The following is a 72,089-nucleotide window of genomic DNA, read 5'->3' on the forward strand; positions in this document are numbered from 1 at the left end:
GTTTTTGTGATACATATACAATCATTCAAAGTGATGGTTGCAATTAAAAAATAGTCACATGTTATATAGGTGTAATCTCAACAAATGATGGATTGTAAGTGCCTACCATTCTTTATTAATGCTCTAAATATTATTCCTAAATGATCCAATGTTACTAGCAATAATGCAAAATGGTTTATATAATAGGAATGTTCACTTATGATATTGTTATCAGGATTCAACTATGTAGTTTTTGAGTCAAACTCATTGATCCATGTTTCAACTATGTAGTTTTCAAGTCAAACTCATTGATCCATGTTTCAACTATGTAGTTTTCAAGTCAAACTCATTGATCCATGTTTCAACTATGTAGTTTTCAAGTCAAACTCATTTGACTTGCTATGGAAAATATCTTTATTAAGGAATGTTCACTCCAACTTAAAGCATTCAAAATCATCAAGTATGCACAAGCCAAAATAAATGGAGAGAAAGATATAAAAGTTGTTGCACAGAAAGACGCGATAGAAAGGATGCCATATGTAAGGGACCGTAATGAAAAATTTACAAGCATGCACTAAGACCTACGAAAAGACAAGAAAGGGCTAGTATTATAATAATAAATGTGATTACAAGTAATCTGCAACAAGATTCAAACGATCCTCTTGATAGGATGAAAGGATCTCGAGGAGACCCTTCACACACACCAATTATTAGCAACAAGTACCACATGACAGTAAGTTGCCAAATTTATTTATAATAAAACTATCATCTTGATCAAATTAAGTAATCATGCAAGTGGGTGGTATCGGCCTATTGCCAAGTCAACCACAACCAAGATCCATGATGCACAAGAAGATACCTCAATCCCAGCCCTACCAAGTATGAAGAACAACCCAAGACCAAAATATAAACACCAAGCTTTCTAATTCTTTGTTATAGAGATCATTGTTACTTCTAAGATAGAATTATCAATCCTCTCTAGAACAACTAAATAGGAGAGGCTTGCTTTCTAGATATCATTTTAATTATTTTCTAACCATATATTACATAATAAAACGAAAGGTCTATGTTCCCATATGATTGTGAAAGTGGAGATCCTATAAAGAAAAGATTAGCTTTGAAATTGTCCCAATAGAGTGTAGTGAGAGGGGGACTTCCAGTCAAGTCTAGATTAAAGTCAAGACCAACAATGTCAAGCAAAATTACAAAGTGGGAACAGGTAATCCAATATTTCATAGAAATGTCCACAAAGAACACAAAGAAAAAGAGGAGTGATTTAAGGCCTATCCAGCCTCATACCAAATAAAATCCTATCTTGAATGGAAAGCCTTGCAAAAGCACCCACTTTTGGGAGGCAAGAAGAAACCCATCAAAGCCTAGAAGGCCAAGTATTTGCTTGTTCCCTTTCAACAAGGGAATTATAACCATCCTTGACATTATAGAAACTCGAAGAAGACTTGTTCCACACAATTGCATCAGCCTTGGCTAAAAAGAGAATGATCCTACTAGCTAAATCTTGCTTCAAATAGTTTTTCAAATGAGTTGAAACAAGAAGAAAATCAAAATATCTCCATCTAACCTGAAAAGAACTTGACAAAGTGTCCATTGAAATTTAATCATTCACCTTGTGTCCTAATAATTGTTTCAAAATCAAATCAATAATAATCCAAACCCCCGAAGAGCTTAAAGGTTAGTAGTCAATTCATACATCATCCCCAAAAAGGCCTTTTTACTATTATGTACAACCTAAGAAATGTATGGAAGGAAAACATCCCTACAAGAGGGTATAAAGTCCCACATTTTAGAACCACGACACAAGGAAGATTCTTCATTCTACAAATTATTTCCTTATCCAAATTGTCTAAGTATTTGTGTCCAATGAGCTTACACTATCTAGCATTAGGATTAGTGTATATTCTCCACAATATTTTAGCACCTAATGCTTTGTTTTGAAGTGCTAGATTTCTAATCCTGGTGCCACCATGAGTTTGAGGGGTGCAAACCTTGTCCCAAGCAACAAGGGGTAGTTTATCTTTACTCTGAATATTACATGTCCTTAAAAAGGATCTCAACACCTTTTGAATATTACCTGTACTGACATGGGATATATGGGCATTGCACTCAAGGCTTATTTGATCATAGTTAAGTTACCAACAAATTAAGTCATTTGAGTTTCTAAGTAAGAATTGTGCTAGAGACGGTAGAAATCACCTTTTCCCAAAATGAGTGCTTCTCTTTACCAAAAAAAAGAAAGGGATTCCAAGGTATTTGAAAGGAAGAAACTCGATAGTAAATCCCCAAAATTTAGTAAGATATTGCATCAATTAGAGAGTATGCATGAAGCATATTTTAGGCTTTTCACTATTAATATATTGACCTAAAGCAATTGAGTAATCTGCAATTACCTTTTTAATAATCAATTACTCTTCCATAGTAACTTGACCAAATAAAAGGGTGACATCTACAAAGAGGGAGTGGGTAAATGCATCCAAAAAAGAAGAGAGCTTTACTCTTTTCCAGAGAGAAGAAGAGTGAACAACCTTAATAGTTATACTCGAGCATTTTAGTCATTAAGATGAAGAGAAAAGAAGATAAGGGGTCTCCTTGTCTAATTCCTTGAGGTGAATAGAACAATCCACATGGAGCACCATTCACAAGAATTAGAAAATGAGCTCTAGAAATACAAGATTTAATCCATTTGTACCATTTCTCACAAAAACCAAAACTTCGAAGAACCTCCAACAAAAAAGACAAATTATACTTGTCGTGTGCCTTCATCATGTCAAGTTTTAGAAGCATAGAAGGGAGTTTTTAAATCAAAATAGTGTATAAACTTTGATTGTTCTTAGTGTTAGAAAATAGGGGATATAAATAGTGTCCATGAATTGATTTAAATGGTTAATGAGATTCCATATTTTATATTATGATGTTGTTGATTTATATGAGATAATTATCAATATGAAATATGCATGTTTATATAGATGATTGGAATAACTACCTTGATGTTGCAATGAGGTAAACATAGGATTATAGTTCCCCTCTTGATTGAGAAGGGAGAGCATCATCAAGGATAGTATAATTGATCGAGCAAGGTTAGTGTACTATACTATGCCCCGAGAACTTGTGATAAAAATACCACTGGCCTAAATTTTATGTTACTTTCTAGTTATTCATGTATAATTTTTTCTTTAAAATTCACACTTGTCATGTTTCCTTCGATAGGTGTTTGGGTCTAGAGTTGCATAAATTGAAAGGTTTTCATTATTGTCACTTCATTGCATAAATTATTTTTGTTATTAAAATTGAATTTGAATTGGTGTTGAATTGCAATGCTAGATCTAGGACAAACAATGAGAAATTGACATGAAATAATAGTAATAGAATGTTCCATATATCATGTAGAGCTATAAACTTAGTTATAAGGATGAAAAATGGATTAGACATGTGACAGAAAGCTCGAGTGGAATTGTTGGGTCCAGGGGGCGGATTAGTCCTTCAAATGTTGAGGGCAAACAAACTTGATGTTTTTAGGATCACAATGACACATAGAATCTATTGTTAGAAGGTTGTCAAAAAATCCTAGGGCTGAGGGGAGGTGACCATCTTGCTCCTCCACTGTTTGCGCCTTCAAAATTTGAGTCTGATTGTCGTCATCTACTATACAAAGTCCTTGCTTGCAACTCCTAAGACAATTTCCTGCACATAGAAAGAAGCAAATAGGGTTGTTGATGGGGGTTTTCCTTAGGTAATACCCAAAAATAGGAATAACCTCGAATTCAATTGAAGTAGGAAATGTAAATTATGAAGTAAATGTTGAATGATAAACCTCATATCTGCAATGGTTGATGTAGGTTGATGATGCAATTCTCTTTAGATTTGATCACAAGTATTGATGCAATAACATGACAACATAGAAAACTCAAACACAAGCATATGCTTGCACGAGGATTGATGTCACTTGCTCAAAGATGCTCGAAGAATCAAGTGGTATGAATTGTTGCCTTGAATGCTTAAGAATGATTAATGACGAATACTTAATGAATGCATGAATGTGGATGAACACCTCTAGGTGAAAATGAATTGAGAGGATGCCTTTATATAGAGTTCCCTAGGTAATTTACCAATTAGGCGAACCTCCAACGATCACATTGACCCACAGGTACCAAAACTTGTTAGCGAGGGAAAGTATTATGACCTATTTGAAATAGGTCATGTTTAAGGGGGAACAAGGTGCTCAGGGTGTCCTAGTCCAAGAAGGGGCACCCCGAGCGCCCTAGTCTAGGCAGGGGCATCCCAAGCATCCTTGTCCTCCCAAAACAAGCCAAACAAGTAGGCAAATAGGAGGGCATAGTCCCAGAATGGGGTCTGCTCAGCCATACAATCAAGTGACATTAAATTTAGAGTAAAATGGGATCAAAATGGACCTGGGGAGAGATAGGATGGCACTCACTATAGTGGGAGCAAAAAAGGTGGTGTAAATTGTACAAGGTTGTAGCATCATAAATTGTGCACCTTTAATTAGGGTGTCCAATTCCATGCTTAGTTAGCAGTCATTTTAGTATGTCTTATCATATTATGCATTATAGGACTTTCATATGCATTTTAATAAATTAATTAAAATTGTGTCAATGAAAGAATAATGAAATAATTTCATGTCTACATTTAAACTTGAAAAACTCATGATTTGTTGGGTGCTTGCTTTAAATGACCTCTTAAATTTATGTCCTATTATTGTCCTCAAATTGTAATGTTCATTCAATTTGAAAGGTTGATTTGTTCTTGCTATTAATTTATGAGTTGATTAGTTTGGTGGATGCTTTCCTTTCATTTCAATTATTTCTAAAGGAGAAATGTGTTAGTGTAGGTTTTTTTATTTTCCTTATGTTAGGGGATATTTATTTTTCCTATACATATTTTATTAATCTTTCTTAGGTTATTGGGAGTGGTTAATATGAGGACATGTGGTGAAATACTATAGCTACATGTGTAACTCTCCATCTCACATAGGTAATTGAGTTACACACCCTCTTTTGGCTTGTTGTGCCACCTCTCATAACCACAGTTTTGTCATTTTCTAAGTGGGTTATGGGGTTGTTGGGTTTCTCACCCTCTTTTGGCCTTATGTGCCAACTTTCTCAACTCATTTTTTGTCTTCATGTAAGGAGGTTATGCCACATATTTTGGCATTTACCAAGAAGATAAAACCTCCCACTTTTTATGGGGAATAGAGTTAATGCACCTCTCGAATGTATATGCTATTATTTTCCTATATAATAAGAAATATACTCTCACCTTCACTAGTTCAGTGATAGCTCGGTGAGAGTCTTCTCCAAATTCTCTTATGTCTCTATTTTTCTTTCATATCAAATTTATCTTCACTCGGCTATTTTGATCTTCAATCATTTGTTGCTTGGAGTTGCATGTGATCTACGAGCGACATCAAATCCTGGCTTAGTTTGTGCTTCTCACAGAATCTAACATGGTATCAAAGTCATGTTGTCTGGTATAGCTCATTGTTTTTCTGATTTATTTAAGAGATTTGAGACTCCTAGATAGCTAATATTTTCCTTGAAAACCAGGTATGCTCTTCTTTCGCATTCTCATGTGACCTAGAGAATCGTGGTTTTATATGTATGTGTTCTTGTGAGATCTGGGTGATTACAGCTTTTTGGTAATATTGGAAGCTTATTCGGCATTTTCAAAGTGTCCAGAAGGCTTGAGAAAGTCAAAAGTGACTTTTATTTCACCAAAATTAGAGTTTGGAGGTCATGGTAAAAAAACTAGAGTGAATTATTTTACTGGAGTTGTTTTTATTTTGGCTTCAGAATTCCAGCTTCCTCTTATTTGCTGAAAAAAAGATTTATGGGTTTTCTTCCCAACGTCGAAAAAATTTGGGGTTTTTGATGTTGTTCCTAGAAAATTAATTCTTGCAAAAATCAAGTTTGAACAAGGCATGAGTCATTTTTCTAACAAACAAATTTTTATATTGTTTTTAAAAGTTGCATAACTTTTGCCTCAGGTGTCGGATTTTGCAAACGAGTACTTGATGAAAAGATGGAAACGAACACTTTCCACTCGTGAGGGTTTCATTAAAAAATTATACTTTCCATCAGATATTGCAGATTGAATCAGTTGCATTTGTTTTCCTTCCACGGGTCATATCTTTCACCTCACAACTCTGCTCTTTCAAAAACGAATAGTTGTTGGAAAGGTATTGAGATGCATTGAGCAGCTATAAGGCCAATTTTTTTCAAATCTTGTATCAAATTTATTTTTCTTAAAACTTTCTATTTTTGGCCATCGAAGCCTTGGAAAGCATTGCAATCTGATAAAAAACCTTGTAAACGCACTAATTATAAAGTGTCAACCTTATAATATTTTTTTTTGGGGGGGGGCGGTGATTTCCGAGACTAGTGGAAAGGGGGGTGTCTCGTGTGTCTTTTTTTCTTGTACTTATTCATTGTAATCTTCTTTTCTATTATCATGGATGCATCTACAACTCCTCTTTAACACCATATAATTATTTTGAATGGAAACCTATGATGATAATATATCTGAAAAGACATGGATATCATAGTGTTACTATGAGACTTGAAACTGACCCTCAGGATACTGCAGAAAAGATTAAATGGTTTAATAAGTGTGATGAAGCTTTTGATACTTTGTGTATGTTAGTCTCTCCTGACCTTCTTTTTCACATTGAATCTGCCACTACACCAAATGCAGTGTGGACCACTTTGGAAACATCTTTGGTAAGTAGGATGAGCTAAGAGGTTATCAATTTAATAATGAACTCATAGGGTTAAATCCAACCAATTTTGACACTATACAAGACTTCTTCACAAAAATCAAGTCTATAAGATTGCAATTGGAACAGTGTGGAACTAAGAAAGATGATAAGCAATTGATCTTGAGTATTCTTTCTAAGCTTGGTCCTAACTTTTTTGTGTTTGTTTCTACATTCTATGCTACAAAATGTGTCTTAGGTAACACATTCAAAATGCCTTCTCTAGATGAATTTGCTGCAAAACTCACTAGGGAGCAAAAAAAATTTGGTTCAAATGGGTAACAATAAAACCCTTTAAGTCACATGCCCTAGTTGTAAATCAAGGCACAAAAGAACAGAAGGGTCTAGTAAGCAAGATAAGAAACAAAAGAACCAAGGAGAGAAGAAGAAAGATCAGAAATATGCTACTTCAAAAGCAGATAATCAGACCTCTTCATCAAAAGACGAAGAACCTAAGAAGGAGAAGGTCAAGTGTTCTTATTGTAAGAGACCTGGTCATGATGAACATGTGTGTTTAAAGAAACGAATTGATCAGCTTTCACATCTTATTGAAAAGAATAATATCAAGGTGCCTAATTCAGTCAAACAAAGTTCATCAGAAGGATCTTCAAAGGACAAAAATAAGAGTAAGGGGAAAGGAAAGGGTAAAGCCCTAGTTGCTATTGCTTCATAACCCAATTCTTGGATAATTGACTCGGGTGCTTCGCACCACATGGCTTCTTCAAAAAACAATTTCACCTCTTTAGATTTCTATGCCTACTATACTGATGGGCGATGACACTCTTGTTGAAGTGCATGGGAGAGGGTTTGTTGATGTGGGTGAAGGAACATTTGAGGATGTTCTTTGTGTTCCATATTTATCAACTAATCTCCTATTTGTTTATCATATCACTCACACTGGTTCTGGCAAGCGAGTTGAGCTCACACCAAATATAGTAGTAATCAATGAAATGTGCAATGGGTCTATTGTTGTTATGGGAAAAGCAAATCATCATTCCACGTTATATCAATTTTCTCACTTTGTTCCTGACTCTCCTTCGATCGTTTTACTCACTCATGCAAATGAGGTGAGTTGTTTGTGGCATCAACGATTTGGCCACTTGAAATATCGTTACTTGCAACAACTCAGTCAATAGGACATGGTTTCAGGGTTGCCTTCTATTTGATTTTCTAATGGAGTTTGCTAGGGATGTATTCTTGGTAAGCATCTTGAGGAGAAGTGTGATAAAGGCAAAGCATGGAGAGCTACACAACTATTGGATTTGGTACACAGTGACTTGGCAGGACCATTTTCACAACCATCTTTCAATAGGGCTAGATATGTCTTGACATTTATTGATGACTTTTCTAGATATACATGGGTTTACTTTCTCAAACAAAAGTCTGAGGTATTTTAGAATTTTTTATATTTCAAAGCTTTTGCAAAGAAACAATCTGGGAAGTTCATCAAGATTCTGTGTACAGATAATGGGGGTGAGTATGTTAATAATTAATTTGAACAATTTTGTGCTTCAAAAGGTATCAACATGCAACACATAGTTCCATATAGTCCTCAACAAAATGGTGTCGCAAAATGCAAGAATGGGTCCTTGAAGGACATGGCCAATTGTATGATTCACTCCAAGTCTTTGGCACCTCAATATTGGGCAAAGGCCATCAACTGTGCGTGTTACATCCAGAATCGAGTTCCTTACAAAGTTGTGAAGGGGGTAACTCCTTTTCAAGCTTGGACTGGTTGTAAACCCACAGTTAAACACTTTAGAGTGTTTGGTTCTTTTTCATAGGCCCACATTCCAGTAGAAAAACGCAAGACTATGGATCCACAGAGAAAGCTTTGTATATTTGTTGGATATCCAAATGATACCGAAAGGTATATACTTATCCACCCCTCTACTCATGAGTTATTCATTGAGAGGAGTGTTCGTTTTGATGAGAGTTCTATTTCTTCTCATACCACTTCTCCATCCACTATCACATTGGAGACATTGCATTAGGATGATAGTTCGTCAGAGGATATTGATCCTCCTAATCTTGATGAGGAGTCTTCTTCTTCTACTTCAGATGGCGGCAGTAATGATGAGGATTCACATTCCTCTCATAGTCATCATTCAGAGGTTGATGACTCTCCCCCAGACTCTCCAGCCTTAGTGCCTCTTTGGGATCTACAAACATTTGAGTCAACATGAGATTGGCTTGGTGATCCATCAGATACTAGAAGAATAAGGTCACAATTTCAACAAGATCCACATCTCTTCATTGCTTCAACTTCTAATCCACAGTTTTTTCAAGAAGCTTCAAGTGTTCTGAGTGGGATGCTGCAATGCAAGAAGAGTTCAATTCCTTGGAAAGGAATCACACCTGGGTTTTAGTTCATCTTCCTAAGGAAAGGAAACTTGTTCGATGTAAGTGGATCTATCGAACAAAATTTGTAGCAGATGGGTCAGTTGATAAGTATAAGGCTTGCTTGGTAGAAAAAGGATTTTCCCAAGTTCCAGGGGTTGATTACTCTGAGACTTTTGCTCCAATTGTTAAGATGAATTCCATCTGACTTGTCCTTGCTATAACTGCACCCCATAGTTGGGAAGTTCATCAAATAGATGTGAAGAGTGTATTTCTTCATGGTGACCTTTAGGAGAAAATCTACATGGAGCAGCCATAGGGGTTTGTTCGAGATCCCTCAATTGTGTGTCAACTTTGAAATTCTCTCTATGGCCTTAAACAGGCTCCTCGATCTTGGTATGCCAAGATGGATTCATTCCTTCTGACAGTTGGTCTCATTCAATGTCATTCTAATCCAAATGTATACATACTGCAACAAGATAATACTCTCACATTTCTAGTTCTCTATGTTGATGACTTGTTGATCACAAGGAGTCACTCATCCACCATCAAGGCAGTGAAAACTTCTCTACATGATAGATTTCTGATGTCAGACTTGGGTCTTCTACATTACTTCTTGGGGATTGATATCACTCAGTCTTCTTCAGGTATCTTTCTTGGACAACCCAAGTATGCACTTGATATGCTCTCTAGATTTCGCATCATTGATTGTAAGCCTGCACCTACTCCATTTTTGTTAGGAGTCAAACTTGAGGCTAAGTGCTCTTCACCCTTGGTTGATGGCACTTTATATCGACAGCTTGTTAGGAGCCTCATCTACTTGACTCATATGAGACCTGACATTTCATATGTTGTGGGCATGGTCTCTATATTCATGCAGGAGCCACATGAATTGCATTGGAAAGCAACTAAGTGGATCCTCCACTACATTCAAGGTACTCACAATTATGGAATTTAGTATACATTAGGTGTGGGTATTGAATTAGTGGGATATATAGATTCAGATTGGGCTGGTGATTCTTAAGATCACAAGTCTACTTCAGGGTGTTTATTTTCACTTGGTTCTGATCCAATTTGTTGGTCAAGCAAGAAGCAGTCTGCAATTGCTCTTTCATCAACAAAAGTTGAGTATCGAGCAGAAATCAATGCCACCACTGAGGCTATTTGGCTTCAAAATATTCTCAATGAGTTTGGTATTCCAATTAGAAAGCCTACCATCATCTTTTGTGGTAATTAGAGTGATATACATATCTCAATAAATCCAGTTCATCACCAAAGGATGAAACACATTGAGATACATATACACTACATACGGGAGCTGATTCAAGAAGGCATCATTGATCTTAAGTACTGTTCTACATCGGAGCAGACTGCCAACATCTTCACCAAACCCTTCACCGAAAGCAAGTTCCTTCATTTGTGATCTTTGCTTGCGATGCAACTGGTGTCTATTTCATGAGGGGCTTCTTAGTCCTTCATTCTCTCTCTCTATTGAGGGGGGGGCTATTCCTCTTATGGAGGGCTTCTTATTTTGGGGGAGCATGGATACCTAACATGGCCTCATTTGCCCAGACACATCTTTTCACCCACTTAAGCTACGCTTAAGGGGGGTGTTAGTGTAGGTTTTTCTATTTTCCTTATGTTAGGGGGTATTTATTTTTCCTACACATATTTTATTAAGCTTGCTTAGGTTATTAGGAGTGGTTAATATGAGGACACGTGATGAAATACTTCAACTATATGTGTAACTCCCCACCTCACATGGGTAGTTGAGTTACACACCCTATTTTGGCTTGTTGTGCCACCTCTCATAACTACTATTTTGTCATTTCCTAAATGGGTTATGGGGTTGTTGGGTTTCTCACCCTCTTTTGGCCTTCATGTACGAAGGTTATGCCACATGTTTTGGAATTTACCAAGAAGGTAAAAACTCCCACTTTTTTATGGGGAATAGAGTTGATGCACTCCTTGGATGTATATGTTATTATTTTCCTATATAATAAGCAATATATTCTCACCTTCACTAGTTCAGTGATAGCTCGGTGAGAGTCTTCTCCAAATTCTCTTATGTCTCTATTTTTCTCTCATATCAAATTTATCTTCATTCAACTATTTTAATTTTCAATCATTTGTTGGTTGGAGTTGCATGTGATCTACGACTGACATCAGATCTTAGCTCAGTTCTCGCTTCTCGGAGAATCTAAAAAAATGGTGGCATTACAACATGTTTACAGTGGTTGCAGATGGACATGAAAGTTGTTTTAAGGGAGAATTAGTCATAAGTAAGCTAGATTTAACCAAGCTAACCACCAAAGCTGGAATCTAACTAACTAAATCCTTAAGCACAAGGAAAATTAATCAAATTAACAAAATAATGAAATGAAGCATCAAAACCCCCTTTTTTTTTGTCAATTCAATAGGCTTCCATTTCTCTTCTTCATCATCGTATAGGTGTGGCTCTTAGTATCTGTGCTAGAGTACCTGCATAAGTTAGACACGATAATTTTGAAGATAGTGGTTAAGGAAAATTGAGGAGAAATGGGCTGAATTTATAGATTTTGGAGGATGAGAATGGACAGTTGAGATTCATCCTAGGACAAAATTGATCAATGACTGAGATTGCTTTAGACAAAACTGATTGGGAGTTCAACTCATTTGATTAATGAGTCAATTGGATTGATTGATCAATGAACTAATTAGATTGATTAGTGAATTGAGTTGATTAGTCTGTTAGCTGAATTGATTGTTCTGTTCCAAAAAGGTGATTGAGAGTTGAAAAAGGTGATTGAGAAGATAACTGAGTTAATTGAGGAGATGACTGCATAGATTTCTCAGTTGATTGAAAGTGAGTGGGAGTTAGATTTTCAACCTGTGTTGTAGGATTTTGAGATGAAATTCACATTTTATTTTTATTTCATTTTGAATTTGGATTTTTGAAAAGTGAAATGCACATGGAATTAATTGAAATTTGGGGAAAATATGAAATTTTGAATTTGAATATTTGAAAAGAATTGGTTACTTAATTAAATAATTTAAAGAAATTATTTAATTATTTAGAAATTGAATTTAAATTATATAATAAATATTATTTAATTAGAAGTTTTAATCACAATTAATTAAATAATAAATATTTAATTAATTTAAAGAAGAGGTTGAATGATTAATTAATCAAGATGGAATAGCAATTAATTAGTGATGTGATGATTAAATTAATTTAGAAGAATAAGAATTAGATTAATTAAATAATTATTTAATTAATAAAATGAATAATTAGTGCAAGATTGATGAGACATTTTTAGGTGTCTACAAAAGTGATTTGACAAGAAGACATGCAGAGAAGTCGTGTGATTCGGTGAAACGGATGGGATAGAGGGTGCCAATATGTGTTAACTTAGTAATGTTTTAGTGGACACATGTAGTCTTAGGAGTTACATAGTAGTTCTCTTTGATGGAACAAAAGTGACTGAATGGACTTTCATGTGGCAATATCGCTTTGTCATGGTGGTTTATTAGTAGGGTGGCAAGCCTTATTTGACTATTATGTTTTGGTTTATTTTTGTTTACATAGGCGTATACTTAGATCATACAGTCCAGAATCGGGTACTATATTTTGTCAATGATCTAATAGGTATCGTACTTGTGTGATAGTTAACTTTTGTATACGCTTTGTTATATATATAGGGTGTTTAGGTGCACCAATATGGACCCCTAACCACCCTAGTACTATCGCACCTATTGGACCCCACACATGTATTGGCCCCTCTCCCATATATTTAATGAAAATTTTACCATCTGTAGTGTCATAAAATTGCGACCCTAGCAATTTTTTATTGCATTAGGGTCCTCACACACACGAGATAGAATCCTCTAACCTGATCGGAGACCGGAGACCACTCAACCCTCAGAATCTGCTTCTCCCTTGGCCTCCACACCACCCTATCTGCACTCTGCCCTGGAGAAAGGGGTAGGTCCCTGCCCTATTTTGGGGTAGGACCTTTTCTAGAGCATGCATTGTAGGTTGTGCAATGAGCAGGAAACTTCCCCGATGTCGTCTTGTGATGAAAATCAGTTTCATTAACCCTAATTGACATTTATTTAAGTTGCATTTGTCCTCTCATTTGCATAAGTGGGACAACTTGGATGAGTGGGAAGTTTACATGAGATCAAGCATTCAAGAGCATTCAAGCATTCAAACATTCTTTTCCGGCATTGAGCATTCTCATGTCTCCCTTTAAGGCTAGGTGTTGCATTCAAGTCAAGGATTCAACCATTGAAGAGGAGATTTATTCCAACATTCAATTCCATGCAAACATTTCTATCAACATTGCTACCATAACTTCCCTTGAGGTGATTTAAAATTCATTCTTTCATTTACATCTACTTGCAAGTAGTTTCTTTTGATTACTTGGTTAATTCCAAAACTGGGGTTTGACCTAAAGGCAAACCCCTAATCCCAACCCATTTTCCTCTATGTTCTATGTGTAGGTTGCAGGTGCGCAGTTGTACTTTCAAATTCAAACTCCATTTGCAAAGGCGGAAAAACCCTTCTCATCTCGCGGATTTTTCGGAGGACCGTGTACATTCTCGCCACGGTCCGGGCAACTTTTCCTTAAATTCGCAGGGCAACTTCATCTCGACATATTACTACCAGATCCAAGTGCACAGCTTCATCCCATATTCCAATCTTAAGTTATAATCAGTTCTTTGTCACTTTTGCACTACATGATTCAATCAATTCCTTTCCATTTCAAATAGGAAGAGGGGATTAGCTTATCATTCTCATTTCACTTAGAATTCTATCTTCTTCTTTGAAGGTTGAATCTAGTGAATTATTCTCTCCTCTTCCAATGTAATTAGGTGAAAAGTGTTTGAAGGGAAATCCATAGTGAAACTCTCATCTCTCCTTGGAGGGAAAGGGTAGTTTTCTTCTTGATCTCTCATTCACACATTTCACCACGTTACACCATCGATATTGTAAGTTTGACAACATCCAATGCTTCACTAGAAAATTCTCCAACGAAAGGTCCACTTCTTACTACATTGAGACTTCCTCTGTGCCATGAACTATTATAGTGGCTACTACTACAGATGTTTCCATGGACAATGCAATCTCACACAAAAAGGGGGGACTAAGGTATAGAAGAATTTATCCATGTTTTACCATTTATTTAATTCAACAACGTTTACACCTTCAATTGGCATTTGAAAAAAATTAGGAGTGATATTAGTGTCAAACAAGAGTGCAAAATGGCAAGAGTATTAATTTGGGAGAGTTTGTGATAAGGTTGCTTCTTTATATGGATGATATCATTTTGATTGCTAAATTTGACCTTGTTTTGCAAGAGCATTTATTTGTCGTTGAGCATTTTTACAACATGGTGGAGATACAAGTTAATACCAACAAGACAAAAGTCATGGTTTTCTCTAATAGAAGAAAACAAAATCAGCATAAGTTTTACTTTGAAGGCAGTATTCTTTAAGAAGTTATAGGCTACAAATATCTCGGAATTTAATTCACCAAAAATTTAAGTTGGAAAGGCTGCAAGAAGAAAAAAACTTTAGGAGGTTGGAAAGCATTTTATGCTCTTCAAAATAGATGTAGAGAGGCAAAGCTATGGGATTAGAAAACCATCCATACTCTTTTCAAGATTTTAGTGTTGTCGGTTGTTCTCTGTGGGTGTGAATTATGGGCCAACAATACCTCAGTCTCACAATGGAAGAAAATTTAGAGAATTCAAAAAATGTTAGACCACAAGCAAGTTCAAAATTAAAAGTACATGTCTCATAAGCTATCTAAAAAGAACCAAACAAATGGAAGAAGGTAGATGGCATAAGGTTATCTAGAATGACATAGTGTGCAAAAAAGAGAGACTTGATTGCAACAAAACATCAGATGGATGAGCAAATGGAACAATTATTTGTATATGTGCCCCACAAATAACAAAGAGATAAAGACTTTTGTTATTAATAAGTTCTACAAGAGAATTTGGAGTATCGGGCTATGAAGAAAAACCAAATATTATATCAACGAGTTCAATGCCATGTGTGATCAACTTTAGAAAGTTTACATAGGGGCCAATATCTCATGGAGAGATAAAATTTGTATTGCTTAGCTTAGAACCAACTCTCATCAACTCCATTATGAGACCAAGCATTGGAAAAGGCCAAAAGAGGCTTTGTAAGAAAGAGTATGTACTTTTTGCACATCCAAAAAAGTGAAAATCAAAAACATTTTATTTTAGAGTGTGATACCTTCAAGGACAACAGGGAAAAGTTTGTGACCCTATAGCATGTGATATAATTTATTCAGTGAGGATTATATTGAGAAGTTGGTATCACTCATCATCAACATACATAGAAAAAGAATTGATTTGCAAAAGTCGGTTTGATTGGGCAAGTTGTCCCATAGGCTATCCTTAGCCTAATGGACATTAAAATTGCCTTCTTCTTCTTCTACCTTTCTTAGAATAGAAAGTCCAGTATTATGCGTGCCACATACATGTTAAGGTAGACTAACCATGCATGCATATATGCATTGAGCATTTGCACACCTATGGTACACATCACATGATGCATTTAGGACCGCTCATGTAAGCAACCAAAGTGGAAGATGAGCTATATTTGTTTGCACAATAGAACAACATCATTGAGGATATCAGAGGTCAAGTATTTCAATTTTCTAAGAGGGACCAAACCCTTTTCTATAATATCATTTGCGGTTAAATTTTATGACCATTTTCTCATTAACACATTCTTAGATAAGCCTTTCCCCTCATCAAAGAACCATTTTGTGATATCCCCAATTAAACACAGTCCATGAACCTGCAGTGTGATGATACATTTTCCTATTGCTTTGGCTAACTACCATTAACATATTCCACAAGATGATGTTCAGTTCAATAATGAGATCACTATAAAAAAATGAACTAAAATATAAACTTCAATAAAAATTGACATGGTTTTATTAGAAGCTTTACACTCGTTATCATGGACCTAAAACCTACTACTCATTGTTAAAAATATATCTTCCAATAATGAGTGTCATGAAAGTAAACCCCCTACCATTTATATAAGAATAGAATTGTTTGACCACTGAAAGGTCTGTATAAATGCACTTCACGATGATATAAAGATAATTATTCAAAGGTTAACTGCAGCAACCGGATTATGTTGCAAGCTAACAATCTGAGTCACTTTTTTTTTGCTTTTCGACGAAGCATCTAGCACTATATGCATATCTACCATTAGCAATCTAGCAACTGATTTGCTTCTCTTCAAAAATATCTTGGTAACTTCACCATCTAACCATCTACTCCATCAGGTCTATTCATTCAGAATACATCGACCAAGACTTCCACCAATAATTCTTTAAAAAAATACTTTAAGAAAATATCTAAATAAAGTTTTGTTGTTAAAGATCCCTTGAAAAATAAAATATCTCAATAATGTTCCATCGTAAAAACTCTAATTACTTAAAACTTATGCATAATTTTCGAGATAAGAAGGTAACTATAACTTCCAGTCTTACCAAGCCCTATAGCAATGTTCAAATGTATCTTTCTCTTCTGAGAAACATGCCTCGATGAAGTGTGATATAAAATATTGTAGTTGTCGTTGGATAAGTAGAAAACAAACCTATTGAGAAAAGATTAGATGTTCTGACATAAATCAAATCAATCTGAAGTAGAATTCTACAACATTTATGTCAAAATCCTTGCATGAAATCTTTTGTGTCACTTCTATTTATGTGTGTCAAAAGATAATAAGCACACCTCGTTTGTTGGTGTAAGACAAGATTTTCCTACTAGTATGAAAGAGCTTTACAATGAAGATATGCAAATAAGGCTATTGTAGAAGAAGATTGTGCACCCTAATGTTCAAGGGCGCTAAGGATAGTTTTGTTTGCCTATTTCCTTTATAGAACAAGGTAAAGTCTCCCCTATTTTCAAGACCCCATTGCTTCCGGACTATGGTTATAAGCTCAAAATGAAAAAAAAAAAATAGACAAAAAGAAGTCGACTTTGCGATTATTACTCATTGGTTTTCAATTTCTATAAATATCTATAAAGTGTAATCACTGTGCTCTTTCCACTTTTTTTAAATAATATGCTTGTGAATTGAAGCAAGGTTCCTTGCTTAAAACAAATTTCTATGTAGGTAGCTTCTTGGTTGTTAGAATAATAGTGTTGGCTACCTCCTTGGTAAATAAAAAGTTGTCAATGGTTGCTTGGAAGACAACTATCCTTCAGAACTAAATATTAATACATAGAAATACTGTAGAATATAAACATAATCACCTCCACACAAAATGTGTGGTGGGAAAATGTGTGCTAATCTTTAATATACTCATAATAGAAATAAAAATACTCATATAGGTCTTGATGCTCTGCAAAAAGGATTAGAAAATCTGTTTGATGGCAACACACACAAGAGCACAAGAAACAAATGTTAGTGTTAGCAACAAAAGATTATCCTAAACAGGCATATCAAGAGAAATATTAAGCATGAAATAGAAAGCATATAAACATAGAATAAAATAGCTAATCAAGATGCTCATAGTTGCTTCTCCCTTGTTCCTCTCCTCTCCAAGTTCCACATGAGTGTAGCTCTCAGCTTTTAGCACTAGCCATGGATGCCATATGGAGATTCAAGATGGTTGAATATGATAAACAAATGCTATGCAAGTGTAGATAGTGATGCTATGAAAAAGCTCTATGCTAATGCCAGTATAACAACAATACTCTAATGCTTCCTTTTTTGCTTGAAGAGAAAGGTTCTATTTATAGAAGAAATGGGGAAATGAAGGGTTAAGATTGAGTAATCTTAACAAGGGTTAGGATTGAAAGATATTCAATCCATGTGAGACTTTCAACCCAATCCCATGTTGACAAGTGTCACCATGAGGAGGCTTGAGAGGAGTGATAAGGAGCATTAAATGCTTGAGGGGACATGATGGTTACCCTAGTCAAAGAAATAAATGCTTTGAAGAGACACATGGGTTACATGAGGGTTAAGTTAGGGGTCAAAGTCATTAACCATGGGTGCAAGTGGAATTAACCATTAATGGTCATGTAAGAGCCATAAGTGGTTTGAAAGACTTTAGAGGTTAATTTGTTGAACACACAAAGCATTAATTGCTTTTCAAAGACTTTGGAGTCTTTGAGAAGTGACTCCAATTTGCTTAGGAATGTGACAATATTTAGGGGATGGATTAGGTTAATTAGGAAGGGTTTAAAAGAATCTAGAAGGGGTTTAGGCATGCAAGTGGATTTTGTAGGAAAATGCAAGTGGGAGAAATTTTGGTATTTTCAATTAAAATAAAATCATTTATTTCAATTAAATGGTGTAATTTGCATTTGGATAAATATTCAAATAAATATTAATTTATTTAAATGAGAAAAAAGAAGATAAAGCATTAAAATGCTTGAAGACTTTGAGGGAAACCATTAAAGGCTTGAAGACTTTAAGGAAAACCATTAAAGTCTTAAGAAAACTTTAAGGGAAGCCATTAAATTTGAAGACTTTAAAGCCATCAAGTTTGAAGACTTTAAGGGAAACCATTAAAGGCTTAAGAAGACTATACAAGGAAGCCATCAAGTTTGAAGACTTTAAAGCCATCAAGTTTGAAGACTTTAAGGGAAACCATTAAAGGTTTCAAGTGGGTGAGGATAAATAGGATTTTAAATAAATAATTTATTTAAAATAGTTGTAAAGCTTGCTTTTGTAGGAAAATACAAGTGGGTGGAAGAGAAAGGTGATTTAAATAAATTATTTATTTAAAATAATTGTGCAACTTGCATTTGTAGGAAAATGCAAGTGGGTAGAGGATAAAGGTGAATTAAATAAATGTTAATTTATATAAATGTGAGAGATGGGATTTTGGGGGAATTTAAATAAATATTAATTTATTTAAATGTGAGAGAAGATTTAATTAAACAAATATGATTTATTTATTTAATTAATGGTCTGAATTTAGTTAAGTGAATTAAATCAAATAAATTGAATAATTTATTTAATTAATAGGAGAAGAGGGTTAAGATGAATTAATTAAATATATTAATTTAATTAATTATTGATTGATGGTTAAATAATCAAATAAATACTAAATATTCATTTTAATTAAGTGGACAGATTTATGTGACTACAGGTCTAGTGTTACAACATATACAACATTCCCTAAATAAGAAAGCTCCACCAAAGAGATTCAAAGATGCTACCTTTCATTACATTTACTAATTAAGTGTAATAATCATAATCCGTGATAATTTACAATGATAGATGCTTCCATATATACCCCTTTAAATTTTAAATACAATTATCCTCAAGTTAACCTCTTTTATAATAGCTTGGTCCTAGCCATATAGAATTCCACACCTGTCGTATCCTAACATCCAAAAAACCTTAACAATTTTCACCACTCAACCATGATAAGGTAACAAATTGACTTGTTACAGAAGCTACTCATTGAGCCCCTACCAACTAGACCTTAGTTCCATGCATCTCAAGTCAACTATTCAATAACCTCAAAAATCACAATATCATGGCCCTAGGCATAAAGCACTGGGAGCAAGTTGTATCCTAACATTCATCACCTTAACATTTGTTTTTTTTTATCTCCAAAGCATTAAAGGTTAACGGAAGTGTAGGAACACTTCAACAAATTTGTGTACACTTGATTACATACTTGGAAATTCACCCATCAATGTATGAATTTGACACACAAAATCTTTAATGATGGCATGCTTGCTATTCATCGAACTCCTAATTATTAATTTATAGATAAACAATGCATATCAAATATCAACCCAAAACAAGAAACTCGGTCCTAAAATAAATACCAAGTATTTACCAAAGTTAGTTACTAATGTAAGTGAAACAACAAAATGTAGTTGTTTAAAAGCACTTTTGGAATAAGTTACGTTTAAAAGTGCTCCTAAACATCTTCATGGACTCTGAAAAAATCATATTTATAAAATGTCCTACCAAGGTCTCAATATCGTTGGCCTAAAAATGATGAAAGCATTATAAATATAGTAGTTTATAGAACCATAAAGTAGCATTATATGTATATATAGAAATATTGGCTTGCATTATATGTGCCTCTCTATGTATATGTCTGACAAAGAAAGTGGTGAGTACAAAACTATAAAACTAAGTGATTTGATCATCAAGATCATCACCTAGAAAAAAATTGTACCCATAATGCCTAGATGATAACCTTTTACAAAACATGTGGCTTTAATTATAATGTTATGGAATTACATGCTTTCTATGCATTCACAAACACAAGAATTCAAACATCTAAGCCCTATATGGGTATTCCTATTTCCGCGTGGCTTTGCTTTTCTTTTTTTTAAATTGTTAGTTAAATAATTTGAAATTTGGCACTTGCACGACATAATTGATAACTAATAAGAGAAGAATAAGAGAGGAATGTGTAGAATTTGTTTGAATCATAGTATCAAAAACCGTTTGTTGGAAAAAAATCGACAAACCAAAAGAATAAGATTTTTTGAAAAAATGGAGAAAAAATCAGATTAAAAGAAAAACATAAAAATTTGTAGAAAGAGAAAAAAAATTATTTAAAAAAAAAAGGTCATTTCCATAGCACAGAGATATAGAGAGCAAATAAAATAGAGTTTAACCCATGAATTGTAGAAATAATTTTTTGTTGTTTATATTCATATTGCTAATTACACAGGCAAATATTAGCTAGGTCTATGAAGTAACCGAGATCAAAAGTTAACAAACAAATAGTAAAAGTGGAAGCCATTTTGAAGTGATCCAAGAATTTCACTGTGATTATTTTGAAGGGTTAATTCAATATTTTAGAGAGCTAATCATATTCCACAATTGCAATGCTTTCTATCGAAGCAACAAAAATCATTTGGAGAAAAAATCAGCAAACCAAAAGTATAAGATTTTTTTTTTTAATGGGTAAAAATTTGGATTTTAAAAGATAATAAAAAACTGTAGAAAGATAAACAAACTACTTTTTTTAAAAAACCTAGGGGCATTTCCATAGCATACAGATATAGAAAGTAAATAAAATAGAGTTTAACCCATGATCGTACAAAATATTTTTGTTGTTGTTTATATTGATATTGTTGTTTACATAGGCAAATATAACTTTTTAAAAGGGTAGTCACCAAATACACCAAACAGTTGTGTTTGTGTTTAGTCTGATATCAAAATTTATCAGTCAGAGATCCAGCTTTTGTTAGAAATTTAGTAAAAGTGGAAGCCATTTTGAAGTGATCCAAGACTTTCATTGTGATCGAGGCAAGGATTTTTCTAGGGGTATTTCAATATTTGAGAAAGCTTATCAAATCATATTCCACAATTGCAATGCTTTATATTCCCTACTGGCAATTGGTAAGTCTTTTATATGGGGTAGAATTCAACAAAAGGCATTTGTTTAGCTGGAGCAAAAGATTAGCAAGCCATTGGTTTTGGCAATACCTAGCTTGCAACTACTATTTTAGGTAGAGACAAATTTTAATGATTGTGCATTGGAGGTTGTTTTATTACAAGTATGTAAGCTTCTTGTCATTCACATTTATTTCGTGGAGCACTTTAGATATATTGCTCACATAATGAATTGTATGTCTTTGTTTGAGCAAAAATTAACTATATCGGTTATAAATTAAAAATCATATATCAATATGTATATATATTATGTATGCCTTCAGACGTTTAGTGTTGTGGTAGAAACACTCCATTAGTAAGGCAACCACCAAGGTTCAAACCCCTGTTGGGCCATTAATCTCGCAAGCTTTCTACTTTTGTTGGGTCGATGAGCTTGTGGATTTGAACAAGTTAAATGTGGGGAATGATGACCCCCGAAAATGGCCTCATGGGAAGAGATCTTCTGTAAGTGGTCCCTTTAAGATCAAACCAAGCTAAAACCTAAGATTCCTCCATAAAATTTAGCGGTTAAAACACTTGCTTGGTGAAACCCCCACCAAGGTTGAAATCCCCGTTGGGCCACTATACTCGCAAGCTTGGTACTTTCATTGGGCTAGTGTATTCGCATCAGAATCAATGGGCTGGGGTGTGCAAAGAGCTCGAGTCCTATCAAAGCCATGATTTAGAGAAGATTTTTCAGCTGCTTTGATTCTATCTCATATGCCCCCACAATTTGGAATGATTGAGGCTCTTTCAAATTCGGTTGATGATCGCCATTGCTCCTACCACTCCTTTATTTAGGGGTTTTCAAAGGTCAAAAAGAAAACTAAGGGACAAAATAACAAACTTTTTCAACATTGATTCCAAATTGGCTTTGATTCAGTCTCGGATCAACCCTATTTCTAGCAATTCAATAATTTCACGAGTTTTTCTATAGTTTTTACAATGATTTTTTTCAAGTATTTTACCATTTTGGGGGGTTTTTAACATGATTTAAATGTGATTTAAATGAAAAAAATCAATGAAAATTGGGTCAACAATTTTTGTCTCTGGATTTTTTCGAGGAATAAATCGGCTAGCTCCATTCAGGATTAATCCGGTATAATCGCAATTTTTTTGTAGACTATTGCTTCTATGATTTGAATAATGACAATATAATGACAAAGACCATAGCTTTGATATGAAGAATTTAAATTTTTTGATGGGAGAATAAAAGAAGTTGAAGAAATTGAATGGAGAAATATACCTAATTTGAATTTCAAAAGATTACAAAAAAAAATTGACTCCCAGATTAAAAGACTACGTTTGAAACAAAATAAATAAATAAAAATGAAATATTAAAATTATACAAAAGCAAGAAGAATTAACCTAACAGGCATTATTGGGTGTCCTCCAAAGCTTTCTTTAAAGCTACTTATAAATATCGTGCTTTAGATTTACCTGCAGCAATTGCGGAATTAATACACATGCCATGTTGCAAATGCAAAAATGAGAAAAATTTATGCCATGTGATACTTCATAATCTGCCAAGCTTTTTGAAATTTATTTTTATTACAAACCCATAAAGTTTATAAGACCATAACACCCATCCGGTTAACTTGAATGGCATATCAATCCATCTAATCCTCTGCTCAAGGGAAAAGAGAGTACACACATACACCAAACCGGTCATAGAGAACTTAAATCTAAAACGAAGTGACACAAATCAGGCCATGCACTTTGCTTTAAAGGTGTCGACATCAAAGTTCCAGAAAAGATGGAGAATGCAGCTGCAGACATCATGAAAAGCAGGGGCATTCGATCCAATGATCCAGAGTACACAAGCATACATACTCTATATTACAATAATTAATGTGACAAAAAACCAAGATGTATGCAATCCAATGCAACAGCTGACCAATTTTTCGAAAGATAATGGCAGTTAGGAAAATATTCTTCAGAAGGTAAAAGAAACCGTAAAATAAAACGGAGTAAGACTCAACCCAGAATGTAAGCAATTCATTCCATCAGCTAGACTGAGTTTCTTCATAAGGTAAATTGGTAAAGTAACCTGCAAAATATAATAAAGATGTTAGGCTCACTTTGACAGTGTCCAAACAAAAGCTTCCTTCCAGAAAAACCATTCAATGCAGAATTCAAATGAAGCAGTCACTTCTTGCTAAGAAACTAACTCATCAGAAGCAAAAGCACATAGAACAACAAACAGAAATGAGAATGTTTAACAATGATCCAAGAACATGAATCCCAATAGATCTCAGTAAGTGCCTAACTCATACCATGTAGCATGATACAGTACGAAACAAAAAGATACTTCTTATCTAATCCACACAATATCAGCTATAGAAAAAATTGATCACGTTTGAAAATCATTATAACACTTGGTGGAGACCATCATATTGTACAACAGATTTGTATAACACGTTGTACAACAGATTTGTACAAGTGCAGCATAACCTAAACTGCAAAACAACTCACTGATAGCCTGTGCACATGAAGTAATTGATACAGAGGATCTAAAATACAACGGCTACATGACATAAGTGGACATTTTATCTCCTTTTTAAACATGTACAAGTATGCATCACCTTAGACATTCAAATAGTAAATAACTACATCACAGCAAAGACATCCATATACGATTATCAATTATGTCATACAGGGCACAAGCTTGCGCTCTGTCAAAGCATGTTGCAATGGTGATTACTGGTGCACTGTGGGTCTCATTACTAATAGAAGGATATAGTTTTATTTAGTATCTCAGGAACTAATAAGATGATCAATATGAGTACACTCCATGATGTAATGTGGTTAAAAAGTTTGCTTCAGCTATTCAAATGCATGCCTTAGGTAATAAGAAAACTTAAAAATATATATATTCATGCATATGTTGTTAAAATTTGAAAAGATAAACATATAGACCTATATTCCACAGCGTTTCAGGGAGAGGGTGGCGGGCACGCAAGTGACACGTTTCAGGGATGGCAGTAGTAAATAAATCATGATAGCAGTAGTATAACAGCATAATAAACTTCAATAAAGTAGTATAACAGCAGTATAAAGTTATAAACTATATAACAACAATAAAATTAATTATGAGATCCATAACAGGGGCTGGTTTGGGAGTGGAGACCCTAATGGGTTTGAGGGGCAGCAATGATAATCTGCACAAGGTGTTAGATGTGAGAAAAATCCAACAATAGATGTCAATTTTTTTGTTGGATGATTAAAAAGATGAAGCAAAAATGAAAAAAAATACATTTATAGAACAAGTTTTTGCTGTTATACTACCTCTGGTGGATGCCTGGCTGTCCCCTCAGGCATCCCTGGCCGTCCCAGGGATGGCAGGGAGATGTCCCCTTGACATCCCATCATCCTCAAAATGGCAGGGGAACAGGGACGCCCAGTTCCAGGACCAGGGATGTATCCCTGTGTAACGCTTATGGTGCCTAAAATAATATTTGTGTGAAGGTTATGATGATCAGAAGTGCCAAATGACGGATGCTAGGTAGGAGTCGGTTCACACAGCAAATAGGTCAAATCAAGTGCTGCAACAATGCATTAAGAACACGTACACAGAGTGGCATAAAACAGAAATTTATTAATTATTATGACGATTTACAGGTATACACTTGATACCTTTCGTTATATATCCCTTAGTGACAATTATCCATTCAAAATTGCCTCTCAATTACATGAATACAATTCTGCGATACTCTATAATATTTTCATACTAAGGGGAACCCAAGAAAAGTTTAGTCAGCTTAAAGGTTCTAAGAAATTCATCTAAACAAGCCCTAAAAATCCACCGTTGTGAACAACAAATTCCTAGCTCATTTATTTAATAAATACTTCATTTATCGATAAGCAGAGATATTTATGTAACTGGTTTATTTTCCTTTACATATACACATAGATACAGGCAAACAAAAATTAAACTCGGTTCAAAACAGAGAGGCAACATTCAAGTTTGCAATGTCATCATTACAAATATATAAAATTCAACTTTTCCTCTCTGTTTTGAACACACATTATGTGTATATACATATGTAATTCAAGTTTGCAATGTCATCATTACAAATATATAAAATTCAACTTTTCCTCTGTGTTTTGAACACACATTATGCATATATACATACATACATATGTATATACACATACTGCGCGCACACACACATATATAAAAGCTAGCATTGGAACAATTAAGTACCAGAGATTAAATGTGGATATACATTCCATTAATTAATAAATACTTCATTTATCGATTAGCAGAGATATTTATGTAACTGGCTTATTTTCCTTTACATATACACATAGATACAGGCACACAAAAATTAAACTGGGTTCAAAACAGAGAGGCAACATTCAAGTTTGCAATGTTCATCATTACAAATATATAAAATTCAACTTTTCCTCTCTGTTTTGAACACACATTATGTATATATACATATCACAGACACACACACATATATAAAAGCTAGCACTCGAACAATTAAGTACCAGAGATTAAATGTGGATATACATTCCATTAATTTTACTATTTAATTTTTCAGGTCACAGCTCATATATCTAGATTAGTTGTTTATTAAATGCTTCGTTTATTTAACTACACTAAATATTTTTAATTTATGCAAGTGGTTTATTTTACCTTACAAATGGATGCACATATATATCCAAAATTCCAAATTCCTGTGTCTGTAATTCTAAAGGGCGAATATTAAATACTTTTTCATCAACATTTTGGACTCGATTTGATATGAGTGTGTACATGCGAGTGTGTGCCTCAAACAATTCACATGCCTTGTCTATGTTTCCACATTTTGCATTATTGTCTACCAGGCAGTTTCAACTACAACATCTCACAAAATTCCTCTATCCTTTGTAACTTTAAGGATGTCTATAACCTGTTCCAAAGCTCCCTTTTCAGCACAGGCAGACAAGATGCGGGCAAAGGTTGTATAATTTGCCTTTGAAAGTGCCTACAGCTTCTTTGTGCATATCATGCAATCATGGCATGTCATGGGGCCACATTTCTTTGAGGAATTCAGTCAAAAAGTTCACATGCCTTGTGGTATACTTCCACATTTTGCATGCATGTCTACCAGAACAATTGCAACTACAACATCTGACAAAATTCCTCTATTATTAATGCTTTGATGGATGTCCATACCCTGTTCCAAAGTTCCCATTTTGGCACAGGCAGGGAGGATGCTGGCAAGGTTGTGAAATAATTAGACCTGCTAACTACATTTGCTCAAATATAAATATACTCACGCATATGTGCATGCATGTGTATTTTCAACAAGTCCATTTGGTGCATATCCTGCAATTATGGCTTACCATGAGACCAAATATCTTTTAGGCATTCTGCAAAACAGTTCACATGCCTTGTCTGTGATTCCACGTTTTGCATACATACCAAGGCAATTGCAACTAAAACATATATATACCCTCAACAAATCTATTTTGTGCATATCCTGCAATCATGGCATACGATGACCACATTTGTTTCAAGCATTCTGTCAAACAATTCACATGACTTGTTTATGCTTCCATTTTGTATGCATGTCTACAAGGGCACTTGCAACTACAACATCTGACAAAATTCCTTTATGCTTTGATGGATGTCCATACCCTACTCCAAAGCTCCCATTTTGGCACAAGCAGGAAGGATGCTGGCAAAGGTTGTGGAATTTAGCTTTACACCTGCCAATTGAATTTGCTTGAATATAAACACACAAATGCTATATATGTGCATACATACACATATATGTTTATATCCATGTATGCATGCATGAATACACATATATATACATACATACAGCATGCATGCACGCACACATATATGTGCATATATGTACATTTTCAACAAATACATTTTGTGCATATCCTGAAATCATGGCATGCCATGAAACAACATTTCTTTGAGGCATTCTATTTAAAAGTTCAGAAGCCTCGTTGATGCCTCCACATTCTGGTTTTTAAAGTACAAAAACCAATATAATGGTACAAAAACGAATGAATGAATGAATGAATGAATGTATACATGTATGTCATACATGACATGTATGTATGTATGTATGTATGTATGTACATGTACATATATAGATATATATATTCAACACACGTGTATGTATGTATGTATACATGCATACACGTGTGTATTTTCAACAAATCCATTTTGTGCATATCCTGCAATTATGGCTTACCATGGGACCACATTTCTTTGAGGCATTCTGTAAAAAAGTTCACATGCCTTGTCTGTGATTCTACGTTTTATATACATGTCTACCAAGGCAATTGCAACTAAAACATATATATACCCTCACCAAATCTATTTTGTGCTTATCCTGAAATCATTGCATGCCATGAGACCACGTTTCTTTTAAGGCATTCCTCCAAAGAGTCAACATGTAATAACCTTTGCTGCAATTTTATATTAGATTTACAAGATTCTATTAACCCAACTCAGATTTGTTTTGTGCTTATCCTGAAATCATTGCATGCCATGAGACCACGTTTCTTTTAAGGCATTCTTCCAAAGAGTCAACATGTAATAACCTTTGCTGCAATTTTATATTAGATTTACAAGATTCTATTAACCCAACTCAGATTTGTTGTTGTGTAGCTAGGTCAGATCCCTTCTAGAGCCGACCTAGTGCACAAAATGCCAAGTGGCCTGACGGCCTTGGGATTTGGATATCTCAGTTGTATGAGTCTAATTTGGGGCAGGCCCTATTTGAGCGAACCACTTGTGTGTAACTTGTGATTAAGTTAAATGTAACTTGCAACTAAGGGAAACTCATATGTAACTTGTAATATATAGGTCTGACCCTATCCTTAGCGCCAAAAGTATATGGCCGACTTGAGGTCTATTAGGAGGTATTGACTCATATATATGCAAGGTCATGATTGCATCAATAGACATGAACTCAATAACATGATTGCATCAATAGACATGAACTCAATAACATGAAGGACATATAGTGTGCTCAGGGGTGACGATAAGAGCTTATCGTCTATGGTTGGTGTAGTGTCCCTACTTTGAAATATAATTTAATAATAAATAATTAAAAAATTAAAATACAAAAGAATAAATATAAAAATTAAAATTAAACTATAAAAGAATATAATTAAATATAATTAAAATTTGATTAAAGCTAATGAAAGGTCAAAAGGCATGAAATGATAAGATGTGACTCCCTCAAACGTGAGATTTAAAAGGGAGAAGAGAAACTCATTTGAGGGGGGAAGAATTTGGAAATAAGAAGTGCACATCTGATTTAAATAAGAAGTGCAGACCTGATTATGAAAGGTTATGTCCCTTTCAAAGGGCAGAAATAACGAAGAGTGCACTCTTTCAAAAGGTGCTAATGGTGAAAGGGTGTGTCTTTTTCCAAAGGGCATGCATGATGAAGAGGTGACCTCTCCCTCACATTGAGAGATATAAAGGAAAGGAATCAAAGCACCCAGCAACATCACCATGCATTGGATCGGATCAGAAATAGTATTAAGTTACAAGCAGTAGCATCTTTGTTCTTGGTGGTATGCATGGGGATGTGTTCAATATTTATGCTTAACATACAAAGCCTGATAATGTTGTTATGCAGAATTTAATAGTAATACTAATATAAACTGCAATATGTACGACAATCATACTTAATTTCATATATATTTATTATACATGAGAAGTTAGTATACTTATAGTTTCATTCAATAGGTTAAGTCCCAAGATAAGGTGGGGATCAGCGATCCATAAGCCTTGAGGGTATAGACCCAAGATAGGTAAGGGCTTGGATCTATAAACTTTGAGGGAACCTATTGTATTTGGTCTCTAAGTGCTTTGGTAACATACATAAACCCTTCTCCCTTAAAATTGAAGTAGTAGCAGGGTCCGATATCTATATTAAGAACCATGAAAAATGAAATTAATCATTTAATGAGGAAAATAAATAAGAACTTGCTAATAACTAATTGAAGAGAATCAATCAATTTTAGTATATTGAAATAGATCAAGTAGGGGACATTACAGTTGGGAAGGCAACAGATCTGATGTTTGCCTGTGGTTAATGAGCACTACCACAAAAACAACAGGATTTACATTTTTTTGCAACCAAACAGTGAAATCGGGTATGACGAAAATTGCACCAATGAACTTATAGACACTTCAAACCCTCATAAAAACATAAGATTCTGCAGAAATTTTGGCATTGTAACAGCATGCAAATATATGTTTATGACAGTCTACAAATCTGCCATGAAGCGTTACAAAATAGACTCCAGAAATGGAGCTCAAATCTTCACAAATCCACTATAAAATCCAAAATACCCTCCAAACACGTCACACTTTCCCACAATAGAAAGATACATGAAAATAAATGTCTAACAACAGCCAAGAACAGCAATATATGCTGTTATTACCAGCAATACAAATCTAAAAAATGAACTAAGAAACTCCAACACACTATCTATTACAACCCCTGTCAAAACAACACACATAAAGTCTCTTTGAAGCACAACTCCAACCCCTGAATGTGATTGCCACTGGAAACTTGTAAACACACTACCTACAAGCCTCTATCCCCCTAGTTTATCAGCCTGGAAGATCACTCCTTCCATGGTTTCTCAGCCTCTGAAGAAAAAGAACAAAACCCGGTTAAAAATGATAAGATAGGGGAAGAGCACTTGTAGTTGAGCATGTATGAATAGTTGTGAGGGTTGTTGATACTTTTTGTTCCAATAATAGTACAAATCAAAACTATTGTTTGAAACATAAAATATCAAATTTTGTGTGTTTATATCATAGAAACGGGACTCGGACTCGGACTCGGCAAGGGTGACTCGACTCGAGACTCGGATCGGCCAGGACTCGGCAAAGTGAAAAACCCAAGAAATTTAGCGATTTTTAAGGATTTAAAACTTGTTTCATGCACCCTTTATTAAACAAACCTTAAATACACAATAACATCATCAAATAGAAGTTAATTTGATCACATACATAAGTATACATCGATCACATTAGTATAAACGCAAATTGGAGCTGAAGGAAATAGCAACCAATAACCATAGATATATAAATAGTGTCAAATGTAAAAATATTACAAAACTCGTGGAATATGAAATCCATGACATCAAAATTCAAATGTTCCAGTTCCACACATATATCAAAAGTAAAACAACTACAAGTCTATGGCTCAGAGGAGCCTGGGTCCTTCTGACAAAGGCGTCTAATCCATGACTCGGCCATGACTTGCCAAAACTCGCCATGACTTGCCGAGTCCAGGTCTGAGCCACCCAGGACTCGCCGAGGGTCACTTGGCCCGTGACTCACCGAGTTTTGGCGAGTCATGGCGAGTCACAAAACTCTGGTTTATATATTAATAATTACAATACATTGTGCCAATAGTCTAAGTCACAGAATTCGCCGAATTTCAACCATGAAGTTCAAAATTCGGTGAACTTCAAAACATGACTTAAAATTCGTTAAAATTCGTCTCATATTCAAACAGGTATAGGACATAAAAAAAATTTCAATAAAATATATTCAAAAAACGTGGTTTTACCACTTCAATTCATTGTTTTCCCCATTTGGGCAGTTCCAGGCACGGACATTAGAGATCCTTCTAGCAGGGATGGTGGGTCAAGATTAACAAATTATTGCAAGCTCATACTCAGGCAACGCCCAGGTTTGTGCATAGGTGGAGCCGCGGAACATAAGCGAATGAAATTTTCGTGCGTCAAAGCGTATTTTGCAGGATTATGAATCGGCATCTCTAATATATCTTGAATGTTTGAGGTAAATTAAAACCGTATTAAGAGTTTTCCTAAGTTGCAAATTAAAATCGTATTAAGAGTTTTCCTATGTTGCCGAATTAGATGTCTTCTTGATATATTTGAATAAAATCATAAATTAAGATATGTCTTCCTACTAAAGATATGTAAAATCGTAAATTAGAGGTCAAGATTAAAATCGTATTAGAGGTCGTAAAAAAAGATGTCTTCCTACTACGCATATCTAATATAGTTATTCAAATATATATATCAAAGTTGCATATTTGATATATTTATGATTTATATAGTAATAATATTTAAACTTATTTATATTATAATATTTTAAAATTTATCATAATTTACAATATATTCAAATTTAAATTAATATTATTTTAAATATTTATTATTTATATTTTAAATATTACATTTTTATAAGGCGAATTTAGTTCGAATTTTTTTTCCATTTTTTTTTTCCTCATCAAATTTTATTGTTGCCGAATTCGAACCTTGTGACTTAGCCAATAGTTGTGACTTTAAAGTTGTTATTGCTATGAAATGTACCATTAGTTGTAAAAAGCAACCAATCATGTGATGTCACATCAGCTGCACAAGTATAGGGGCCTCTTTTGCATGACTATTGGTCTCACTTTTTGGGGGGCTGTTTTGGACACCTTTGCAAAAAGCATGCTGATGTGGCACCATACTTGATGATGTGGCCCTGAAACCTTAGTTATAAGTAGGGGACTTGCCAAGTAAGCTGCTGTAAAAAAATGGGAGTGATTTGAAATTTCCAGGTAGGATTTTGAGAAGCTCGAAGTTAGGTTTGAGAAGCACAAAGTTAGGTGCACAACTACTGGGTCCTCTCCCCTAGAATGAATCCCAAAAACAAGTAGAAATCACTATAAAAGGCATAATATTCAAAAAGCACTTTTGGGTGCCAAAATCCCCACGCCAAAGAGGAGGGAATCTTGCATTTCAAAATTTGTAACCGAAATGCATCTCCACTTCCACCACTTGAATAGAAATTGCCATTTTATCCAGCTTCTTCATTTAAACTCAAGAAGACTAATAGCTGCTAATTTTGAGATTCCCCAAAACCCCTTGCCATTTCTAGCTCCAATTAATTTAAAATGCCATTTAATAATTTGACATTAAAATCTGATTTGATTATTTCTCCATTTAGAACATTATTTCCCAAATTGTTTGCGAGACTTGACTTACTAATTTTGGACAAACTGACCTACTATTAATAGTAAGTTTTATTTTGAAAAGGGGACATGACACAACATGCCTCATTTATACCTCCACATCTTGGTCTTTAACAGTAAATAAGTGAAGAATGCAATAAGTTTACATATGAAAATAAGTTTACATATGAAGATGGTCTGACCTCTACCATTCACTATATGTGAAGATAACTCTGCCAGCCATTGCATTTACTGATTTACTGCATCAGCATTAGCTAATATCCATTCGATACTAAATAATTCTGTGCAAAAGTTGTCATGAAAATAACCTCAAGAACAGGGGAAACACAATAAACAAAAATTTAAAACCACTAATAAACGTAAAATTCATTTCACAGTTCAAAATATCTCTACATGGAGAAACAATGTAGAGAAACAAATAGGATCTAACACTAGGTATTAGAATAATATCCTATATGAAAACAGCCATAGATAATAATTTGTGTCATGCTGTGAACAATGCCAATTAGAAAAAATGGGCAGAGTTTGCAGGAAAAATATTACATAACCCGACCAAAGCAGAATTCTTTTAAAAATGAGATGAACCAAAACCAATCTCTCCACAGCTGGTGCTTCAATCTATTTACAATAAAAATATTAGGTTTAAGAGCTTCGAGACAAGATTGTTGCAGCCTCTTAAATGAAAATATTGGAGCTACTAGATTCTTGAGCTCAAGACAAGATTTTTGCAGCCTGTTAAATGAAAATATTGGATGCGAGTTAAAATTTGTTTTCAGACATGAGGTAAGGAATGTTTCAACTGCCTGAAAGTTGTTTTTCCCAGTGTGAGATACCATTCCGGGTTAAAGCTGCTACAAAATATAGCAGATCAGCTAAATATACACATACTTGTGCATGTACATGTGTGTGTGTGCACCCTTCAATGGATGTCTAAAGCTCATATCAGCTAAATATACACACAGGCAACCCATAATTTAAATTTGAGGCCTGAAATTTGACGGTCATCCTTACCTATAATATGAAAATCTTATGATGATTTGGTCATTTCAATATCTTTCATTTGATGTTTTAAGAAAAATATTATCTATCAAGAATATATTTAATTGATGAATAATTTTCTATAAAATCTTTTATATTTAAATATTTTTTTATTAATTTTATAAATCATAAATATTAAGTATGAAAAAAATATTTTTATTATTAATAAAGTAATGCAAATAATCTAGTTATTATTTTAAAATATATTTATATGCATAATTTAAATTAACTAATTATTTTTTAATGGAAATTATAATTTTTAAAAACACCACTGAAAATAAAACATATAATAATCTAATATGAAAGAAGAAAACTATTTTATTTTTATTAATTTGAAATTGAAATACAAAACATTAATTAAATCAAATGATAATCAATTATAATTATTAATAAAAAGTGACAAAATCTTAAATTTTATCTATTATGACAAGTTTTTAAATTCATATTTAAGACAATCTTATTAAAAATATTTTTAAAATTCAAATTAACTAAGTTCGTAAATTCAAATAAGAAAATAGAAACCATTCTAACAATTCATATAAAAATTAGAAACAATTATATCCCATCTTTTCAAAATACTCTAAATCAATTTGTATTTTATAAATATTATAAATTAATATATATTAATATTATAAATTAGAGGACTATATTGTATTTACCTATAATAAATTTTTATGGTTTATTATATATGCAGTTTTATAGAAATATAGCATGTCAATTCATACAGTCTAATAAATTTGTAAGTTGTCATATACAGTCTAAAAGTGGAAAAACAGCCACATAGACCATCAAATGCCATGCCTGGACCATATATAAGGCGAGACATTTTTGAGCTAACTCTATATTTATGAGTGTTTTAAGTGTGTGTATATATGAGTACATGTACATGTATATATATATATGTATACATACATATGCACATGTATATGTATACAAGAAAATACAATCTCATTTACATAAATCAAGGCTACTTAATAAATGCAAACGATAAGTATACAATTGACCTAGATTAAAACAAGAGAGCTGGTGCAAAACTGGGTCATGAACCATACTTAGCACAAGAGAATGACACTAATATATACATTATAATATATGCTTGGTACATTCTAGGGACTGTATAGCCACTTACGTCAATATGTAATTGTATTTTGACAATCCACCAAGATGGGGCAAAACTACATTTTGACATAGAGCTTAAAGAGTTGGGTCAACGTACCAGCTTTTTTCATGGCCCCAATGTAAAAGTCAACACGACATGATCATCATGCCAACTCTTTACAGTGATCAAAAACTAAAATTGGGAATGACACGGGTTTAGTTCATGTCCCAAATTTGTCCCATAAAATTAATTTAGGTTAGTTGTGTATTATTGTTTGCACTTATCTAATTAGTCTGAATTATTTAAACGAGATTGCATTCCCTTAATTATACACACACGCATAATCATACATATCACAGCACACATGAGTGTCTTACAATTACATGCATCCTCATAATACATATGCATATCTTCATAGACATATTTATAGTCTCATAATATCTTCATAGACATATTTCTACACTCATAAATGTACAAATACGTACACACTCATTTATCTATATAACTCATATTTATACATTTATGCATACACACTCATTTATCTATATAACTCATATTTATACATTTATGCATACACACTCATTTATCTATATAACTCATATTTATACATTTATGCATACACACTCATTTATCTATATAAGTCATATTTATATATTTATGCATACACACTCATTTATATATACAAAGCATGTACACATATATATAAACTCGTATATGTACATATACATACAAATACACATATATATAACACGTATAAATATACATAAGTAAATATCAAATATGTAAAACAGATTTTATTCCCTCATGATGGAATTTTTTCATCCAATGAATAGTAAATGATTGAAATGTTGTTATTTACTTAAAGCCAAGGCAAAAAAATTTTAAAAAGGGGATTAACTCTTAACTCCATAAAATTTCTGTCAAATGTAACAACTTTCCGTACTAGTATTTGAAAATATTATTAATTAACAAATCTATTTTTTGGACCTTTTTATACGAAGACAATCATTTGAAAACTAACCCATAGAGATATACTTCACATTCATTTATTTCTGTATATATAACAATTTAGGGTATATATCCCAGAGATCATAGAATAAAAAGGGAGGTGAATTGTGAAAGGGGAAGCAGCCAGGACATGGGAAAGCTGTGGCTACCTGAATTTATTAAGCGATTTTAATTTATATTTGACTAAATTTAGATAGTAATGTCCACTGGTTAAAGGAAATATAGTTTATTTAGCCATTAATGCGCTTTAAACTTATTCGGAAGTCAAGGGCATGAATAGAATTCAATCTTGATTGACGTCATGAAATATATTGAGAAAATGAATTGTGATAAATGCGTGATGTGAATAATGAATGGCAAAGTAGATGAATTTGTTTAGATACTGTCAAACTTCATAGTCTAAGCAAGGATTCATAAAAAAACCCTTACCTGCCTCTCAGGTGCGCTGTGCCAGCCCTGCTCTTTCAAAGTTCATGTTCTTCGCAGCACCACCGTAACACTAACAACATCCCACAACAAAATGTTTGTAATTGTAGCCCTTTCTATCTTTGGGGCAAAAAACCTAAATTTGAAATTAAAATTATACACAAATTTAGCATTTGTTTTCGGGGAAAAAATCTCAAAATTGATACAGAAAATAAACACTGATAAAACCCCCAAAAAAATGTCTCTGGCAATATGATTTAAAACTAAAATCCTAAAGAGTGAGTCTATTTGAATATAACATGGAAAGCAACATTTACTTAAACCCCAGATTTCCTCAAACGACACTGATAAAAGCAATGGAGGGTTAACAGCTTTTGTATTATAAATAAAGGGTTTGCAATAAAATAGCGGACAATGAAACAGAGCGAAACATGAAATACAAAAATATCCCTCACATTTTAGTATTTGTCTCGTCAATCTCGTCTGACACGATGAATGAGGAAAAATGCAATGTAAAACACAGGTCACTTCAACTCTGATGCAAAACAGCAAAGGCGAGTGTACAATTTATTAATGGTGCACACTCTAGCTGTCACGCTCTTCGTCGATATTAGGGATGATTATAAGCCACATTGGGATTCGCCTCTGTTGGGGTTGAAGGAATGGTAGTACTGGAGACAGGTGCTGGTTCAGACATTGGCTTGGAAATTCGATGCGGTTCCCCATTATAAGTTCTGGCGTTCAAGTAGGCTATGAAAGATTATATGGAAACACAAACACCACTTTTTCTAATGCTTTAAGTAATCAAATGCAATTTATATCAATTTTAGAAATTATTTGGGATGAGTCCATCTTTGAATCCAAGTTTTAGAAATTTCAGTTCAATATAATTTTTATTAGTTCCTGCCGACAGGCAGAAACTAATGCAATCGGTGTATACATTTTTGTTTTCAACCTCCTCCAATGAGCGCTCAGAATTTTTAGAGCTTCAATGCTTTTGGAAAACTTAAATATTTAAATTGGATTAATAATTAATATTAAATTATTTATATTTAATATGATTTGTCAATGCCGCTGAAACATTTGATTAAATGAAATAAAAAATAAGAAAATACATACGGGAAAAAACTTTAGACATATTGTAATAATTAAAGCCGAGCTGTAAGGCGAGCTGGAAATCTGGGTTGTTGCAAAACATCTAATCGAAAATCTGTAAAAAATCTTTGTACATTAAATGCCATTGAAGGAATTTGGCAGAGTTCATTTAATTTTTAACTTTCGAACAATCTGGAGTAGTCATGAGCATTCTCCCGTACTCATTAGCATTGTGTGTTTCAACTCTTCTGCAACTGATCGTTTATTTTCCTGCAAGCCAAAGAACAACAACAGACGAGTGAAACCGTTAGTGACAAAGACAAGAGACAACATTTCAGGCGATTAGCAAGGTGAGAAATGTAAATACAGTTTTCCCACTTTTCTTGTTACATTCTTTATTTTCTACTGATATGTTGGGTTTCACTTTCATCTTCTTTTACAATGAAAGCAATACGGGAATTTTTGCTAATGTAGCAGTGCTCCTTTGTTACAAAAATCCAATAGCCAAATTCACTTATAACAAACTAACTAAAAAACATAATCTAAATTAAACTCCGATCAATTTCTGTGATCTGTGTCCTCTTCTACCATATTTTTGCAAAAACAATCTACTGATTCAGCCAGGGTTTTGCTTCTATCAAATATCTATTTTCTAAATGATGCACAGAAGAGGGCTTTTAAAGCTAATCAATTTGATAAAACAATTGTTAAAAAATAAATAAAATAGGGTTAAAAATTTACAGATGGTGACATCGCCGTCGGCGCTGGTAAGCATCTTATCCATGCCCTTGGGACCGAGGGAGGTGCGAAGGATCCTCGCAACAGCCCTCGCGGCTGCAATGTTAGCCTTGCGCATCGAGCCCCTTCACTCGGGTCTTCTGTTCCTGCTCCGTCAATTTTATAAATGGTCTTCCGAATTCGTCAAATGCCAACGCCATATCTGAAAATACAAACACTTAAACCTTAGCTTCGCTGGAATGTATTCTAAACCCTGCGGAATGAAGAAAACACATCTGCAAAAATAGAAGTGGACTTGAAGATAAAACAAAGCATAACTTGGCGTGGATATTAAAGAGATCGTTTCCGGAATGAGATTTAAACTGTATACACGCAAAGACGAAACCCTAGATGTCTATGTGCTGCAAGTGAGGCTTTATATCTCTCTGCTCCCGCTCGCTTTAGAGTAAACGCTAGAAGCTTTGGAATCCGATGAAGTATTTGCAGCAGAAGGTCGAGGCGCATATGCAGTCTTGTTAACCTTGAAATTGATTATTTTCCAGAAGTTTCTGGGAATTTAAGTTTTATTTTTTATAAACAAAATTAGCAGCAACTTCAACAGCGTCTTTCTCAGGGATTGAAGCTATCAAGGACCGCAGACCATGATCTTGCCCCCTGTTAGAGTTTTCTGTCGCATTTGCCGTCATTCAACCGAGATTTGGCCACTTCCAAGTGCTCTTCAAAGACCCTCGGAAAGCAGATCTGCAATTAAATAAAATCTATTTAAAAGCAAAACCCATTTATTCAACATAGGCGTGATTTGTAAATGATAAGAGCCTTTCTAACACGCAACATGTCTATATACACATGTAAGTATCTCCTCTACTACGTGTTAGTGTGGTGTAATACAAATATTTCATTATTTTGTTTCACAGCTTCAAAGCAGTCCTTTTTTTCCAAATAAATAGTTGTCCAATACAAATCATTTCATGCATTTCAGTTTATTGGAAACAAATATAGAGGGAATTCACGCATAAAAAACAATTAATTCAACAAAATTAAACACTGAAAATAATAAAAAAGAGAGACAAAATCATAAAAAAACACACCTGGCAGCAATTCAGTTATGCTAAATGGGCGACAAATATAAAAAACCTATTGCAAATGAACATTATTGATAATCTCCCTTCTGCTTGAATACATAGGCAAGGCTGGCTCCAGACGAATGCACTCTCTGACAAGAATATTATACAATTGTGTTCAAGTGATGTTTACTCAACAATAGTCTTATACGATTATGCTTTTCTCAAATAATCGTGCTAGTTCTCAACCTTCAACAAAGTGTCAAAACTGTAGGCTAGGAAAGAAGGAACAAAGATGAGCCTTGCACAAAGCAAAACAATGTCACAACTTACTACAGAAATGCATAGTGGGAAGTTCGGCAAATGATGAGATTTGGAGATTTTCGAGGAACAGAAGTGCAATCAGAATTTGAAGATAAGGAGAATAGTAGGGTTATTGTTCTTGTACATGGTGTGGATCAATTATAGAACTTTTCTAATTTTAATAGGTTCTGTTTTTTATTCCTGACAATTGGTTATACTCCAAAATTTAATACTAAATAGCATTTGTGAAACAAGTCAGAAGTGGTCAATGGTGATGATTCTAGTTGCTTAAATCTAATGTGAGTGCCCCTTAAAACTATTCTCACTTTGGCTATTCTAGCAGATACAAAGCCTCCATTTCTGGATGGCCGTGTTGTCTTCACAAAACAGGCAGAGCCTTAGATGTAAAAAAACTCAATGAAATAAGAGAGTATTATTTCATTGATTATTATTTTTGACACTATATTATTTCTAAGTAGTTTATTTTATTTCAAAGAATAATATAGTAGTTTTTTTTTATATTTTATTTATTATTAATTATTTTTAATATATTTTAACAATAATTAACTTTTCTTCTTTTCTTTTTCTTAACAAAAATTAGAATAAAATCAAACATATTTTTTAGCTTTTCATCTTTTACTCTACAGTGTAATTGTTTGCAAGAACATTTAAAAATTTCCAGGCATTATTCTTCCTTGATGTAGTAAAAGAATTCCAAAAAAAAAAAGACCAAATTTAATCTATTTCACATGCATTTTATCTATTGATTAGGCTAACTTGAATTGGGGTTTTATTTAATAATCTATTTTGATGCATCACATTTTTTAAACATGATGAGTGAATAGAATTTGAAAATTTATTTCATTCGGGTTTAAATTCTATATGATATAATATTGAATGCAACTTCACATTAAACAAGGGTATTTTTTTGGTCAAAGTTGTGATAAATTAAACAAGGTCATAATGCTGAGAGAACTTAATACAAGCATAAAATTTATTTGTTTGATTTGTTTGTGCAAATTGATTGTAGTATGTCTCGAAAATCTTGCAACAGATTATGTCCACGTGCAACATAGACAAGGTAAGCAAACAAGTTAAATGGAAAATGTAGAGGCATCTACAAGGCACGTGGATTGTTAGCTGGGTTTCTTTCTTTGGTCAATAAATTATTTGTTTTTTTTATAGAATTTTGTTTAAACATAAATTGACATCTCAGTTCATTGAGTGGGTACAATTAAGTTTATGACATTGAATAAAATGGTTTTCTGTTTGAAGCTGAAAAAATCGCTTTCATATAATAATTGTTTAGAAATAGTTTAATGAGTCAAATCAAATTTAATGTATATTATATAGTACTGAAATTATTATTTTTTATTTTTTATATTTCCGGTTCAATAAATTTAAATTATTTTTATTCTTAACTTAGAAATATAAGTGTAAGTGAATAATACTTTGATTAAGAAGTTTAAATTTGGAAAAAAATTATTCAATCAATGTCATTTGACCAATGATTCTAACCTCATGTCTCATAGTATTTTATTTATGCATACAATACAATCATAGATATAATTATCATTAAAATACAAAATAAAAATTTTATAAATATAAATATTTGTTTATTTTGAATAAATTTAAAATTTCAAAAGAAATTGACAATTTACTTTTTACATTTTTAATAGGTTTTATTTTATTTTTAACTTTTTAAATTTGATTCTATTTGTAAGTTTTAATATAGTTTAATTTTATTCTTACTATTTTACTTAATTAGGTTCAACTTTCTATTAGTTATAATTTTCAAAAATTGAATTTATCTTTCAACTATTGAGTTTACAAACTGCAAAATGATGGCAATAACACTATAAATTTTTACTAATTAACTTGCAAAATGATGGCAGTAACACTTTAAACTTTTACTAATTAACTATCATTATGTGATTGCAAAATTTGTTTTAAGACAACAATAATATATTTTCTATACTAGTTTTCTTTTATTTTAAATATTTTTATTTATAAATTTAATAACAGATTTATAATTTGAATATATTAAGCATTTGTTTTGAATAATTAAAAAATTATTTTTAGAAATCAATAATTTTAATAAGACATCTTATTTTTGTATAAAATTCAATTCTTTTTAATGTTAATACTAATATATAAAAGTTTCACTTGTTCCAGGATTTCATATACAAATATTCCACATCAATTGTCAATATTGAAGGTATGTCAAATACTTCCACAAAATAGTATTTGTTTTGCAAGTTAAATGGTTTTATGCAAATTTATTACATTCTCAAAATTTTGTTCATTTGCATGCCATTGTCATATATACAACATATTTTTCGTTTTCTATTTGCATTCCATTGTTAGTCATAGAACATTTTAATTGTTAAATAGTTTCACATAATAGTCTTTTTCCTAAAACATAGAGGCAAATTGTGTATTATGATCTAGGATTTTAAGGAAATATTGTTTTCTCCATTTGTGTTATATAAAGAATGTTGTCTCGATTGTATTTACAAGTACTTTTTTAGGTAACCATAAATCATTAAGAATATCTATATACACAAACATAGCTTTCTAGAAATATATTTACATACTTTACCATAGCATCAAAAATAAAGAAACTGTTCACCATTAGTATACTTATAAGCATGTCATCAAGTAAGTTTGCGCTCAGCTTTACAAGAATTTTGAAATTGTCCATGACAATCTATAATTTTTTTGCATTGCAGGTAACGAACTTTGTAGGTAACAAAATTGGTGAGTAGACAATAAATTTAAGTGCAGTATATAGTGTTCAGTACTCATAGTGCCCAAAACCTGGAATTGAACAATTGCAATTAATTCTAACTTGACGATTTTAAAACAGAAACCACTGAGCAAAAGGAAAATCAACAAAACTTAGGAGTCATAGAAGTCAAAACATCTCAACATATGATGGGTGCCAATACTTGTGACATTGACAAAGTGTTAAAAGACAATGGCCTATGTCGAATTACAAATTTCAAATACAACAATGGCGATTGCTTATTCGATTCTCTAGAGTTCCTATTACAAAATCGATTCACCTCCATAGAATTGCGAAATGGTGTAATTGACCATTTCTTAAACTGCCTTGCAAGATGCGAAGCAGAAGCAATCAAGTCATACAACGATGAGATCAACCCTGAAAGTTTGCATGAAATGCACCATATTCGAGATAGAAACACTTATCTACAACGCATGCGATTGTCCGCAATGACAACCACAAACGAAAAAGAAACAGGACTATGGGGAGATATTTTTTGTATCCATTGGATATCAAACTGGCTCAATATACAAATATGTCTTTGGTCAAAAACAACAGGAAAAAAGTATTTGCATTTCAAAGAATTTTCAAACACAAAATGCTATTCTTTACTTTTTCATGACACAAATCCACTTTCAGGGCATTTTGAGCCACTGTTAGAAATAGGAAATGAAAATACCAAATACACACAAAAGCTAACACTGCGCACATTAAAAAGAACACTTAGAGATAAGATTATGCCTTCGTGTTCTACAAAAAAACAATTGGAACAAGTCCTAGCTATTAGTAATCAGTCAGGGCAACATATTGAACCTCAACAAAGCAAAATGGGTAATATGACAATAAGTACAAGAGCAAAATCAACCAATACAAACTCCTCAACAATCACACTTCGTGAACTAAAAAAACAAATTAGAAGTGAAAAGCTTATAAATATTGAAGCTGCCAACGATTACAATATCCCCAAACCAATAGCAATCAACCCATCATTTCAACGAAAAACTAATAAAAGGACTAGTTCACTGTCACCAGTAGGAATTTTTAAAGACAGAATACAAGATACTCCTAAGTATACTTGTTCAATTTGCCTAATGTTACACTTTAAAAAACAAACTAGGGTATTTAAAGACAAAGAAAAGAACACTTATCAAACTCTATTGCAATTTGATCGTACTACAACAGGAAATACAATATGTCGAACTTGTAACAATGCATTACAACAACATGTGCTACCAAAATATTCAACACCACACAATATTCGTACTAATAAACCATTGCAACATGTACAACATCTATCCCAGCTAGAAGAACGATTGGTCTCACTAAGAATTGCATTTGCACAAATTTGGGAACTAGGCCATAGAAGACCACAACTAGGCTTGATCGGCTCGATAATTAATGTCCCAGCAAATATGGACATAATACAAACAGCACTACCACAATCTATTGACAGCACAACAACAATTGCAGTATCGCTAAAGAGGCGCTTGGAGTACAAAAACGCATTCCAGAAAGGAATGGTGCGCCCAAACCTTATAATGCAAGCTTTGTTTCAACTATCAAGCACACCACTTTACAAATTACAAAATGTGCAAATCAACAAAGATTGGCAAGCCATCGTACAACACAATTCAAATAACCAAGAAACCATACAAATAAATAATACTGATACTGACACAGATAGTGACATGGAAGAAGAACAACCATCAGAAACTTTGATACATGGATTCACTGAATCTAGGTGCATACACCAAATGCAGGATAAAATACTAGAAATTGCTCCCGCACAAGACAATTGTCCCATAGGCATTTTCCAAGACAAATATGCTGAAGAAATGAACTTCCCAACACTTTTTTTTGGCAGCGCGCGTGATGATGACATTACGAAAAGGTTTACATACCAAAAGATTGCACAATGGGAACTCTTAAGCTCACATAGACAATTTGCATATCACACAACTAACCTGTTTTTCAAAACTGTCAAAGTCCTTATACAACAAGTCATCTCAACAATGTGGGTAAGAATACGAAAAGGGCAACTTAAAGGCAAAAAGCTAATTGCAAAAGATGTCAAAGAAAAGCCAAACCTAGAAAGAATGCTAAAATCAAATATTGGTTACATTGACTTTAAAAGAATTAGAATTTCTCCAGATTACACACATCAGCTAAAAAAAAATGTCTTTGCAATGATCTGACAACTAGGGCCACCAACTTTTTTCCTCACATTCACTAGCGTGGAGCAAAATTGGGAACCCTTGATGACAACTCTTCAACAACTGCATGATTTACACTACTCAAAAGTAGATGAACAAAGAGACATTACTCAAATTGGAAACCATAAATTCCAACTTATTAAAAAAGATCCAGTGACATGTGCACGATACTATAGGCATAGAATAAATGCAATGAAAAAACTAATACTATCTGATAACAGTTTCTTTGGAGACATCACTGACTACTTCTCAGTAACTGAATTTCAAAATCGAGGAAATGAACATGACCACTTCCTCATATGGACCAAAGATGCACCAATCTACGGGAAAGCCACAACTAAAGATATAGTGCAGTTTGTTGATAAGTACATTACTTGTAGCACAGAACATTTAGACAATTCACTAGCAAGTTTACATAAGCATCACCACACAAAGCAATGCAGAAGAAAGAAAAAGACAAATTGTAGATACAATTTCCCATTTCCACCAATGCAAAACACAATGATACTTGAACCATTATTAGAAAAAAATGAAAAAATAATCTCAAATTCTACAAAAATATATTCCACATTGCAAATACAAAATTATGATGCCTCTTGCACCGTGCAAGACTTCTTAGATGAAATCCAAATAACTGAGGATGAATACATCCTAGCACTAAGGTCAACAATCCAGAGGCCAACGTTACTACTACAAAGAAAGCCCTCACAAATATGGAACAATAGCTTTGCCAAACAAATGCCCTTGCTATGGAACGCAAATACAGATGCACAATTCATACTAAATGCATATGCAGTAGCAATGTATTGCAGTTCCTACATTGCAAAAGTTGACAAGTCAATGACACAAGCATTCAACAAAATATGTCAAGAGCATCAACATGAAAACATAGATGCAATACAAATGATAAGGAAACTTGGCAATGCACTACTAAACTTACAACAAATGTCATCACAACAAGTTGCCCACATTGTCCTCTCCCTCCCATTGAATAAAAGCTCACGCAAATGCATATTCATTGACACAAGACCTGATGATGAAAGGACATTTATACTAAAACCTCCAAAACAATTGAGAAAAGAACTAGATGACTCTGAAGATATTATTTGCAAATCTCTGATGCACTACTACATACAACGACCACCCACAATCGCTGCTATTTGCCTTGCTGAATTTGTTGCTACCTATAACAAAGATGGCACCAAGATCAAGCAAAAAGCAAAACCAAACATAATAAGGTTTATCAATTACAACAAACATATTGACATAGAAAACTATTGTAGAGAGAAACTAGTGCTATATGTACCATTTACCCTCAATGAAACCACACTAAAAGATAATTTCCTCTCATGGGAAAGTGCATACACACACCATGAGAAAACAATACTAACAAACTGTGCAAAATTTACATTTACTATTAACCCTGCATGGGGCGACCTTGACAAAGCCATCAATGAACTCAATACAAAAAATCTTAACGATGTCCATGTACCAAACAAATTCAACGAAGAAGAGCTATACGACATAGGACCTGATATCAACAAAAAAAGCCTCAAAACTACAGATGCAGTTGTCCATGGTCCATTTGAAATTGCAAAGCACACACAAATCATTGATAACAATGAATACCACAAATTAAGACAAATGCTAAACATAGAGCAACAAGCAATTGTCAAAGACATTGCCATTAAAAAGATGAAAAACATGCAAACGCCTTTGCATTTATTCCTCACTGGCGGAGCAGGAACTGGAAAGACATTCACGGCAAAAGATATCTACCAAACACTTCTCCGCCTTTACAGTGCTTCCATTGACAATGATCCAGACAAACCAAAAGGACTACTCACTGCATATACAGGAAAAGCAGCATTCAATGTTGGTGGAACTACACTACATTCAACATTCCACATACCTTTCAACAAATCAAACTTTGTACCACTTAGCACTGACACTCTAGATACAATGTCAAAACACTTCAGCCAATTACGCATCCTACTAATTGATGAAATATCTTTAGTTGGCTCAACATTCCTCCGTTACATAGACAAACGTTTACGTGACATAATGCAAACACCCACAACACCCTTTGGTGGGTTGGACACAATATTTTGTGGTGACCTCTACCAAGCACTACTAGTACTCGACTCCATTGTCTTTGAAAACAAACCAACTGCTACAGATCTGTTGCCATATAATTTCTGGATAGACAATGTCAAGTGCTACCCACTAACAAAAACTATGCGACAAAAAGATGAAACTTTCATCTATATCTTAAACAAAATGCGTGTCGCTACACAAACAAGTGATGACATTGACTATCTTAATCAACATTGCTTAAAGGAACCACCAATTGACCCAACACTACCTCACCTCTTCTATAGAAAAGTTGATGTAGACAAGCACAATAATAAAATGCTAACAAAACTCCCAGGAGACACAATTGTCCTCAATGCATTGGATGAGCAAGAAACCAATATAGACACAATTCGTTTGTATGACCACACAACTACTTTGCCTTCCGAAATTCACGTCAAACCAAATATACTAGTTGAAATATATGCTGGCAATTACAATACTCAAGATGGCCTTGTCAATGGATCTGATGGAATCTTCAAATTATATACAAAACACAATCACATTGACATCATTTGGATTGATTTCAATGACCCAACAGTAGGAATACAACAACGCAAAAAACTTGCACCCTATTACAATCCCACCATTCAAACAAACTGGACTCCAATACTCTGTATAACTAAAGCAATACAAAAACTAAATAAACATCCACACACTACAATAAGGAAACAATTTCCAATTCAAGTTTCATGTGCACGTACTATACATCGATCACAAGGACTTACAATGGATGCTATGGCATTTGACCCCACTGGCATTAAACAACATGGCTTAACATACACAGCACTATCACGAACTAAAACACTTGATAAATTATACCTGATACACCCATTGACTCCAGCAAATTTTAAAGTTAAAAAAAAAGTGCACATAGAAATGTTGCGTCTACTTTCAACTGCACAATGGAATATTGACAACAAACTTATTTGTTCCAACAACATTGACCACCTGCACATATGCACACTAAACACACGTACCTTACAGGCACACACACTGGACATACTCAATGACAACATCTTAATGTCTTTAGACATCTTGTGCCTACAAGAGACACACATACATCCATCTCAAACAAATCCTCTAGCCAACCACTTTAATATGTATACAATGTATAATGTCAATGGAATCTCAACATTAACAAATACAAAGTATCCTATTTCCAAATCCAAAACACACCATTCCACTAATATCGAAGCAATTACACTAACAATAATATTATCAACTACACAACTAAACATTTGCAATATTTATGCAAAGCCAAATACTCCAATTACACAAATTACAACAATTATTGATGAAATACTAAACATCATAGACCTTAATACACTACTCTACATTGTTGGCGACCTCAATATTGACATGTCCACACAAACCAAATCCAAACAAGTGCTTGAGAAACATATGCAAAAGTACAATATACATTTACTCTTAAAAGAAACGCACACCATAAATAAGCCACTAATTGATCACCTATGGTCAAACTCAACTACTAACATATGCACCATTAATAGGATGGAAGCATATTGGACTGACCACCTCGCAGCTATTCTAACAATTCACAATCCTTAAAATTCAATCAATCCGCCTCAAACAAGCAAAATTCAACAAAAATTTTCACAAAACTCACTTTCCCAATACAGCACTCACAATTTACAACTTTTTTTTCCTTCCCAAAAATACCCAAATAACATAATCATTACTCAACACTGTACTATTTTTCTGCAGCATTACGAATGCAACAACATACAACAATAGCACCAAAGTCTGAGATAATGGACACTAACACAAGCAAAAGGTAATATACATGCCCTATCTAAATATTACACATTCTCTTTTTCCTTACTACTATAGTACTAATACTCTTCCTTCTTTGCACAGGTCCAAAATTAACAATGAAATTTCATTATCAATCGACGACCTAAACGCCAGAAAAGCTGGAAACAATTTTCAAGGAGATGTTCTTGTCATCTACAAAGCAACATTGGACAAAGTGAACAAGACTAGAGAAGTTCTTCGTGCAGACCTCACAGATTTGAAGGGTGAAATGACAATAACTCTCACTGTCAGCAACAACTTACTACACAAATTTGAAGACAAAATCATCGTAGGCATGGGCCTCTCTATATCAGATTTTGACGTTGTTCCACGCACTGACTACGACAGAGGCGATTGTGACTGTGTTCTTCTCCTCAAGGACACAAGCACTCTTCAAGTAATTCCACGTATTTTACATGACTACAACTTCATCCCAAACACCACAATCAGGCACTTGCTAAATAACACAAGTGACTATCCTATTGGCACAATAGGCGCTTTGGTAGTTGCAGCAAAGAGATCTGGTGTACAATATACTTTGGAAATAAAAGATGCACACAATGATAACGCTCAGGTTCACAGCTCTCACACTTCTTTCCCTTATCTCTACTTTTTTTTCAAACCAACCTCCATCATTCTTTACTTTCCCTTTACGCACCATGCTTATGTATTTTCTCTCCTATTTTGCAGCTATGGATGAATGCCAACTTCACACAACACTATTTAGAAATAGAGAACAAACTACAAAGTAATGAGCTTCCACAAATGTTGTTCAAAAACATTGTGAAAAGAACTGATCTCAAAAATGCATTCCGCACAGGCATTGCTACATTCATTTGTACACTCAAAGACAAAAGAACATTGCAAAAGCTAACAGCACTCATCGAATCAACCAACAAGGTAAGAAAAACCAAATTTTACACAGTTCGCATGCCTTTTTTATTGTTCCACAGTTTGCATATGTTTGCCAACAAACCATCGTCTTAGCGGCTATATAATTGTTTCCTTCTTATGGTTGCAGGTCATAGGCAAATTAACTATTACAAATGCATTCTCCAACCCCTTCATTGCTTTTTGCACTGCCTGCAAATACAAGTTTGACACATTCGGCATGCTCCATGGCAACACTGCCTACTGTCCAAAGTGCCAAAAGGACATCAAACATGAATATTCCTTGCACCTTAAGTCAACTCTCACAACAGCTCCTGACCAGAAAATCAATTGCATCATAGAGAAGACTATAGCAATCCAGCTAATGCCCACTCTACAAGAGTTATCACCTCAGGATTACATAAACGAGAAATCAAAAGTGATCGAAGTTCTCCTTGACTTCTCTGCCCAAGGAGAGTTCACTCTCAACCAAACAAATACAATCATCCACACTTCTGCCACCACACACTGATCTAGAAACATACAACACAGGTAAGCAGTTGCTCCTCCTTACAACACCTTCATCAAATAACACATTCCTCTCCCCTTATTCTCAGATTTACCATCTTACACTTCTCTCTCATATTATTAAATTTTGTCTACCCACTTTGTAGGTCTCCCACTCTCTGCTACAATCTCAATACGAACACAGCAAATGCCAGCAGCTACAACTTTTATAGCATGAATTTTGACTCCACAAATTAAGAACATTCATGTCTTCTTATTTCACTGGAACTAAAAATTTTCAGCAAATTCTATGATTAGCTATAATTAAGTCTGCTATTGTATCTTTCAAATCATGTGACAGAAAGCAGTCCTCTATGTTTGTATATTTTAAAAAGTACAGCTATGTAGCCTACTACTTAGAATTAGAACAAAGTGGAGTAATTTTGGATTTCACTGAGCCTTTGCCTTATAATGGAAGATGACTAACATCAATAGTCAGCCTCAGTTGTCTTAAAGATAAGTTCTTCTCATTTGCTCTGCATTTCTGTAAGATTATTCGAATTTACATATCATCTACTCGTATGGCTATTTCAACCTTTTTCACTATTTGTTTTACTTTTTATCTCTATATTATGATGTAGTGGTGATTTTAGTTATTTTGTTATCTTCTTGTTTCCAAAATTTCCATATATTGATGATAAAGTTGAAGTCATAAATTAGGCTATAAGTTCAACAATTCTAGTGTGCTGATTTCTTTAAGTGTGTTCACATTTTAGGCATGGTATCTATGGATTGGTATCGTACGATTAGTCTTGTGACAGATAAGATCAACACTGAATGAGAACTGTAATACATTAATATTCATGCGGTAAGCTGACAAAATATAAAAAGATTAGATTAGAGATATTAAACCCATGTTTAAACTTAATTATTCGAGTGGTATTCATGATAATATAGAGCACTCTGGACATAATGGGAAGTCTAAAGATTCTCATCTGGCCATGTTGCCCTCAAAATAGATCCACTTCTTGTTCAAAATAGAAACAAAACTCTACTCCCTTGTTGATAAATAACAGAATTGGTTAAATAACAGGGCACATATGTGACTTCAGAACACAACTCAAAAGGTGGAGCCATATTTTTTAGAGCAGAAAAATTTCTTATCAAAACCCAAAGAATTAGAAGTAAGAACTGAACAATACAACTGATTAAGGTGTCCACATGCATTGAAGTTTTAGCCCTATGGGAAGTCTACGATCACTGTGAAAACAGTCTACTAATACTTTGTCCGCTGTTCCATTTTTCACAAAACCAGTAATTTGCCTTACAGTTTTGCATAGCTTTTGTTTTATCGCATGGTGGTTGAATTTGCAGCGCTCAAACCCTTCTGTGACCGTGCCTCATTGAAGCTTCTCTGTGAACCTTGACAGCTCTTCGCAAGAATTGATGTGCTAAAAAAGGTTATCAAAGATTTTAATTTGAAATCCTAGACATTCAGAATACGTGTACCAAAGAATTGAAAATAATTGCACCTGATGGTGCCAAGTGCTTTGCCCTAAATTTAGTGTAAATTTTATTAAAATTAATATAATTTACATATATTCCAAGAAAAAGATTAGAATCGAAGCCTTGGTATACCAATTTTAATTTTAGAATATACCCTTCCATTCTTCCTTGGTCTCCAATTTAGTTGTTAATGGTTTCAACTGTTTCCAATGGTTGCTAATTGCTTTCATTTCTTGTGGTACCATAACATTATGGTTTTATCTTGCTCAAAGCTTTATTTTCCTGTAGTATTATAATATTCTGATTTAATCAAATGACATCGATATATATTACAAAATGGTTACATCAATGCTAAAAATTTGGCAGATCACAATAATTTGACATCTTTTCAACAATTTTTCAGCTTTCAGCTCTGTAGGAGCATTTGTCAATCGTATGAAACTCTACTGAACATGTAAAACCCATCTCCATGCATCTAACTTTTTTCACACGTACTTTGTGCTTTGGAAACAACTTGGTTCCTGATTTCAATTAAATTGGTGTTTTTTTTTGGTATTAGTTTTTATTAGATTTCTTGTATTTTTTATTTTGGATTAAATTAGTAGATATAATTTAAATTTTGTTTACATTTGTAAGAACATTGATTTATAAATTCAAAAATTTATAATTACATTTTAATTTTAGGCTGATTTTTTAATTATTAGTTATCAATTTAAATGTTAAATATTTAAATTAATTTAAAGATATTATACAAAATAAAAAAATATTTCATTTGTATCATTCAAAGGTTTATGTAGGGACTCTAGAGAGTTACATGACTACTTGAAGTTGTCAAAATTGTTAAATCATTTCAAATGGTTAATAGTTAAATAATTTTCAATGATTTTTACTAAGGACGATATCCTTTACACAAATACTCTCACAATATCAATACTTAACACCAAGTTTTCAATAGTAGGTTTAGATGCCTAAGGAAAATAAGAATATAAAAGCCAAAGACATCGATGTTGAATCCATAGGTCAAGCTCAAACCCACAAATCAAAGATTGAATTTATAGCCAAAAAATTACCCAAAGACACTATAATTGTTAATTTAATACTTGTCATCTAATAGATTTTGAACTTAGAATACAAAGACAAATCATGAGCATGGTTTGTTAAAAAATAATTTAATTAACCTTCCAATTTATATAGTTAAAATTTCATGGTTATTGCTTGTTGAAATAATTTTTTAATGGTATTCTTTAATTTTTGAATTAAGAATATACATTTTCGTTGACAAAAATTTGAAAGTTTTGAAGTTTTATTTATTTGATTTCATGTTATTGAAAAGAACAAGTTTATCAAAATGATATTAAAGTATATTATAAATTCTATTGTTATACATTTTATTTTTCTTACATTTATACACTGATTATTATTAATGTTAAATCTAATTTATGAAACATTAAATAGAACACAAGTTATATTAAAAGTCCATTCAACTAGATCTAAGCCTTTCACTACTTTCCCATTTCCACTCTACCATTCACAATTCTAACATTCTAACATTAGGCAGGAACATGACGCTACGCGTCTCTTGTTATTAAAAAAAATTAAAGAATACATATAGTTGGTAGTTGAATGTTTGGAGATGTGTAGATATATGAGATGCAATATTAGGAAGATATTGGTGAATGCGAGATTTTGATGATTAACTATTTTTCATATCAATTGATGTTTTTTCAAGTGTTAGATCTTGGTGTTTATGGATTGTCAAATCTCATTGCATCTTGGGTGGGAGTTCGCAATAACTACCACAAGTAATCGAAACTATTATTGATCCAAGGTGTGGGTCATCTAGATCCCAAGGTGGACCCACACACAAAGTGTTCAAATTTGATAACAACAAAGTGTTCAAATTTGATAACAACAAAGAATGGAACATCTTATAGTTTAATATCACATTTATAAATGATAGCAAACAAGATCTAATACAACTAGTGAATTGGAAGTAAGCAAAACTTGTTGCCAAATCAATAAAAGCACCTTAGCAGCTAGTTGTTCATCCTCTAGATTTGATAGGATCTCACCATTGTTTGTTTGTTTTGCATTACACTATGCAACTCGTACCCCTATGTATAAAGGACTATAACTCATCCAACTCATTATTTGTGAGGAAAGAATTAAAGTATGACATAAGAAGTTCTAATTCAAACCCACCTTAGCAGCTAGTTGTTCATCCTCTAGATTTGATAGGATCTCACCATTGTTTGTTTGTTTTGCATTACACTATGCAACTCGTACCCCTATGTATAAAGGACTATAACTCATCCAACTCATTATTTGTGAGGAAAGAATTAAAGTATGACATAAGAAGTTCTAATTCAAACCCACCTTAGCAGCTAGTTGTTCATCCTCTAGATTTGATAGGATCTCACCATTGTTTGTTTGTGTTGCATTACACTATGCAACTAGCACCCCTATGTATAAAGGACTATAACTCATCCAACTCATTATTTGTGAGTAAAGAATTAAAGTATGACATAAGAAGTTCTAATTCAAACCCATTGGATTTGCATTCCTTATGTTAGAGAAAAGGCTATGAAGTGATTCATCACTTTGTTGATAAAAGATATTTAGTGTAAAAATTATTTCTTAGAAATTCATTGAGGTTTTATGTCATAAGACGATCCAACATACAAAAGAGTGTTTTGTATAGGCAACAATTTACACAAATCACTAATAAGGATGATGGAGGGAGAACTAAAACAAATTTGACTATGAATGGTAAAAGTTTCATGTAAGAAGTTGTCAATGTGAGCCAACAAGGCTACATGTAACACATTTCATCTATTAGAAAGTAGCAAATGAAATGCAAGCTCTTTTAAAATGTTGCAAGCACCTACCTCTCAAGAATATTTCTTTTTCAATAGAATGATAAGAACACCATGGATTGTTGATGCATTGATGTTGAATGTTGCAACGCCAATTGAATAAGTAATAATAGTAATTTGGATGGAGGAGCAGAACTAAAAGTGCATATCTAATTCTATGAATCATGTATGATTTTCTAGTGTTTGTGATACCTTGAACAAGCATTCAAAGTGGTGGTTGCAATCCCATGCTTACAAAATGGGATACAATATATAATATCAAAGGTGGTGTATTATCTAGCTAATAGATTAACTAGGTCAAAGTTTCAAAGTTTTTCTTATTTGGGACTTTGTGTGTTGATAAAAGGGGGCATGTGAATCAATTGTTGTCACCTACAAAGAGAGGGATAGTAGTGGCACCTTAATTGTGGTTATGTCAAACTAATAATAACTAGGCATCGCAATTCATCCAAGACAATTAGAATGCCTAAGTAGAAGCAACATATGAGTTTCACTCTTCAAGGTCATCAGGATCCAATCCATCTCCTCAATCCTTGTTATGGATAAAGTCAATGGATTGTAAGTTTCTACCATTCTTTTGTAATGCTCTAAATAACTTTATTTCATCAAGTGGATGTTTGTAGGTAATATTATAGGTAATTGAAAGTATCTGGATTCTAAGTGCCTGCCATTCTTTCGTAATGCTCTAATTATCATTCCTAAATGATCCAATGTTACTAGCAATAATGCTTGATTGTTTATATAATAAAAATGTTCACTTCAATGAAAAGGATTCAAAAGCATTTGATTCTTTAGTGGGAATAGTTGTGAGGAAAAGTGTGATACGAACAATTGGTGAAACCATACACTTATTCTATATTATTTATGTGAGATGGCACAAACATCCAATCTTTCTTAATTTTAATTAGAGTGAATGATTCTAATGTTATAGGTAATGTCATCTATGCATCAATAAATGTTAAATTTTGAAATTCTTATCATTGTAGGGAGGTACATGATGCAAGTCTTTCTTGTTAAGATTCAAAGAATTTTGTACATCATGTAAGGGGGAGTTTTAATGATAACTAACAACACTTTTGTGCATCAATATCATGGTCAACCATACTCTATTAAGAATTCACAAAATACTTTTGTGCATCAATATCACGGTCAACCATACTCTATTAAGAATTCACAAAATATAGATATAGAATGTGTCAAAGTGAACACTACTTAATATCTAATTAGCCATATGACAATAGCTCTTTGGTTGACATTCAACTTTTACAATATATTTGGTAATGTAGCTAAGCATTGAATGGTGGGAGAAAACAAGTGGGTAATCAATATATGCTCACCAAATAGAATGGATAGGGGGTTGTGGACATTCAACATGTGATCATTATGACAATGCATCTATCTAGTGTGGCCAATATCAGTAATAAGGAAATATGATGTTAGTTGTAAATCTAGAGGAATTTTGACTAACCTCTAGAAGCTATGCTATTTTGAATTCCTAAGTGCAACATGACCAATCATTTTCTTTTATGGACATCTTATAATCACTTGACAAAATGAAACATGTAAATTTGTCTTTCAATTCTTATTTAAAATTGTTCATTCAATTCAAGAGTTTGATTGAAGATAAAATATAGGTAACAAGTAACCTTCCTCTCCTAATACAAAAACTCTTCACAATACTTATAAATATCATAATTTTCAACCTCTATTCATGGGGTGGTTATGATGAATACTAAGAGGGAGGGGGGGGGGGGGTGAATTAGTATACCAAAAAACACTGCACTTAAACACTTAAACAGTCTAAAGATAAACCAGTAAAACAGTTTAATAGATAGATCGGTTATCACACATGCAAACCAAAATGCAAATAAAGCATTCACCCACAAAAGCAATACAACCATAACACACGATATTTGACATGGAAACCCAAATGGGAAAAACCACGGTGAGATGGAACTCACAAGTCACTATCTGCAGAATAGAAACCAGACCAGTTAAGGTCTTACAATGTTCTTCACCAGAACAGATCCTGTTAGGAATCTCAATCTCTGTTAGGAGATAAGTCTGATCAAGGACTACCTTGCTAGAGGATTTTAGATTCACAGAGGTGAACCACCTTATTAGAGGATTTTACAAAGGCTACTCTGAGCCTACCCGGTTAAGGGCTACAAACTTGTCAAAGAGGTGAGTAATCAACAATTGTGTGATCTATCAGATAGCATAGATTGCTTGGTTAGATCCAGTATAGCTCACAGCTAATGCATTCCAGCATTACTTCAGTCTTCTCTGTCTCTCACTCAGTTACAACTTGATCTTCTCAGATAAGATCGCTCTTACAACAACTCATCAACCACTTTAAACCCTAGCACAAACAAAAACTTTCAACAACAACCTAGAACCCTAGACATGATGTCCTTATGAAGGAATCTAATTTCATGTCGGTCCAATAGGATTACATTTCAATTTCCTAGGTTCAATGAATCTAGACATACTCAGTAACAAGACACAAAAAGCATCGTCAGTGTGTCGGCACCGTCAGACAATCAGTGGATTGGTAACTCATCACAAAATGTCGGTTGGTAACTCAACACAAAGTATTACTGGTTCATACAAAATACCGATTGTCGGTTTGACAAAAATGAAGACTGGTAAGAATGTGTTATGCTGCTTTGCTCCCTCGTACCGCTTGAGATCTATGAACCGCTTGGGGTCGACATGTTGCTTCAGACTGGGAAACACTTTCTGCAAAATCACCAATAGTCTAAAGGCTAGAATACAACATACCGGTTGGAACAGATACCGGTTGAGCTCTAGCTCATACATATAAAGGGGATCTCAATGCAAGTGTGTGTCCATCAATGACAATCACAACATAAACATCAAAAATGACAACAATCTCCCCCTTTGGCATTGATGGCAACACTTAGGAAAATAAAATTTTGACATCTAAGTGTTTTACAACAAAAACATGTCATTAACAAAATTGCTCCCCCTAAGCATATACACTATCCCTTAATCAATACAATGTATAGCAATTTTGCATGCAGAGCATAAACATTGAGATATCAGAGCATATAACACATATCAAAGCATATAGCAAAATTTTAAAGCCAGATACTTCTCCCTTATACTTCTCCAAAATATTTAGAGTACTTCTCCCCCTTGGCCAACAATGGCAAAGTACCGCTGAACAACTCTATTTCCATTTGATATTAAAATAATAAAAGTTTATGACAACAAGGAATAATACTTGTCAAAAACTGATTTATAGTCCTGCAAAAATTGTTTCATTGATAGAGACCAGGACTCAAGTAGGGAGGAGGCCACTTCTTTCTCTGTTTGCATCTGGGAGACCTATTCTTCCATGGCATCAACTGTGCTCATTTCCTGTGTAACTGTCAAGGCATCCAAGTTCAGATAACACTTCTGAAGAATTTGCAAACGTGGGAGTAGAACCAGTTGAAGCTCCTGCAAATCTCTAGACCCTGTGCTGATCTCTTGCTCCATTTTGGCTGACTAGATGTGAAACTGGTGAACGGTTTGCCCATAAGTTGCAAAGAAATCATAAGGTGGCTTAAATGTGCTCAAGTAAGACTGTAAGTCCGTTTGAAGCTTTTGCTTCTGAGCTAGCACATCATCGTAGAATAGATGGGGTTGACAGATTTTGCTTAGTAGCAGATTTCCCTCATCCAAAGCGTCCCTTATATCCTTTTGGTCTTTCAACAGTTCAGACCGGAGTTCATTCAACTTCTTCACCAGAGCAATGTTAAGAGCCTTTTGATGCTCTTTCTTGACATTTGCCTCAGATGCTTCTTCCAGGCTCTACACCTGATCATCCACAACTGTACATAGTAGCTTAAGCTTTGCTAGTGATGATTCGGTGTTGGGAAGATTGGTACCGGGGATCAAACGGGTAAGGGTGTCTACAGTCGCTTGAATTATATCTTGCTCCCTTTTCCTTCGAATGATTTCAAGGCGCTCTTGAGCAACCTTGATGCTCTGAATTAGCTCCGATTCACTTGCAGACTGGAGATCGATAGGACTGGTGATATCAGCCAGTTTGGCTTGACTCCCGGTTGCCTTCGGAGTCTCCATCTGTGTGCTCTTTACCGCTTCCGCTGCCTTGTCCTCTTCTGCTTTCTTTTTCTCCGCTTTGTTTTTCTCCGCTGCCTTGTCTTCTTCTTCCTCCTTCTTTTTCTCTGCTTCCTTCTTCTTTTCTTGTTCCTTGTCTTCCTCTTCTTTCTTTTTCCTCTCAGCTTCCTTCCTCTTCTCCTCTTCTTTGTCTTCCTCTTCTTTCTTCTTCTTTTCTTCTTCCTTCCGCTTTTCTTTTCTTTATCTTCCTCTTCCTTCTTCTTCTTTTCTTCCTTATCCTCTTCTTCTTTCTTTTTCCTCTCATCTTCTTGCTTCTTTTTCTCTTCATCTTTTCTTTTCTCCTCTTCCTCTTTTCTCTTCTCTTCCTCTTTCCGCTTTTTCTCATCTTCATCTCTCTTCTTCTTCTCTGCCTGTTCCTTAGCCGCTTCTTGTTTGTCCTCGACTTGCTCACTGCCCTGTTCGGCCTGTTGCACCTGTCTTGTTCCCTCATAAGGTATGTCCTGAGTGGCATCTTCTAGGTCCAAGGCATCGACATCAATAGTGTTGATCAGTTCTTCAACCGGGTTTCCTTCTTCATCAAAAACTTCATCCGGTTTGGATATAACCGGTTCTTTTTCCGCTTGCAGGTTGGCTATACGTGCTTTGTGAGCATGGATAGCATGATCCATATACTGATGAGTGTCTTTTTCAATATCATCAACTCTTCCCTCTAACAGCCAGAGTCTTCTTCTCCTTGTGAAGAAGAGTCCTTTATTTTGGTCCAAAACAACAAATAATTTTGAGTTTGAGAGGTCGGGAAAGTAATGTGCAAAGACTTTCTCCCTAATCTCCTGTTCTTTTTCTATGGCAATGCACCATTTATTATCTAATGCCTTATATAAGGAATCTGGTGTCTGAGATTTAATCTCTAATGGCGACCGGTCATTCTTACACAAATAAATAATAATCTCCTATAGTACTTCTTCTTTCTCCTCATCACTAAAATCATCATAATAATCTACTAAGTCATGAATTAATTTTCTCCTAATATTCTTTATTGTCCTTTGACAATGTGTCAAAGGTTTATATGAGGAGATATCAATATTTACCGGTGCAGATGCTGTCGGTTCATTCTTCTTCATCTTCTTCGTCTATCTGGCCTTCTTTGGCATCTCCTCAGACTCAGTCTCTTCAGAGTCCAATTCATTAGACTTAGTCTTCATTTTTCTTTCAAAGACTTTTGTCAGTGCCACTTCTGGTTTCTTCTTTGCAGGTGACAGCTTGGTCACTCTTGGAGTTGCAGTAGTAGCCAGTGTCGATGTTGCAGGCACTGCCTTTGCCTTCTTTGCTACCGGTTCTTTTCCTTTCTTAACAAAGGATTCCTCGACCGGTGCAATCCTTTCCAGATAGGTTCTGGTCCTCTTTGCCTTAGGATCAAGAGGTGAGGCAATAAGGGTTGAGGCATACCCTTCTAGCATATCGTACATCACCTCATAGCCCATTGGCTCCACTTCTTCCATTCTAGGCTCAACAACCTCCATTAAGCATTTGTCCACCTGGATGGTGAAACAGATGTCATCTTCATATTTCTTGACGATGTCACCTGAGATCCTCATCTTTTGACTCATTTTCCCTCTGAACTAATCAAAATACTTGTTCAGCACATCAGGGTAACCGGTTCCTATTGCTTGAATGCTTTCCTTGATTTGCTTGGTTACCGGTTGGTCAGGAGACCACTGGACATCTCCTCCTCCAGGAAAGCAGCCTTGGAAATAAAAGAACAACCCAACCAATAGTTGTCCGAATTTGAATCTCAATGCATTATCCTGTTTGATCGACTTTAGATTAGATAGGAGTTGCCTCTGCATACTGGTGCACAGGTCAAATGATGCATCCTCTTTAATCATCTGGTAAGCGGCATTTACCGCTACAGCAGATACAGAGTTAATTCTACTGGCAGAGAATGTTCGGTAGCCTATCACCATGCAAGCATACTTAACCAGATCATCCTTGATGGAGTTGACTGTCATGCCTCGTGAATCGCTCACTGAACCGGTGAGCCTTGACATTTCCGTTTTGCTTATTGTCCTTAGGGCTAGCACTTCCCCTGTGTTGCAGAAATCAGTGACTGCATGAATTGCCTGTGGCGTGATATCATGCGTCCTCTCCAGGTACATCTTGTCACCATGGACTCTGTTCAATATGATCCTCTGTAAAGTCTTCCAGAAAGTATACAACATTATAGAGTTTCTTCTTCTCTAAGATACTATATTCCAGTTTGATTTTCTTATCCTTTCCACAAAACAAACCTAGCTGGGAGTGGATGGCTAGGGACCCTAGGTCTTCAATCTTGAAATCAATATAGTCAAAAATTCCCTCTTCTACTATCACTCCAGTCGGAACTGGTGATAGGGCATTATACTTTGACTTCCTTTGAATGACACTTTCAAACTCAATGGATGCACTAGAACTGGTATGAGATGCGGAAGCCATTGTAGAATATTTTAAGAACTCGAGAAATACCTTTAAAACACGAATTTAGGGCTTTCTGATTCTCCTTCACTCCACACTTCGTCGATTGCTGAATCACCGCTTTGTGTTCTCCATTTGACCGTTTGCAATTTGAATTTGAATCTCCTTCGCGATTTGTCAATTTCTTGAAATCTCAGCTCAAATTGCCTTTTCTTCGCTTTGCTCTTTGAAAAACTTTTCTTCGCTCAAAAACAAATAGTGAGAAATGATTTGAAAAATGCTTTTATACATGTTTCTCACCTACCGCCATTAATGCTCCTCTATTAGGGCGTAAACCCTAATTTGCCTTTTTACCGTTTCCGGTCTTCTGTCAAGCGACAAGTATCACATACCGGTTAAGGTCTTTTGCCGGTATAAACCGGGGGTTCGAAAACATTTTACCGTTTGCTCCCCCTAAGCCTTTTGAAGCTTAGTTTGTCGGTTCCGATATTTCCACACTAGGTGTAGAAACCGGTTCCTCTTCCAACATTATTGGTTTCTTCTTCCAGGTTTTGTTCATGTCGGCTTGAACTGTTTCAACATCAATTCCTCCTTATGGAGTGACCGATATATCATCAAATATACTCTTTCTGCTTTTGCAGAATCTTGTAATGTGACCCAATTTGTTGCAATGATAGCAAACCAATCCAGGTGCTCTCCAAGGTCCATTGTTTATGTTTCAATTCTTTCTTCTGCATGTTGCAGCAGTGTGACCATGAACATGGCATACCATAAAGTTTGCTCTCCATCCGGTTGCCGGTTGATAACCATTGTTACCTGACTGATAATTGTAAGCATTAAACCGGTTGGGGTTCCAGTTCACAAAAGATTTCAGACCAGCTCCTTGGGTCCTCTGAGGATATCTTCCGATGTTGTTCATAACAAACCTGCATTCAGATGCTCTATGCCCAAACTTGTTGCACGCATAACAATGACCATTGAACTTATTGGATCTAGGTGTATTGTTAATAAAGTAAGGAAAATTATTGTAGGCTTTGCTCCTACATACATTGGCAGCGTGTCCTTCTTTAAGACAGTTAAAGCAAACAGGTTTGAATTTTTGCTTACCTTTTCCTTTGAATGTCAGTTGCTTCTTTGATGTTTCAACATTTTTTCCTGAGAATTCTCCTTCCTCATAACCAGAGAAACCAAGTCCATTGGTATTCTTTGCTGGTCTAGCCGACTCAAGCTTTTGCTCTATCTTGACAATACTTTTGCTGAACTTAGCAAGTATTTCCTTTGACTCGGAGAGTTCTTTGGAAATAGCAGCATTTGTTTTCAACAGGTTTTCATTCTCAGAGATGGCAGTGTTCAGTTCTCCTTGCATGTATTCCTTTTCCACCTTGCTTGCATGGAGTTGAGCATTTAGGGCACTCATCTCTTGTTTCAACTTGGAGATCTCACAATCTCTTTTTTTCACTAGGTCTTCAATTTTTCTCCAGTTCTCAAGCTCTTGACACATCCGGATAGTCAGTCCTTCCAACTCCTTTCTCAAGTTGGAGTTTGACTCATTCAACTTATTTACTTCTGCAATTAGGGATTCCATATCTGCTTCATCTGCAGAACTATTTTCAAATAGCTCCATCAGCTTTTCTGCATGTTCTCTCCTTTTTGCTTGAGATGCCTTGTATTTGACCATAAGATCATCATAGGCTTGCTCAGACTGAGTGAGCCGTTGAGTAAGTTCCCTCAAGGTGTATTCCCCCATATCTCTTTCCAAGTGGTTAAACTTATAGAAAGGTAGGCTCTGATACCAATTGATGAATACTAAGAGGGGGGGGGGTGAATTAGTATACCGAAAAACATTGCACTTAAACACTTAAACAGTCTAAAGATAAATCGGTAAAACAGTTTAATAGATAGACCAGTTATCACACATGCAAACCAAAATGCAAATAAAGCATTCACCCGCAAAAGCAATACAACCATAACACACGATATTTGACGTGGAAACCCAAATGGGAAAAACTACGGTAAGATGGAACTCACAAGTCACTATCTGCAGAATAGAAACCAGACCGGTTAAGGTCTTACAATGTTCTTCACTAGAACAGATCCTGTTAGGAATCTCAATCTCTGTTAGGAGATAAGTCCGATCAAGGACTACCTTGCTAGAGGATTTTAGATTCATAGAGGTGAACCACCTTGTTAGGGGATTTTACAAAGGCTACTCTGAGCCTACCCGGTTAAGGGCTACAGACTTGTCAAAGAGGTGAGTAATCAACAAGTGTGTGATCTATCAGATAGCACAAATTGCTTGGTTAGATCCAGTATAGCTCACAGCTAATGCATTCCAGCATTACTTCAGTCTTCTCTGTCTCTCACCCAGTTACAACTTGATCTTCTCAAATAAGATCACTCTTACAACAACTCATCAACCACCTTAAACCCTAGCACAAACAAAAACTTTCAACAACAACCTAGAACCCTAGACATGATGTCCTTATGAAGGAATCTAATTTCATGTCGGTCCAATAGGATTACATTTCAATTTCCTAGGTTCAATGAATCTAGACATACTCAGTAACATGACACAAAAAGCACCATCAGTGTGTCGGCACCATCAGACAATCGGTGGATTGGTAACTTATCACAAAATGTCGGTTGGTAACTCAACACAGAGTATTACCGGTTCATACAAAATACCGATTGTCGGTTTGACAAAAATGAAGACTGGTCAGAATGTGTTATGCCGCTTTGCTCCCTCGTACCGCTTGAGATCTACGAACCGCTTGGGGTCGACATGCCGCTTCAGACCGAGAAACACCTTCTGCAAAATCACCAATAGTCTAAAGACTAGAATACAACATACCGGTTGGAACATATACCGATTGAGCTCTAGCTCATACATATAAAGGGGATCTCAATGCAAGTGTGTGTCCATCAATGACAATCATAACATAAACATCAAAAATGTCAACAGGTTAAGGTTTATATTCTACTAATAAGAAAGTAGATTCAAGGTGGATCCATCTAGATGAGGGCTAGCACAAGCCTCAACTTCGGTGTCCAACAACAACACAAAATTTGTTACTAGTAGGGTCAATTGCATTTTATTAAATCATGAAGGTTTCTTAGTGGGGAGAAGAGCAAAAAATTGCCAAATAGTAGTAATAATGAAGTAGAATTCCGTGTTGCTTTATTAGGACTACACATAAAAATATAAATATCAAAATAAATGATAATGACAATAAATCTGTGGCACCTCCTAATCAAAATTTGCAAATCTTCACCAATCCTTTGCCCTCCTATTCTACTGATGTTGTTGAGCATAATGATAGAGTCTTTATATCTATTAATGATGTATCCAATGAAGCTAACAATGTTGTGAACTTAATTGAACAACCTAAGCATAAGTGTGAACCTTGCATTTCCTTTGACTCAGGGGATGTCATATAAGTGTCTGATGAACTATTATACATTACTACAAAGATCAAAACAAGCTTGCATGTGGAGTCCTCATCAATCTAGTATGTATGGTGAATGTTATCACGGAAGAACATTTATATACACAACAATTTCATCAAGATACATATGATAAATATATGATCATGGTGCATGATGATTTCACTTGTCCCATTATATGTTCCATTTCCCTACCCATCGAAATTTGTACTAATTACTTAGATGTTATCTTTGCCATTATCCCTATCTCAAACCAATTTCATGTGAAGTTGGGACATCCTTGGTTGAATTCCATGAAAGTTATTCCCTCTCTACCTTTCATAAGTGTTTGAAATTCCTTGACAATGGGCAATTTATAATGATCAATCATAGTCTTTACCAACCCTTAGCTAATCTTGGAAACTTCACCCTTGATTATTTTTTGCCTCAAAAACCTCAACCTTTGAAACCTCATGAAGATGCCCTCTTCCTTTCCTATAGAAAGATCAAATTCAGTAGGATATCAACCTTAAGTAAACCTTCGATATCCACTTTGACTGGTCTCCCTAAGTATCCTTCATCATCCATCGACATGTAAGTAGTTCATCCTGCTCCACATCCTAGACCTGGGCTCCTTCCTACTCCTTCCATTCCTCCTACATATGATGTGGTTCCACCTCCCAAATCCTATAAAGGGCAAAAAGAAAAGTGACCAAAATCTTCTATCTCTCAAGCTAGTGTGGTTTTGATATGGAGGATCTCTCCAAAGAGTTGCACATTGATTTGTAGGTTAGTAAGAGGTGTCAAAGTGGGCTTCCATGCTTATTTACACCCTACTCTCCTCTTGAATCAATCCCAACATCTAAACTCTTTTGGGAAGCTCTCTATCAACTAGTTTGCTCAAATCACTCAAGATCGTGGCTAGTACTCACTGGGGTAAGCCCAACCGTCAAGTTGTCAAAATCTTTAACCTTCACTTGCAAGGGACTAAGAGGTTGTTGAGATGGTGTAACAACTCCCATCATGTGGTTTTGTGACTTGTTTTACTCCATTTCTCCATCGCTATCACAAGTTCCTATTTTCTAGGCCTAGTAGCCCTATGAGCCCCTTTTAGCCCTACCTTCACGATTTTTGCCCAATTACTCAAAAAGTTTCCAAAGGACCCCCTAAGAGCTTTAGTGATCCGAATACCATTTTGGACATTCTTTGAGATTCAGGAGGTTAGGTTGTCTGATATGTCCATACAAGTACGAACCCCAAAATGGCTCTTTTTAAGGGTTTAAGGCTTAAGAGCCTTCTCCAATAGGGTTTGTTGATTCCCACACCCTGTCACACCTCCATACTTCTACTGAAACTATGTTAGGCATTCATCTCCCATACCAAACACTTGGCACAAACACATTTGATCATCCCTGCAAGCAAAAGTGCAAAATGTTGTCATGCTCCCTAGCCGGGCTATGGCAGAGTTCGCCTAGGGTTTGATAATGAACTACTCCAATGCAACTTCCAGGAGACTAAAAAGACTTTTTACACTATACACAAGCTCCATGACTTGAATCCCAAAGGCCATTAAGAAAACACAATGGGATTTCAAGTTGGAGCCATTGCTAGGGTCTTAATCCCTTTGCTCAGACCGAGAGCACTGCAGTTCAAGAAGAATTTCAAACAAAGCACTAAAACTGCACAATGAAGGAGTATAATCACTTCCAAAGCACCACAACAATGAATGTTAAACCACCATGAAAGAACAATTCCAAGATCAATCCATCTAGTACGGACTGCTATAAACAAATTACAAGTTTTTATTTAAAAATATGGAAATTGCCTTCAAATATTATTCAAAATTTGCTCTTGGATCTTCCAACCCTTTTACAATGATTTCAAAAGCATTATATATGCCTACTTACTCATAACCAACCACCACCCATCGGTTCCTTAACCACTGATTTGACCATTTTCAAAAATTGCTCCAAAAGTTGCAAAAAGTTGTCACGCAACAATGACAACTTTTGCTCCACCATGCATTTTTGAAACTTAAACATATCCACACATTCTAAACCCCCTAGGATGGTTTCCTAACAATAAACCAACATTTCCAAAAGCCTTATGAGGCCTTACAAGGGGTTTTACCCAATTTTGCAAAATGATGTCATTTTTTGGCTTACAAAGGCACATTGGCCAAAACTAAGGAAACAAACTAACACAAGAGACAAACCAACTACAAATAACCCTAAAACACACTTGTGGACCTACCAACAATCCTTTATTCACTCATTGATCCTATTGAGGATCATTCACTCCAAAATTGTGACAATTAATAAAGAAATCTAGGTGCTCCTGCACCAGGTTTGTTTGATTCTTCCTTGTCCTCCTAGAGCAAAGGAAGGAAAGGAACCAATGTTGAGTTATCTCCAACCTTCTTCTACACAAGCTTCATTTCATAACAAATGAAATAGTAGTGCAATAGAATGCCAAAGAAGATCTATCATTCCAAGGCTCTGAGCTTGTTTCCAAAAATGATTCTTCCCCCAAGCAATCAAATGTTGATTTGATCCTCTTTTCCCAGTCTTCACCTAATCCTAGAGACAAGCTTTATCTTGATTACCTTGACAAAAGGTTGAAGTTGTTGATGCAAAATGATTCTTCTCCTCCTCCTCACATGAGATCTCCTATTGTGATTAAATTAGATGATGACATGATGATAATAATGTTGAGAGTACTAATGAAATGTGTGAAGTTGTTGAAATCAATCATGGATTATCTTCAAGGTTTTCAAAAGCTCTAACTCTAGCTCCTAATAACACACAATGATTCATCATTAGACACTCCTTGTTTAACACTAGAGATAGATCCATCTACCGCACTAAATGTGTCTCTTTTACATCTTTTCTAAATGGTGTTGAGCAAAATTGGGAGGTAGATAATTTGTTAGACTAGCTCATTCATGCATTAGATTATTTTGTGTGTTTGCTTGCACGTAATATGATCCCTATAATGTGATGCTTGGTGTGTCTTTGTGTTTTTAAGCTATTTTGGGATGATCCTTGTTGCTTTGTTGGCACAAGGCAACAAAGGATCATAGCATTCTTCTATTTGTATCTCACTTTTTCTATATGTTGTTATAGTGTTGTAGATTGTACTCGTTTAATTAAGAGTCCAATTTAATACACTCCTGACACTTACTTTAATTTTTACACTCCTCTAAGTACTTTGGGACCTATTTTTGCCTTGAATCAATTCTGTGTTCAAGATTATGAGTCTTATTTTTACTTTATTCCATCAACACTTTCATGTTTGGGCCCTTATTTTAAGTGTGCCCTTTATCTTTTATTATTTTAAGTCTATATGGGTCCTATCTCATTTTAAAGATCAATGCACTTTTTTCCAGCTTAAATATTGTCATTTTTCATATAAATTGCAGATCTGATATCAGGGCCATATTATCCATCCCTTAAAATTCGAGCTTATTTTATACCCAGTGTCTTAACGCTTTTTGGTTGAAACTTCTAGAGGATAATATGATGGCCTTGACATTTCCAAATCTATCCTCAAAGCTGGAAAATGATTATTTTAAGTCGGCCAAAAGTTGATTTTACCTTGAGAACCCTATACAAGACATTACTCCATAATTCATGAAATCATAATCTCATTCTTATCCTATCATTTCAATTCAAGAGCAATTATTATTCTTCAAGAGCATATCTAAGTTTAAGGAGCAATAAGTTACAACAAGGCATCTTCAATTATGATTTCATGATGGATTGTATGATAATTTATCATGCTATTGCATCAACACATGGAGGACTAGTCAAGAGAATTGCATCATCAATTGAAGGTATAATCATTTCAATTTAGCATTTCACTTCATATTTTTATTTCCTTATCATCGTTGTTGTAGGGTTGAATCAAACTTGGGGTTCGAGTGAGGCAAGCCCCTATATAGCCAAACACCATTTTCCCTCCTTTTGTGCAAATCCAAATGTAAAAATGGGTTTAGACTTAAATTCAAGGTTCAAGAGCAATCAAGACTCATAGACAAAGGTTCCCACAAAAATTCAACAAAAAACACTTGGACCATGCCAATTAGTGCCATAGTCCTCTAGGACCATGTTAGTTAGCAGCATAGTCCTCCCTATTCAAGCTAGAATTTGGCAGGAAGATAATTCAAAGTCTCGGGATCCCATATCTGATTTCCATGTTGATTTGATCATCTATCAGGACTAGGATGCCTAACTACAATGTCCAATTACATTAGTCTGAGCTTAGATTTTTGTCACATATTCCTCTCTACATCCCCTTTCTAGACCGTGTGCACTTTCAACACAGTCCCGACAACTTTCACCCAAATTTATAGGGGAGCTTCGTCTCGGCCTTTTACTGCTAGTTCCAAGTGCACAGCTTCATTCCGAATTTTTATTTCAACTTATAATCATTTCTTTGTTGATTTTGCACTTAGACTTAAATCATATAATTCAACCTATTGCATTCTAAAAGAGGGGTTTCTAGTTTTGTACATGATTAGTTTATTTTCATATCTACATTTGTCTAATTATATTGTTAATTGTCAATTTTGCACCTTCTTGCCTAGTTATTTACATTGCTTCTCATCCAATCAATCAATTCAAATCAAAGGGAGAACAATCAAAGTCTCAGGATCCCATATCTGATTTCCATGTTGAGTTGATCATCTATCAGGACTAGGATGCCTAACTACAATGTCCAATTACATTAGTTTGAGCTTAGATTTTTGTCACATATTCCTCTCTACATCCCCTTTCTAGTTTTGTACATGATTAGTTTATTTTCATATCTACATTTGTCTAATTATATTGTTAATTGTCAATTTTGCACCTTCTTGCCTAGTTATTTACATTGCTTCTTATCCAATCAATCAATTCAAATCAAAGGGAGAACAATCAATCCATTGTGCCCAACTCTCCCAAGGGTTTTTAGTTGGGACCATTGGTTGTTCTCCAATGTAATTGGTAGGATTGGGTTTGATTTCCAATTTGCACGTTTAGACTAGTGAACCCCATTTTCGACAACATTATAGTTGTATACATGTGTCGTAAATGCGATCATGTATTTATGCTTTGTATTGTCTACTTCAAGACAATGCAAAGCATTGAGATCTTTTAGGTCTCAACCATGTTGACCCTAAAAGACTTTGTTGTTTATCTTATGTGTTTTTCTTCCATTATGCTTGTAGTTCCACTACATTTGGGCGATGAATTGAATACAATCATACTTGATATACATGATTTATTTGATACATATTTTGATCCTAGATAGTGGATCCTCTATGTGCTCTTTCATGTCTTTTGGCATTCACCTTTGATTTGCTTATGTTTGGGGACATTTCATTGTTGTGACGTGCTTGTGTTTCAAACACATGTATGCTACCTTAAAGCATTTGCTCCTGGTAAGGCATACACAATCGCCTTAATGCAGGGGCATACACTTTTCTATATGTTACACTTTGTGCATACGCCATGAAGTTTGGTTTGTACACTTTGATCACACACTATGATAGCCTCGGTGCATGCTCAATCCCCCATTTTGTGATCACTTTTTGTCAAATTATCTAGTAAATCAAAGTTTTTCTTTGAAATCTCTTGCAAGAGTAAACTAACTAGCATAACACACCTTCTAGAATCATGACTCTCCTTTCTCTAACATGAGATCCAAAAGTCATGTCTCTTCTCTTATATGGCTCATAGTAAGCAACCCTTACTAGACCTAGATACCATATCTATTCTTTATTCTTGCATTCTCCATGAATGTGTAACCTATGTTGATCATGGTGCTCTTTATATCTTGATATTTTAGACCAATGAGATCCATGGGGGCTTAGTATTGTCTTGTCGATTCAATATCTTGGTGAAATTCTTTTGATGCTATAATGTACTTTGTCGATTCAATATCTTGGTGAAATTCTTTCAATATCTTGCTAAAGTGGGTGCTAAATATAGTGTCACACCCATTTAGGTCTCACTTTGGTGTTTCTCCCTTCATGCCCCATAACTCGACTGATTTTGCTCAACCCAATGCCAAATGTAGAATCTCAACATCTTTCTAGTCTCCTTGACAATATTTTCAGCCTAGGCTATTTGGACTAAGATGCCTAGCACCCTAGTGCCCCTTCACTATGATGCCTAGCATAATGGTCCAATCAAAAGGGGCCCAAATTTGAACCCTCAACGATCGAGAAAAACTTGAGCAAGAAATTGCTCCCCAATGTTGACCTTTTTCAAAATTCCAACATGTTTTGGGAGGTTGATCATAAAAGTAAGTCTTACCCCCTCATTTTAAAATTTCCTCATAAGTAATTCAATTCCAATTACACTCCAATTGAGCAAGTAATTGATCATCTTCAATGGAGTGAAGGAGAGATCAAGCATTCAAGTTAGCGTCCATGATCCAGTTTGTGGGAACTCCTACCTAGCAACATCAATCTTTCATGAGGCTTCAAGGCAAGTCCTTAAGATTTTCAGCCTCTACCTAATCAAGGGGATTAGACACTCTTTTTTATCGTTATTGTTGTAGGGGAGATTAATTCCTTCTAGAAGGAAATTAAGTAATTGGAATTTTGTTTACATAATGACAAAATCCATAGCCTCAAAATAAAGCCTTAAGAATATAATCAAGAATATAATCAACTGCAACTTACAGATTTTCTTCTGTAAACGTCGTGAAACTCGAGCAGATGATGGGAGAAATAAAAAAATTGAAGAAATTGAATGGACAAATATACCTAATTTGAATTTCAAAAGATTACCAAAAACAATCGACTCCCAGAATGAAAGATAACGGTACAAACAAAAAAATGAAATATTAAGTTATACATAAGCAAGCAGAATTAACCTAACATGCATTATTGGGTGTCCTTTAAAACTATATTCAAAGCAACTTATAAAGATCGTGCTTTAAAATAACCTGCAAGAAATGCAAGAATTAATAGACATGCCATTTTGCAAATGCAAAAAAGAAAACTAATTTATGCCATGTGATACTTCAGAATCTGCAAGGCTTTTCGACATTAATTTTTATTACAAACCTGTCGAGTCTACAAGACCATTAACACTCATCCAGTTAACTTGGATGGTATATCAATCCATCTAATCCTCTGCTCGGCTCGGGGGAAAAGAGAGTACACACATACCCCAAACCGGTCACAGAGAGCTTAAATCTAAAACTAACACAAAGATCAGGCCTTGCATTTCACTTTAAAGGTGTCCACGTCAAAGTTCTAGTAAAAGCAGGGTCATTCAATCCAATGGTTCAGAGTACCACAAGCATACATATTCTATAGTACAATATTTAATGTGACAAAAAACCAAGATGTATACAATCCAATGCAACAGCTGGACCAATTTCCTTTAAAAGATAAGGGCATCTGGCACAAAATTCTTCGGAAGGTAAAAAAAACCTGTAAAATACAATAGAGTAAGGCTCAACCCAGAATATGAGCAATTCATTACATCAGCTAGATCGAGTTTCTTCATTAAGTAAATTGGTTAAGTAACCTGCAAGATATGATAAAGGTGTTAGGCTCACTTTGACAGTGTCCAAACAAAAGCTTCCTCCCAGAAAAACCATTCAATGCAGAATTCAAATAAAGCACTCAGCAGTTACTTCTTGCGAGAAACTAACTCTTCAGAAAAAAGAGGACATAGAACAACAGACATTTATTTTGTATGGAAATTTCAATAGAATTGAGAATGCTTAACAATTATCCAAGAACATGAATCTCAATAGATCTTAGAAAGTTAGCAGAGCCATGCCTACCTTGTATCATGTAGCATGATGTGATAGGAAACTAAAAAGGAAATTCAAATCTAATCCACACGATATAAGCTACAAGGAAAAACTAATCACATATAAAAATCATTAAAACACTTGGTGGAGACCAACATATTGTAAAGTGCAGCATAACCTGAACTGAAAAAAACCCACTGATAGCCTGTGCACATGATGTAATCAATATATATGATCTAAATACAACAGCTACATGACATAAGTGGACAATTTTTCTCTTTTTTGCACATACGCAAATATGCATTCACTTTAGACATTCAAATACAATTATCAGTTATGTCATAGAGGGCAAAGGGCTTGTGTGCTATGTCAAAGCATGTTGCAATGGTGATTAGT

At 34.5% G+C, this 72,089-nt stretch overlaps 2 long non-coding RNA genes across 5 annotated transcripts in view; both read right to left on the minus strand.

Moving 5' to 3' along the window:
- Positions 1-23,026: 23,026 nt before the first annotated feature.
- On the minus strand, positions 23,027-39,121 carry LOC131034814 (uncharacterized). Of its 3 annotated transcripts, XR_009372019.1 has the most exons (6): positions 38,983-39,121; positions 38,213-38,635; positions 37,898-38,096; positions 37,181-37,426; positions 36,065-36,134; positions 23,027-23,564 (listed from the first exon to the last, which is right to left on the minus strand). It is a non-coding gene; the product is annotated as an uncharacterized LOC131034814 (long non-coding RNA). The 3 variants fall into 3 exon arrangements; XR_009372020.1 differs by lacking the exon at positions 38,983-39,121 and having other exon boundaries at positions 38,265-38,794; XR_009372018.1 differs by lacking the exon at positions 38,983-39,121 and having other exon boundaries at positions 38,213-38,792.
- Positions 39,122-70,945: 31,824 nt separating this feature from the next.
- Positions 70,946-72,089, minus strand: part of LOC131034803 (uncharacterized) — a 9,698-nt gene continuing 8,554 nt past the window's right edge. For both annotated transcript variants that reach the window (XR_009103843.2, XR_009103844.2), the window contains exon 3: positions 70,946-71,461. This is a non-coding gene — a long non-coding RNA (uncharacterized LOC131034803). The remainder of the gene's footprint in view (positions 71,462-72,089) is intronic.

The sequence above is a fragment of the Cryptomeria japonica genome, chromosome 3, assembly GCF_030272615.1.
Source record: "Cryptomeria japonica chromosome 3, Sugi_1.0, whole genome shotgun sequence".
In the NCBI taxonomy this organism is placed as follows: Eukaryota; Viridiplantae; Streptophyta; class Pinopsida; order Cupressales; family Cupressaceae; genus Cryptomeria; species Cryptomeria japonica.